This window comes from Canis lupus, chromosome 24, assembly GCF_003254725.2.
Source record: "Canis lupus dingo isolate Sandy chromosome 24, ASM325472v2, whole genome shotgun sequence".
Classification (NCBI taxonomy): domain Eukaryota; kingdom Metazoa; phylum Chordata; class Mammalia; order Carnivora; family Canidae; genus Canis; species Canis lupus.
In genome coordinates, this window is record NC_064266.1 from 37,382,338 (window position 1) to 37,453,477 (window position 71,140).

At 49.1% G+C, this 71,140-nt stretch overlaps 1 protein-coding gene across 1 annotated transcript; it reads right to left on the reverse strand.

Moving 5' to 3' along the window:
* Positions 1 to 251: 251 nt before the first annotated feature.
* KCNG1 (potassium voltage-gated channel modifier subfamily G member 1) lies at positions 252 to 18,266 on the reverse strand. The gene is made up of 3 exons (XM_025470418.3): positions 18,040 to 18,266; positions 6,021 to 6,835; positions 252 to 1,969 (listed from the first exon to the last, which is right to left on the reverse strand). The coding sequence occupies exons 2-3, from the start codon at positions 6,807 to 6,809 to the stop codon at positions 1,199 to 1,201; spliced, it is 1,560 nt and encodes a 519-aa protein (XP_025326203.1). The 5' UTR covers positions 6,810 to 6,835; positions 18,040 to 18,266; the 3' UTR covers positions 252 to 1,198.
* Between the last annotated feature and the right edge of the window lie 52,874 nt (positions 18,267 to 71,140).

Sequence of the window (71,140 nt, forward strand, 5' to 3'; positions counted from 1 at the left end):
GAAGCCAGGGTGTGGCTGTCCCCGGGGGATGAAGCACTGAGGGGCTCTGATGCCCTCGAACTAGGTCAGTCTGTTGGTTGGCCGGGGGGGCTTCACCCGCGCTATGTGACATCGGGAGCAGTACCCAGCCGGGTGGGTGCTCTGCAGGCCTCTGGAGGGCACAGGGAGGCCTCTGCAGGCTCCAGACAGTGCTTCTCAGACTCCCCGGGGGACCACGGCCCATCTTCCCAAAGCATCAATCCCACTCTGGATTTAGATTTAGATTCAGGTAAGTGATTAAATCACTTTTTTTTTGTTAGACTGTTACAATACATGTGGAGTAGAGAAGAAAGTCCATAGTGTTTTTAAAAGATAAAATGAAACGATTTCACTTCCATAGTCGGAGATGCCGATGGGCCCCTCCGCGTCCACTTAACCACTGGGGTGCCTTTGGGGAAAGGTTTGAGAACCCGAAGGTACAAAACAAGAGAACAGAGGATGGAGGAGAAGGAAAGGGGAGGAAGCGAGGCCAGGAGGTAGGAGGAATCAAAGAGAAACAGGAGAGAATGCAGTATTTACTGGCAATTTCCCCAAAGGTATCTGTTCTCTCCCTGTTCCCCAAACCCTGCCGGGCCCGACCAGGCCTGAACGAGCCAAGGAAACAGGCCCCGTCCTCCCGGTACCCACGGTGGCTGGCTTTGCTGGAGAGCAGCGTCCTCTCTTCAGAGCCCCACGGAAGGCATCTTCTCCCTTTTTCATCGCTTTGCTTTAACTGCACACGGTCCACGCTAAACGCAGACATACTGCTGCTGAAATTTGTCTTTTTTCCCTCTGGGAGGACCCATAACGCAAGTCTTTGCCGGGCATGTTATTTACATGGTGGAAAGGACAAAGCCATCTCCTTGTTGGGGGGAAACAGAGGTGGGAGCTGGGGGGGCTGGAGGGGGCTGTCATAGGTGTGTGCTGGGCTCTTGACCGGCTTCTGCCCCACTTGTGGAGGCGGAGGGTAGGGACCCCTCTGTGGATGTCCCAGCCTTCCTTCTCGGGGTGTGGTTGGCGCGGGTCCTGCGCCAGGGCCGCGCTCAGAGCAGCACGTGCCTTTGAAGGCTTCTTGTAGTGACGGCGATGGCTTCAAGCCGCAGAGGGCAGGCAGGGCTGGGGGTGTCCTGGCGGTGGCGGTGGTGGTGGCGGCGGCGGCAGCGGGGCACGTCCTCTGGGTTCAGTTGTTGTCTCTGGTGTCCGAGGAGGCACTTCCAAACAAGATGTCACTGTCGTGGGACATGGTGCTCAGCTGTGACTTGGTCTTGATGAGGAACTGGGCCCTGCGGAACATCACCCTCTCCTGCTCCTGCTTGAGCTCCAGGTAGGAGCGGGAGAAGGTGTGGAAGATGGAGGTCACCGGGAAGGCCATGAGCAGGATGCCACTGAGGATGCTGCTGAGTGCCACCACCTGGCCCGGCGTGCTCCTGGGGACCATGTCTCCATAGCCCACAGTTGTCATGGTGATGACGGCCCACCAGTAGCAGGCGGGGATGCTGGTGAACTCGGGGCTATCGGCCATCTCGTTCTCGATGACGTAGAGGAGGGGGGCAAAGAGGGCGATGGCCACGCAGAGGAAGAGCAGCAGGAGCCCGAACTCGCGGGTGCAGCGGCGGGCCGTGAGCCCCAGCGTCTGCAGCCCCAGCGAGTGGCGGGCCAGCCGCATGACGTACAGGATGCGCAGCGCCCGCAGGACCCGCAGCACCAGCCCCACCTTGTCCAGGTAGCTGTTGCCCGCGCCCGACTTGCGGCGGCCCGCGGCCGCGCCGTCCACCAGCAGGGTGATGTAGTAGGGCAGGATGGCCACCATGTCGATCAGCGTCAGCGGGCTCCGCAGGAAGGCGAACTTGCTGGGCGCCTGGATGAGCCGCAGGAGGAACTCGAGGGAGAACCAGCCCACGCACACCGACTCCACAATGAAGACGTTGTGGCACATCTGCGAGCACTGGCCCTGCGAGGCGGGGGGTGGGGGGGAAGGAGGTCAGGGGAGATGTCAGTGGTCCCACCTGCAAGGCCGCGGGCTTGGCCCTGGTCCCACCCGGTCCCCGGCTAAGCTCACTTCCCCGGGGACCCTGGCCAGGCCTAGAGCTTGAAGCACCTACAACGACCACTCTTCATCTCCCTCCCCAGCCCAGACCTCGGCCCTGGATTCCAGACCCCAGAAGGGGCTGCCTCCTGGACTGCTCCCCTAGGGTGTCTGAGGGGCGTCTCACATCCCAAACTGGACTGTTGATTTCTTTTTAAAATTCTTTTTATTGAGATATAACTGACATATGATATTGTGTCAGTTTTGGGTGTACAACATGTTGATTTGATACATCTACATATTGCAATAGGATTACCACCATAGCCTTAAGCTAACACCTTTATCATGTCATGCCAGGTAATTATCATTTCTTTTTTGGGGTGGAAACAATTAGCCTTTTTGGGCTCTTGATTTCTCCTGCACACCCGCCCACCAGTGCTTTCCCTTCTTAGCAATCCTACCTTTCCAGTTGCTCAGGATGGGAGACTACGCCTCATTCTGACACCTCTCATACAGTCCTCAGGAAATCCCATCAGTTCTTCATTTAAAATGATTCCAGAAATCTAACCACTTCTCATGTGTCCGCTGCCCTCACCTTGGTCCAGCCACCATCATCTCTTGCCTGGACAGTTGCAGCCACTTCCTTCCTGGAATCCCTGGTCCCTACAGTTCATTTTGCACACACAGCCAGAGGGATCTGAGAGCGTGAATCAGATCCCGTGTGTGCTCTGGTCAGCACCCTCCATGGCTCAGAGAGATAGCTCCGGGGGTGCACAGGGCCTGGCTGCTGCCTCTCCCACTTCCCAGTCCCCTGCCTGCCTTGTTCCTGTGCTCCAGCCTACACCCCAGGCTCCTCCCCGCACCCCTGTGCCCCCAAGTCAGGCCTTGACTTTCTGCTCCCTCTGCAGGAGTCCTCTTCAACACCCACATGGCTCTGCCCTCCCTTCCTCCGGCTCATGACCCCCTCAGTTCAATGTCCCCCCTCCCTCTGTCCTCTATCCTGATTCTTCCTTTCCTGCTTTATTTGTTCAGAGAACTCATCATCTCTTAAAATGCTTTATAAGTTACTTATTGATCATGTTTATTATCTGTTTCCACCCTCCCCCTCCCTTGCCCAGCAGATCATGGCCCCATAGGGAGGGGTAGCTTGTGCATCATCCACTCTCAGGACCCCAGTACCTGGAACAGCCCAGCACCTGACAAGTGACAAATTCATGTTTGTCACTGGGGTGGATGGAAGCCCGTGGGACTGGTGTTAAATGAGGGCGCCAACTCAAGGCCAGGTGGGCACAGGGAACCCGAGGAAGCTGGGCCAGGCGGGGTGGAGGCCGGCCAGAGAGCACAGCTGTCCTGCTAAGTGGCTCCTGATTGCCGTGCCAGGACAATTCAGGCTGGAGGCTGGAAATGTGGAGTTTTGCATGAAATCTCTTGGGTTTTAAATGTATTAATTCAATACAAAGCAAACACTCTGTGGACCACTCCAACACATCTGTGTACTGCATTTGGCATGCAGGCTGCCAGCTTGTCTCTGGTCTGCAACAGAAGTGGACAGTAGACTGTCCCTAGTGACTTAGGGCCTCAACCTCAGAGGGGCCTGTGACAGAGTGGGAAGGCACACATGGTTTTAGCCCGGGGCATCTGTCATTCCTGGGCACAGCTGGACTCTAGGAGTCCTGTACTAGCAGCTCTCTCTCTAGGAATATGTTAGAGACTGGAGACAAATGAACTAGTACTTGGTGGGGTTTTGAGGTCTCAGCCCTCTGGGATGGGAAGCCCTCTCCTCTAGGAAGCCTTCCTGGAGTGTGCCTCCTCCAAGTACCCCCAGCACAGTTGATGGGCCTTTCCTAACAGCTCCGTTGGCTTATGTCTCACACTTATGGTCACAGGGGTGTCACTGTCCCTCCTCCACCAGACCTGAAGTCCTTGTAGCTGGCATTCTCATTCTGGCCCCCCTGCATGCCTGGTGATGCCTGAATACAGTAGGCGCTCAAATGTATGCTCAAGGAGCAAGTGAAACAGTGAACCCCACTGGCCTCCAGAATGAAGTCAAAGAACCGCATTTTCACTGAATCAAGAAAAGTCCAGGTATTATTAAAAAAAAAAAGTAAATGTCAGAAGTTGAATAAAACAGTGGCTTTATGAGTATTTTCCTGATAAAATCAGGATTGCATATGTTGGAGCCAAGAAAAAACTTATACCATGTGCAGGTACTTCCAGACAGTTCTCAAATGGTGAGCATTCTCTCTCTCTCTCTTTCTTTGGCAGGTGTGTGTAATCCTTATAGTTAGCGCTTCCTGCATGCTCAAGCGCCCGGCACTATTCCAATCACTTCCCTTGGACTCACTGAATCCTCTCAACACTGTGAAGTTGAGCCTGTGCACAGCCCCCTTGGATGTGTGAGGAAACTGAGGCACAGCAAGGTTAAGCAACTGATCTACAGATGTGCAGCCAGAGTGGATGCACTGGCATTCAAATTCAGGCCACTGGGCTCTAGCCCTGCCCTCGTCATCACTCCCTCTTCTGCTGATCAAAAATTGATTTTACTGGTTGAGTGTCATTTTTTTTTAATATTCACTTTAAAAATTCAGTGTATTAAAAAGTGCCAGAAACATCCCCGCCCCATGTATTATAAATGCAAAAGCCATCACTACCTCCTCCCTTATGCAGAAAAACCCTTGTGTCGTGAGTAGTTCCAATTTTCCATCAGACACTTCATGTGAAGCACTTAGCACGTGCGGGGTACACAGCCAGTGCTCAATAAATGCTGGCCGGCACGATGTTTGTGTTGAGTTCATACAGCCAAACCTATTTCTCCATTGCCTGTACAATCTATACTTGCCTAAATGTTTTGGTATGCTTTTATGCTTCTAGAAACCTCCCCACCCTGCTCCCCAGTATGGGGGAGAGGGTCCCCATTAAAAAACCCAGAGATTTCATACATTAGGAAGCTGGATGGGGGGAACACGCACTTTGCATAGACTCAGCTGCCACCCACAGCTGCTGCGTGGACTGCAGGCCAGGGGGCTGGGACTGTATATATTTTGAGAAGCTGAGAGTTTGAATTTTTAAATGCAAAACACTTCACTTTGAAATGCTGATAACCGAGTAGAATTTTTAGGGAGCACAGTGTGGGCCAGTCACGCACTTCTGTGGGGCTACATGAAGTCCTGGGCTGCCAGGTGGGACCCAGACTTCTTGGTTCAAGAATGTAGAATTCAGACTCAGTCAGACCTGGGTCTGGGCAAGCTGCCCCGCCTCACTCTTCTCGTCTGTCAGCTGGGTATGAGAACGCCTCATGTACGGGGTTGCTGGAAGAGTCACCGAGAATGCTAAGTTGTAGGCAGAACTGGCTGCTGCTAACTGCGTGCCGCATGCTGCCCCTGAGAACCGGGCACACACCTCGGTCAGGCCACGGAGCAAACACTTTACACGCATTCTCTTGTTTAACAGAGATGCTCCTTATCGGAGCACAAGTGCACGCATGCATTAACTATTGATAAAAATTAGATGCAGGACCTACAAAACGGTTCTGGGATATTTTTAAATGAGGGAATTAGGGAGGTTGAGATAGGGCTCATGTGGGTGAAATAAAGGTTGATGACATGTCTTTAGCTCGGGGCAGGCACACCATAAACCGCATCATTCATGTACTCGCTCATTCGTTCCTTCCACAGAGTGGCCGAGTGCCTTGTCCATGCTGACACTGTCCTAGACCCTGGGGGCACGGGACAGACCAGGACAGGCACGGAGCTCGTGTCTGAACGTGGAGGTGGACAACACATGTAAACAGGCTGTCAGAAAGGGACTGGAGATGCTGCTCGGCCAGCGCAGTCAGGGAAGGCCTCCTGGTGGAGGTGACCGCGCCCGTGTGAAGGATGTGGATGTTGGGGAGGGGGCTGCAGACTGCTCTGTTTCCTGAGCTTAGAGACCCTCCCTCACTGCAGTGAGCCTCCCCGCGCGCAGCTGTGGCTCTTACCTGCTCCTCCTCCTCCCGCAGGCTGGGCAGGGTGCTGATGGACAGGTTGACGGCCGTGACGGTGACGAAGAGCACCGAGAGGCAGGCGAACACCTTGCCGGGCAGCCCCGAGTGCGGCCTCTCCACCATGTCGCGCAGTCTCCGCATGCAGCGGCCCAGGCGGCCCTCGCCCTCGGCCGGGCCCTCGCTGCCCGGGTCCTCGCTGGACAGCGGCTCGTCGTCGTCGTCGTCCCGCTCCACCACGTCGGCGAACTCCTCGATCTTCTGCAGGTAGCGGCGCTTGCAGCAGCCGTCCAGGCGGTCCTCGGCGATGCCCCAGTACAGCAGCTCCTCCTGGAAGGACAGGGCGCACATCTCCCGCAGCAGCCGCAGCTTGCCGGCCCGCAGGAAGGTCAGGATGGTGCCGAAGGCGCCCGGGTGGCGGTCGAAGAAGAACTCGTTGCAGGTCACGTCGTAGTCATCGCACACGTTGAGGATGTCGTCGAAGTTGGTGCAGGCCTTGAGCTGGCCCAGGCGCGTCAGCGGGAACTCCTCGAGCGTGGTCCAGGGCAGCGAGTACTTGATGCCGCCCACGTTGATGATGATCTGGCGCCGCCGGTCCTCGGGCTGGCCGGCCTGGCGGGGCGCGTCGGGGGGCCGGGGCCGGGGCCGCAGCCGCTGCGCCCGGCGGTAGAAGACGCCCTTGAGGGACTGGCCCTGCGGGAAGAAGGCCGGGTGGAAGGAGGCGTCCGAGGCGCAGCTCAGGGCGCTGTAGTCGTAGTCAGAGTTGTCTCCCGGTAGGAGGGTCATGTTGGGCCTTCACATCGCCCTCGGGCCTGGGGTGGAGAAGGGAGGACAGACCCTCAGTGATGCCGGAGTCTCGGCCGACAGTGCTGATTCTGCAGACATTCACTGTTAGGGACCGAACTGTGTCACCCCCACCTCCGCTCCTGCCCCCAGATTCCCAGCGGAAGCCCTGACCCCTGTGGGCCAGTATTAGGGGGCAGAGCCTGGGGTGGGGGGTGATTACGGTTAGCCCAAGCCATCAGGACCCTTGTGCGAAGAGGGAGAGACACCAGAGCTCCCTCTCTCTCTACCAGGTGAGGACACAGCGAGAAGACAGACACCTACAAGCCAGGAAGAGTCCTCACCAGAAGCCAACCACGTGGGCACCCTGAACCTTGACTTCCAAGCACTTGTGGGGACAAGCACAGCCTCTGGAGCCTCATGGCCTGGGCATGCTACTCAGCCTTGATCTGTTTCAATTTCCTCATCTGGAGAGTGGGTAAAACCATTTGACCTACTTCATAGGATTAGAGAAGATTCAATGAATTCCGTGCCTAAGAGCACTTAATAACACAATGCCTGGCACACAGTAGGTACTCAATCATTGCTGTCCATTATTACTATTTGTGTTTACCTTAAAGAGACACCTTGCATTGCTTCCATAAGTGGAAAGCCCATTATCAATGGCCATAAATAAGAGGCAATGTCCAAAGAAATGCCTAAGTATCACAATAGTGATACTTTGAGGTTATAGGGGTGAGCTGGACAGGCACGTCCACTTCTCCAGGAAGCCTCTCCTTGGTTCTTCCTTGGTTCACTCCCAGGGGTGAGTCCTCTCACCCCTGTGCCTGCAGCATTATCCTTACTATATCTGTGTGCAAGCCTGGCTCCTTTATAAGGCTGCTCGCTCTGTGGGGCAAGAACTGGGCTTTACCCAGCTCTGCATCTCTGTGTCCAGCAGTGTAAGAGCTCAAAGAAGTAGTTGCGGAATGAGGCCAACACGAGGAAGGCACTTCTGAGAACCTGAGGTCAAAGTATCCGCTTACACAGGCTCCTCCCTTCCCAGTGCTCGCAGCTAACTAAAGGTGTGTGCTACTAGCATGACATTGCTTATTCATTCATAGCTCATGGGCTGAATTTGGTTCACACGTAATATGCCTGGCTTGGAGAAGATTTTGAAAATTGAAGAATTTTGTGTAAAAATTTATATTCTTGGTTTCTCTTGAAAAGTCAGACTATTGGGGTGCCCGGGGGGCTCAGTGGTTGAGCGTCTGCCTTTGGCTCAGGTCACGATCTCGGCGTCCTGGGATCAAGACCCACATTGGGCTCCCCATAGGGAGCCCGCTTCTCCCTCTATGTCTCTCATGAATGAAGAAATCTTAAAAAAAAAAAAAAAAAAAAAAAAAGACTATTTGGCAACATTTGGCCTGAATTCCAGCTGAGAAATGACTGCCCGCTGTAGGCAGGGCACACATGTTACAATCTACCACAGTCCCCCGTTCCCTGGGATCTTCCTTGTACCCATTGTCTTTCACATGTATGTTTCCTTCCTGGCTCCCCGTAGGCATTTGAGTTTGAGAGCCCCAGATTATAGCAGTAGAGCCATCCAGAATTAGGCTGATCCATAGGAAAGAAGTAAGAGTCTAATACTCTGCTTTATAAAATCACCACCCCTCCCTCCAGCCCAGTCCCCCATGGAAGCAAGTGGTACCAGAAGTCTACCAATTCTGATGGAAACCCATTTCCAATACCTGAGCGTCGATCTGTATCTGATCTGTTGCTCAGGGGAAACGCACGTACACACACACACGCACGCACATACACACCTTTGTGGACAAGAAAGTGTTCAACAGGAGCTGAGGGGGGGTTCCATTTGAAAGAGAATCCTTCCTACCAGAAATTCTTTTACGGAAAGCAAATCGTTGCTCCACTCATTTATCTTTGGGGAAAGCTACAGGTTCAGAGATTGGGTTCTGGAAAACTAGGTACACCTGCGTTTGAAATGAAAATGATTAGATTTTAGAGTGTTGAGAATGTTTCTGAACTTCACCTAAAATTGGAACCCATCTCCTCAGGCACAGCCTGCCAGACTCCCTTGGAGGAGTGAGAATAATCCCTTTCAGGCACTTCACGTTAGTGGTACCGCTTTTCAGCTCCCCTGTTTTATCTTTGTCACAGAAGACAAGAGGAAAAGTGACATTCTGTTTGGCAAGAATGACGACGGAGGAAAAGGAACCTTCCTCTTGTCCTGCAAGTCCTAAAGAGCCCCTGTAAAACCCCCTTGGCTGTAATCACCTTTTACAGAATGTCTTCTTTCAAGCTCCCAGCTCTCCCTCTGGCACAAAGCTCCCCCAATTAGCAATCCCTCATTTCTTTCTCTCATGACCCATGTCAGTTGTGAGTTAAAGCTTCAGCATTCTATGTGGAAAGTTATCCTGCCTCAGCACACTGTTTGGCATGGAGAAGGAAAAAAAACCTTGCTTCATGCAAGCTGCTTGTACCTGGAAGGCTAGATGCTGGGATTTGCTAAATGAGGAGGAATGGGCACACTTCTCCTGGGCCTTTGGTCTTGGGGATACCCAGCCTGATGGGTCTATAGGGAGATGGCTCTGCATGCTAGACTCTAGTCTCCAGTGAAGTTCATAAATCAAACAGGCCCCCAAACCCTGCTTCTGGAAAGCAATGCCACCTTCTACCCAGCCTGATACCCTCATGAGAAGTTTGGTCTTTTAAGATTTCTCTACAGTGTTAGGTCTGTCCGTCCAAAGCATGATGGATTTTAGTGATTTTTGTCTCTGAGGGTCTATGGATGCTTAGGAAGGGAAAGCTACTCAAGAAGGGGGCTGTGATATTGAGGATGATGAGGATGATGAGGAGTTCTGGGCTGGCATTCAACATTTTCCACACGTTGGGCCTGTGCCAGGTCTATGGGCATGACAGAGACCATGACAGACTCAGCCTTGTCCTCAGGGAGTGGACATTCCAATGGTGAAGGTGGTCTCTAAGTAAGTATACAGATCATTTCAGGAAAGAGAGCAAGAACATGATGGCAACATGAGCTGGAGGGGTCTAGGAGGGCTTCTAAGAGGAGGGAGCCTGGAGGCTGAGGTTGGGTGGGAAGGAATCCACCCTATAAGGCCCTGGAGGAGGGTGTCTAGGGCTGAGGGAATGGGAAGAGCTTGCTCCTTGACCTGGGGGTGGGCTTGGGTGGTCAAGCCAAAGAAGGCCAAGTGGTGGGGTGCAGGGAATGAGGGGAAGGTGGGAGAAGCTGAGTGTGGGAGTCAGAAGACACCAGATGGAACAGTCTAGTAAGCCATGACAAGGGGCTGGGGTTCACTCTCCAAGGGATGGAGGCGGGGGTCCTCAGGAGTAGATTACAGGCAGGCCGGGCACATCAGGCTGGAATTCTCTGCAGTCATTCTCAAAAGAGTCAACTAAAGCTTGGACCAGTGGAGGAGACTGGAGAATTGGCTGTGTTCCAGATAGACTTTGAAGGAACTGCTGCCAGGACTTGATGTGGGAGGGGAGTGTGGTAAGGGGGAAAGAGAATGGATTCCAGTAGTGCCATTCACTGAGGTGACACTAGGTGGCATTATGATGAGCCTTACATAGCGGGCAGCATTTGCTGCCTGTGGGATGATAGACAGGAGGGCAGATGGGCAAAGCAGGGAGACAGTAGGGATGAGGGTGGCTTGCATGCATGGATGGATGGATGGATGGATGGAGTCAGACCACACCAAAGCTGTCCTGATGATTGTGTGTGTGTTGGGGGTGGGTGTAGTATCAGCTATCTGACAGCGCTAGGCTGTAGAGGGTAGGAGGACCAGGCTAGCAGAGAAAGAGCTGAGCCCAGAGGCCAAGGTGCTTGCTCCCCGTGCCCAGCACCCAGCACCCACTTCTCCCATAGAAGCTATACTCCACACCAGGCCTGGTTAAGGCAGGTAGACACCACTGGGGGACATGCCCTAATCCTAATCCCTGGAACCTGTGAATAAGTTAGACTACATAAGAGGAGGAATTAAGGTTGCTAATCAGCTGCCTTTGAGATGGGAAGATGATCCTGGATTCTCCAGGGGCCCAAGCCATCCCAAGGGTCCTTAAGAGATGGAAGAAAGAGGCAGGAAAGAGGGGTGCAATACGGTGTGAGGAAGACTCTGCTGGCCACCGCTGGCTTTGAAGGTCAAAGGGGCAACAGGCTGATGACAGCAGCAGCCTCTAGAAGCTGGAAAAAGACAAGACCTGACTCTCCCCTGGGCTTTCCAGAAAGGAATGCAGCCTGCTGACCCCTTGATCTTAGCCCTCCCTGTAAGGCCCATTTGAGACTTCTGTCTTCCAAAATGTGAGGTAAGAAGTTTGTGTTGTTTTCAGCCAGTCAGTTTGGGGTACTCAGTTACAGCAGCAATAGGAGAGAGTAACACAGGGATGTTGACAAAAAGCAGGTCCTACTGCAGCTTGGGAACAGCTCCCCCAGTCCAATCTGGGGAAGCAGAAGAGCCCATGGGCTCTGGAACCAGGAGACCTGTGTTCAAGGCCGGTTACGCTGACTCCGGGCAAGTCGCACCTTACCTCTGAGACTCACTATCCTCGTCTGTAAAATGGGGGCATGAATAGCTCCTACCTCCCCGAGTTATGGTGAAGACTAAGGCAGATGACATGGGTGATATGCTTGGCCCAATGCCTGACACACAGTGAACCCTCAACAGACACCTGCTGTACTGTTAGCTACGAGGGTGGTCTTTCATCTTTCTCTTCACCAGCCAAGGGTGACTCCTCTCTTGACCCGATCCAGTGGGATTTGAATGCAGCATTTGTCTGACCCCCAGAGCTCCCTGCTGGAGGAAGTACAGTCTGGTAGAGCCTCAGGAAAAGCCATCAGGGGTGCTGAGGGAAGTGAAGGGTTGCTGACCCAGGAATCCCAGTCCTGGGTGTATTTCCCAGGGTCCACAGGGGTGTGGCACACAGTAAGATATTATCTATACTCAGATTCTTTTTTTTTTTTAATTTTTATTTATTTATGATAGTCACAGAGAGAGAGAGAGAGAGAGAGAGAGAGAGAGAGGCAGAGACACAGGCAGAGGGAGAAGCAGCCTCCATGCACCGGGAGCCCGACGTGGGATTCGATCCTGGGTCTCCAGGATTGCGCCCTGGGCCAAAGGCAGGCGCTAAACCGCTGCGCCACCCAGGGATCCCTATACTCAGATTCTTGACTCAGGGTCTGCTTCTGGGGAATCAGACCCAAGGGAGGAACCAGGTATAAGAATGCGTGCCCTGCGTTGCCTGTGGCCCCCTGGTGTCCATCCTGGGGCTGGGGGGCGGGCCAAGTGAGTCGTGGTAGACACAGATGGTGGACTCCTATACATTGCACAGGAATTAGAAGCATTGAACTAGATGTAGGTTTAGCAACACATTTAGATCTTAAAAGCATGATGCCGAGTGGAAAAGAAACAGAAGTTTATAGCACTATGCTATTTATGTAAATGAACACACACGCACACACACACACGTTACATATTTGACAAAGACTCAAGCACATGGAAGGATCTATATCAACTACAGGGAGGGTGCCTGGCAGGACAGGGGAAGGGGATAAGCAGGAGGGTGGTGTGGAATGTGGGAACAAGGGGTAAGGCAGGCTGGCACAGGCCAGTGATGGATAGTGGCATGAAGTGAAGAGCGTGGTTAACACAACTCTGGGATTTAATCCAGGTAAAGGAAAATGAAGAGCACAAAACCAACCAAGCCACCAGGTTCTGAATTGCACTGAGTGCTCAGTGGAGATAGATTCTTAGGACCATCCCCAGACCTTCTTGGTCAGAATCCCCGAAGGAGGCGGGGGGAGAGGGCAGGAATTGGCATTTTTGGCAGGCTCCCTCACAGATTCTCATGTATGCTCAAGTTCAAAAGGGATAAAAAGAGAGGGTGTCTTGAATACCTGGAGTCCATACCCCAGGGGCTGGGGGCTGCAAGAAGCTCTGGATATTGGTGGGGAGCCTCCTGACCCACTCCTCCATCTCTTTGGGGGTTCTGGAAAGCTCTGTGGGTCCCAATCTTGGGGAACTTCCCTGGAGAAGTCGAAACCCTTCTGCTTCGAGGGAAAAACCTCTGCACTGAGGCTGCCTTGGTCCAATTCCCCTTTGGGAGCCCCCAGATTTGCTGAAACTTCCCATGCAGCTTCTTTTCCTTCCTCCTGGGAGAATGATGAGGTGCCCAAGCTCTGACGGAGGGCTGAGTACTCATTTCCAAAGAGAAATGGTCACTGACCCTGAAAGGAGTTCTGAGTGGCAGAGGCCGCTCTGTGGTCAGTGTCTGCTGTGAATGGAGGTGCTAGACACAGGGGTGCAGGGTAGGAGGGGACAGCGGGGTGGGACAAAGTCAGGCTTTGCCCGGCCACCACAGCTGCTTCTGTTCATGACCCTCTGGCCTGAGACGGTCATCTGCACCCACCGAGTCACCTGCCCTCTCTGCGCCTCTTTTCTCCCTATAAAGGGGGGAGAAGCATGCCCATGCAGAGGGCTGCTGTGATGACCCAGTGAATGGAGGTTTGCTGCAGGAATTAGCAGTGTCGCCAGATCGCTCACCTCCCATCAAGGTCATGAACGGGGTTCCATAAACTGTGATGCACTGATCCTAACTGCTACAATACCTCCTGGTACTTTTACCAAACCACCGCTCTCTCCTGACTGTCCTTCTAGTCCTGAGCCCCTCCCCTGGGACGGAGTTCTCGGCCCCTCTTCTGAGTCGGAGGGGGAGGCAGAGAGAGTGCTGGACACGCACGGTGCTCTAATGACAACAGCCATGGCCACCCTTGATTGCACACAAAGTGCTAGGCGCTGTGCCAGGCTGCTACCACTAACACCCTCATTTCATAGATGATGAAACTGAGGCTTTGACAATAAAAACTCAGGACTCTGGGGATATGAGTGTCGAGGCCACAATCAATCTACGTCTGTAGGACTCCAAGGCAAACCTCTTTGACCTCGGTATTGACCTCTTTGACTGTCTCCCTGGATTACTGGTTCCCAGGGGGAACTACCTGTAGCAAGCCAGGACTGATCTCCCATCTCTCTATAGACACGCTTTTGGAAAGTCTTCTGTGATGGCGAGAAGCAGGCAGTTGCTCACGGCTGGGGGAAACACATTTATTCCTATTGTATATTCACATAAGAGCAGGGGAAGGAATCAACAAAACTCCTGGTGGTGTCAAATTCTGACTTGCCATTTTGGCCTCCGACGGAAGAGCCCTCCTGTGCCGTGAACAGGTACCAGCCAGAGGTGACGGTGTGGCCTCTGGGCCGGGATGCCTGTGTCACCACTTCTAGCTGTGCACCTTGACGAAAATAACCTCACCTCTCTGTGCCTGAGCATTCTCAGCTATAAACCAGGGTCATTATCATACTTCCTTGTAGGTGCTTGGAGCTGTGTCTGCACATGTTAGGGCTCTGAGTTTGCTAGAATGGCTTTTGTGAAGCAAGCTTGGCACCTCCCTTCACATTTCCTTTCTCAGAGGAGAAATGTGAAGCCGAAAACATTTTCCAGAAGGGAGGCTTCAGTGCTGACTCTCCTCTCACCTGGCACGACATCACTCACTCTGGTGGGCCTCAGTTTCCCCATCTGTAACATAAACCGATGAGGCATGCCCCTAAAGTAGGCAGCGTAATGGTCCCCCAAAAGAGGGCTATGTCCTAATCCCCAGACCCTGAGGATATGGGCCATTACGTGGCAAAAGAGATTTTGCTGGTGTGATTAATTAAATTGATGAGATTTAATTGAGGCGGGGAGATGAGCCTGTATTATCCAGGTGGGGCCGCATCGAATTATAAGAGATCCTTAAAGAGGAGGCAGGAGGGTCAGAGCCAGAGAGGCAGATGGGATGGTGAAAGCAGAGGTCGGAGTGATGTGGGGCCAGGAGCCAAGGGTGTGGGCAGGTTCTAGAAGCTGGAATTCCAGGGCAGGGAAGTGGGATTACCGCCCCCCCCAATCCCCGCCACAAGGAACACAGCCCTGCAAACCCCTTGGTTTTAGGTCAATGACACCCATTTTCGACTTCTGATCCCCCAATCTGTAAGATACTAAATTCGTGTTGCTTTAAGCCACTACTAAATTGGTGGTAATATGTGGCAGGAGGGAACTAACACAACCTCAAATGCAACTTTCTAAAGGAAGAGCATTTCTCTCCTGGGCAACTCGGGCTTTGTTTTTTACCTCTCACATCACGATTCTCAACCTGGGCTATTCCCTCACCCTGAGATCTCTCCACGCTGCCCTTCCCCTGCCAGGGGCTTCATCTGTCAGGGTTAGGGCTCCTGGCTGGGGTGACTCAGAGGCGGGTCATGCTGCATCAATTCCCAATTAAAACGTTAATCAAAATGGATCCTGCCAGTAGGCTGGCCCAGGTCCCAGCCTGCTGGACCGCCTCGAGATGCGGCACCCACATGGAGAGTCTGTCTTTCTTAGCTACCTGCTGTCCATCCTCATCACCACGCAACCACACCGGATGGATCTCAGTCCCGCAGCTTGGGAGCTGGGCCCAAGACACTGGTGATAGTGAAGTATTTGCTGGGAGCTGGGCTCTTCCCTCCATCTCTACCTGCTTCCCCAAGGTAAGCGTGCCAGAGTCCACCTCTCCTGCCATGGAAAAGACCAAGTGGCTTCTGGAGCCTCCTTATTCTGCTTGTGGCAAAATAACACCAAATGCACATTTGCCTTCTACCAGGACGTGTTTTGGGGTGGGGTAGGGGAGCCAAAAGTGCTTTTCTATTTGCCTCCTTGCAGCCTGAAACCTGGGAGCACAGGCGCATAGGCAGAGGAAGAGGCTGGTGGTGGGGAGCGGGGGAGGGGGGAGGGGGGGTAGCCGGGACCTTGGGCAGCAGGAAGGGGACAGCTGCATACACAGTCCCTCCATTCTTTCTCTTTAATAAGTGTTAAGGCTGCAGCACCTGGTGGCTGTGGTGGGCCACTGAGGAGGTGGGCCACTGAGGAACGAGGGAGAGCCTGGTTGTACATGCCTGCCTGGGGACACGCAGGTGTGAGGCACAGTCACCACAGAGCAGGGACAAGTCTGAGGCAAATCGCTCAGATCCGGTGTGTGGCATGCTACTTTGTGTTCTGATTTTGTTAACCACATACTGTCTGCTACATAATAAAAATGGCCAAGGGTGATTGAGTGCTTGCAGGCTAGACTTTCCTGCCTCTCTGTTCTTATTCATTCTATTTAGAGTGGCTTTTCCAGCCACCATTTTCCACCCAGGGACTACATTTTCTGGGTTTAATAAATCACCCGGGAGTAGATTCCCAGACCCCTGTGTCTTTGGCAACCGGAAATGCTGACTCTTTATCATGTATTCAGAAAGGGGAGGTGGAGAAAGACAGCCCAGTCAACACAGTTTTTAGGGGTCCAGGGGGTTAATTCCTTAGTTCTGGTTTGAGTGTCTTAGCCCTGCATCCAGAACACATTTCTCTGCTCTCATGCTCCCTGGGGGCATCAATTGAGCCTCTCGCTGGGGCCCAGCTGTGTGTCTGATGCAGAGAATTCAAAGTGGCAGTGGGAATGGAGCTGGGCTCCCAGATCTGTCCTGGCTGGGCTCCAGGGTGCCCCCGGCCTGGGTTCCCAAACTTTGGGACGGGGATCAAGGCTGCCTTGTTTCAGTCCCCCATGGGTTTGGGGCATGTCCCACAATAGACATCTTTCCACTGGAATGGGCAGTGTTAGGGAGTGACTCATAAGGGCCATCCCCAGAGGCCATCGTAGCCTGTCTCTCAAACACACCTTTCCCTCATTCCCCACTCCAGAGGGGCCTCTGCTGGGGTCCAAGACAGAGGACACCAGGGTCAAGCTCAGGTCTGGGAGAACCCAAGAAATCCACTCAAGAAAGACAGCGTGCCCTGGCCCCAGCACTGGCGTTGGGTCTCCAGCATGCCGAACTTTCCTTGGAGACTCGTTCCTCAGGAGTGACTGACTGCAGTCAAGTGTGTGGGTATCAGACACACCCTAGTGCATAAACCTCTTCAGATTCATACAAGCAGGAGCCCCCCCCACCCCCCCAGTGAATCAGAGCAGTTCCTGTTTCCTCCTGGCCGCCCCCCACCCCAGCACTTATCTCAAGGTATCAGTGAAGGAAGTCTGTGTCCTCTCATCCTCTGGGTGACTTTGGTGCCGGGCACCCTTTACGTGCTTAAGAAAATGCCTGCTGAACAGACAACTTTAATAAACCGTTATCGGTCGGAGTCTGCATTCACCCGGAACGTTAGGCCAGTATTTCCCAACACCACACCACCCCTCTTCTCTCCCGCCATGATCAGCCTCCCCTAAGGAGCTTTTTGAGGACATTTTCTTCCTATCCAAGAACCTATTTCAGTTTTCCCGCTCTCTTTGAGAATGACTGCATTACAGGAACCAAGGAAGGGCCATTCTGCTTCTCCCTATAGACATGGGGGCTGCGGCAGTCAGCCACCCCCGCAGGCTGGGCCTCCTCTAGGCAAGGGCTGGGGCTTAATCCCTACTTCGCTCCAAGCTGCAAGATGCTTCCATCCACCCCATCCCTCTCCTTCAGAGTCCCTCATGTCCCAGCTCAGGAACTGTTTGTTAAATGAAATAATGCATGTCGGGCACTCGGCATGGTGACCCGCGCCTAGTAGGTGCTCACTCAACCCATCTTTGTCCAATTCATGAATGCACGAACTTCTCTCCTTTCCTGCCTTATCCAAAGATTCCCGTCCACCCTGGCAGAGCCCCTGGGGGGGGGGGTATGGAGTCCCTGAGGCTGAGGAGGCCACCCCCACTTTTCCTATGAGATGCTAGAGCCTCCAGTGACCACAGCTGTCGCGGAATCCCCAGCGCCGAGCACACACTGGGCGCTCCATAAAAGCTGGCTGAGTAGATGACGGACTTAATGAAGCCCGCTGGTGGAGATGCTCCGTCCCTGCCCAAGGTGGAGTGAACAAGCCAGGGCCGGCGCCCCCTCTTCCACCTCTCCCTCCTCCCGGGATCCAGAAACCGCCGCGGCGGCCAGGATGCGCCCCCCGCCCCGGCCCCGGCCCCGCGGCGGAGCACGGCCGGCCCTTCGCCCCCGGGGCCCGCCGGGGACAGCCCGAGCCGGACCCGCGCCCCCGCCGCCCCCGCAGCCGCTCCCGCCGCCCCGGCCGCCCCCGCCTCCCCGCCCCGGGCAGCCCCCGCCCCGAGCCGGGCCGAGCCGGGCCGAGCGAGTGTGCGGGCGCCGGGGGCCGCCGGCGGGGCTGCCGCGCGCAAAGTTCCCACCTCAAGTTCCCGTCACGGCGTCTCCGCGGCGGAGTTGGCCCGGCCGCGGCTGCCGTCCCCCCGGGCGGCCGGCGGGTCCCGGGCGAGGGCGCGCGCAGGGGCGGGGAGCCGCCCGGGCCGCCTCCCGGAGCCGCGGGCCAACTTCGGTCCCCGGGCCCGGCTCCGCTCCGCACTCGGACCCAGGGCCGCCCCGCCTCCGCCTCCCGGTCCCCGCCGCGCTCCGAGTGCGCCGGGAGCGCCGCGCCGCAGCCGCCGAGGGAGGAGGGAGGAGGGAGGAGGAGGGAGGGAGGGAGGGAGGAGGGAGGGAGGGAGCGGGGCAGGAGGCGGGACGGAGGGAGGGACTGCGCGCCGGGCGGGGAGAGGGGGCGCGCGGCGGGGAGAGGGGGCCCGCGCGTCGGGTGGGCCGCGCTCCGGCCGGGACCCGCGCCCTGCGCCCCCCGCCCCCGCGCTCCGGCCGGGACCCCGCGCTCCCCCGCATCCCCCCCCGCACCTCCCCGCGCTCCAGCCGGTACCCCGCGCCCTCCGCCGCGCCCCACCCCCACTTCGCGCTCGGCCGGAACCCGCGCCCCGCGCCCCCCTCGCGCCTCCCCGCGCCCCCCCGCGCTCCGGCCGGGACCCCGCGCATCCCCGGGACCCCAGCGTCCCCCCCCTCCGGGCTCCGGCTGGGACCCCGCGCCCTCCGCGCCCCCCGGGCTCGGGCCGGGACCCAGCGCCCCGCGCCCCCCACCCCGCGCCTCCCGCGCCCCCGGCCCTCCGCGCCCCCGGCCCTCCGCGCTCCCCCGCGCTCCCCCGCTCGCTGCCCCGGGGCCGTCCGTGCGCCCCGCATACCCCGGGATCGCGCGCCTGGTCACCTGCGTTCCCCCGCCGCCCGGGTGCCCCCCGCGGGTCCTCCACGTGAAGCGCCCCCCACCCCCGCTCCGCCGCCCCGGGGCCACATGCCGCCCGTCGTGTGCTGTTCCCGCGAGGTCCGAGTGCCCCGGTGCCACCGCAGGGACCGCACGGCCCGCAGCGTCAAGTGCTCAGGGATCGCACCTGCCGCGCCAGGCGCCTTTCCCTCGGGCCGCGGGGCCCGGCCGCCTGCACGCCCGGCCCGACGCGGGGCGCTCACACCGGGCCTGGGGTCCCGGGTCCAGCACCCCGTGCGTAGGCAGCCCGTCGGGCCTCGCTTGGGAGTCGGTAGGAGTTGCCCTTTAGCGCGGGGCGGGTTAGCGGCTCTTCCTGAACCCGCGCCCCCGCAGAGCCCGCCTCCGAGGGTCGCTTGCCTCGCCCCCCGCCCCCCTTCCTCATCCTTCCAGCCTCGACCCTCGGGGGTGGGGAGCGGGCTCCGCAGTTGAAAGCCCACGTTTCCTGGGACTTGAAGAGAAAGAGGGTCCGTTGGGCAGCAGGTGGTTTACTGGTGCCGCAGAGGTGACCGCAAACAGAGGACTTGTCCGCAAGAACTCACCTGCTCACGGAGAGGCTGAACCAGGAAACCGCTAGCTAGGGAGCAAGACTGCAGTCCGTGGGGGGTGGGGGGGGGTGGGGGGCAGGGAAGAAGCCAGAGCAGGGGTGGGGGGTGCAGAGTGAGGGGGAGAGCACTTTCCATAGACCTTTGAGGTGGGGACATTCACACAGCCCCGAACAAGGAGGATCTCCTAAGAGAGCTTTCCAGGTGGGCGGCCCAGTAAAGGCAATGACCGTGAAGCAGGAAGGAGAGGGAGGCCTGTTTGAGGGACCGCAGGGACACCAGAGGGAGGTACTGGGGAGGGTCTTCCTAGCTGTGTGAGCTTTGGCATCAGGTGGCCCCTGGAGCACACTTTGAGAAATAAGGTGCCTACGCAGTGGGCCCCTGCCTTCCTCTCCTGTCTGAAAATTGGCATTTGTATCTTCTTTTCCTTTGTTGTCTGTCCCTTGTTGTCCCTCTCCACACTAGACATCGGGCTCCATCAGGGCTGGGACTATGTGTGCTCCCTCCGGCATCTTCCACACTGCCAGGCACCGACAGACCAGGTTTCTGAAATAATTGTTGGGAGGAACATCTATTGGGGGTAGATGTGATGGTCCCAGGGAGATATAGGGCTTTCTGAAGAGCACAGGATGAAGATGCAGAAGTGCCCCCCCCCCCCCCCCCCACTTCTGAGTCAGTAGTTTGGGGCGGGACCCTTCTCCTAAGTTCTTTGGTCATTCTGATGCTCCTGGTCTGGGACTTTGAGAACCATTGATGTTGGGGCAGCCCCAGTAGCTCAGTGGTTTAGCGCTGCCTTCAGCCCAGGGTGAGACATGGGATCAAGTCCCATGTTGGGCTCCCTGCATGGAGCCTGCTTCTCCCTCTGCCTGTGTCTCTGCCTCTCCCTCTCTGTCTCTCATGAATAAATAAAATCTTAAAAAAAAAAAAAAAAGAACCATCGATGTGGAAGACTGAAGCCTATCCCAGCTAGGTCTGACTTCAGAGCCCTCATGGTCTACTGAATCCACTGGGGTGTAGGGTCAGCTGGGACCCTACACCCTTATGACCACTCCTGGGAGAGGAGTATTGCCCCTGGGGGCTGGGTCACCCAGAACACTATGTGCCAGAGACAAATATTGGGGTGATCTGTGGACAGAGGACCCTGAAACGCTGGTTGGAGACCATCAGTAGGGACAGTCCTTTCCTCCCGCACCCCCCCAATCCACCCACATACACAGACTCACTTGCTGTGCCCAGGAGTTGAATTACGGCCTGATCTTATCCCTGACTTGTGCTAAACTATGTCCAATAAAATTCTTTTAAATCCTTTTAAGGAATTCCCTCTTTGCAATTCCTCCCTCCCTTTAGAGCTTTCCAGATTTTCAGCTCGTCTCATCATATCTTCATTTCCCTCCTGAGAAGCATTCCTTCTCAAGCTGTTGTGTGGAAATGCACGTTGACGATGCCGGAGAAGGTTTTCTGGAAAGATGAACCATCGATGCTTGCTGAGCACCTACTAGGTGCCAGGCAGGTTGCTGGGTGGTTTGTAGGCATCAGAGGCACAAAATGGGTTCTGGCTCTGGCTCTAAGACCCGTTTTCTTTGGCTCTGCTGGATTAATTTTTTTAAAAATTGCAAATTAGTTGCCAACCTTTAAAAATGGGGAGATTTCACATGGTATTTTTTCTTTAGAAACATGGAGAGATCTGGCTGACGTCCCTCCAGTGAGCCATGCACTGCTGCTGGGCTGGGGACACCCCTTCACCTCAGCCCCTGAGCCCATGTCATGTCATTTGCACGACTGCAGGGCCCCTGGAAGCATGAATCGCTGACCTCTCGTCTTGGCGGATTGTCTAGGGGCACACAGTTGATGGCAGAGCTGGATCCGAATCCAGGCCCGTCTGACCTAAAAGCCCAAGCCTGTCATGGGAAGGAAGCTGCTATTAGTATGGGGGCAGGAGGAGGATGCGGCTTCACTGGTCCTCAGAAATACCTTAAAAGGGATTTACTGCCAGCAGTTTAAGCATATGCTTTCCTTCCCATTCATAACCAACTGTCAGTAAGTCATAAAGTTCCAGGTCATTTTTCCATGGTGTGAAGGGTTATCCAGAGCTGTCCAAGCTTTTTTTTATGCAACCTTCTCCTTGAGATGGGAGGGCTTCAATCTGCAAGATAACTGGCAAGAGTTAGGAAAGGAGCCTGGAGAGGGGGGCCATGGGAGATGGGATTTTCTCCCTTGGCTCCTGGCAGGGATGTGACTGGGTGTCTGAGGAGTGCACACCCAGTGGGAAGAGTGCTGCTCTCTGAGTGGTGGTGGGGTGGGGATGGCTTCACGGCCACCTCTGACATCTCCCATCACTTTGCCCCAGGCATTCTGTCTTTGTGTGCCTTGGACACCCCCAAGCAAGAGCTCTGTCCTTTTACTCGGAGTGACCCGCCCTAAGCTTTCCACATAACTAGTCCTCCCCATCTCACCTGGTCCTGCGGGCCTACTGGCCCAGATCAGGGTGCAGAGGGTGAGGTTGGGGAGTGCAAGGGCACGGCTGTATTCAAGTCTTTATTTTCAAAGTTGGTGTTTTGTTCATCGTGGATTTGTTTTGGACTCAATTCTGATTTTTTAAAAAATATTGCATCAAGATGTCATTTATCTTGATTGCTGAGCTTTGTAGTGCTTCCTGAAATTCTGCATCCCAGCTGAGTGCCCCAGATTGGCTCCTCGTCCAGGGTGCTCGGGACTGGCAGTCAGGAGAGCTGGGTTCTGGTTCAGGTTGTGCTACCAGACAAGGTGGGTGAATGGACACGAGTCCTCTCGGTGGTGCCCTGTGCCTCTCGGCTGTACCATCTATCCAGGGAAGGGGTGTATCTGACGCTAGTTCCAGAGCCCTCCAAGCCACCCAGTAGAGCTGATGGATTGTGCGTTGTGTCCATCTCCTGGGGGCTTTGGGGCTCTTTTAGGCCTTACTGACTCTGGTCATTATGAGACACCACCGTCTTCTTCTGGGTACCCCAAGGCAGGTGTTCCTCTGTGCAAACACTGAATCTTTGTCGCTACTGTGAGCAATGAGCATTGATTTTCTGGCTTATTTTCCCTGTCCTGGGGGAAATTTCCTGTTTTGGAAGTGTGATCATACACTGTCTTCTTTGATGTCTTACTTTTTATTCTTTGGTTTCATTCATCGGATCACGTGACACACATTCTTTAAGAACCTTCTAGAGGCCAAGCACCGAGCAAGCACTCGCGATACAAGACACATTTCCAGCCCTAAAAGAGCTTACATTCTACTGAGGGAGACTGCACATAAGCAGATCTGTGTGCTTCGAGCAATCTGCATGAGGTAGAGGACTTCCGGCCATGCAGGGAACTGGGCTCTGTCCTTTCTCCTGTGAGGACCCTACAACCTGCTATCTCCAAATGCCATCAGCCCAGAGCAGTTTATGATCGCCTTTCTAATAGAATCTTCTCGAGAGAGTGCTGCGGGATTTCAGATCCATGTTTGAATGGGCAGAGCCCTGAGTCAGAGCTTCCAGTTCCTTCTAACTCTCCTTCTCCCTCCATCCCTCCTCTAGATTGTGGTTTTTCCTAGTCCTGATGGCCCTCAAAGCCTGTCTCAAAGTCCACCACTTTCTTTGGCTTTCCTCCACTGCCCCAGCCCTCAGGGGACTCTCCCTCACTCTTGTCCAAAGCCTTTATCAACTAATAGGCTCTCTGCCTGGAGTTTAATTAAGATTTGTCTCGAGTTCCTTTTGCTCTAGTGCAGCTGGGTGTTCTGGGTTTTGCAGGGAGAGGTTACTTGTCTGCTAGTCAGTAACAGCTGGGAAGGCTCTGTCCTTTAGCTCCCAGGATGCAAACAGGTGCACCTTGCTAGGGCCTCCATGTTTTAAAAATAATGAATTATGTGACAATATTTGTAAATCAGATCTCACATAAAAATCTGGGTTTCTGGCTTCCCTTGAAAACACAGAAGATGTGCCAACCCCGAACCTCATATTCCTCCCTGGCCAAAATTGGCTAGAGCTGGTGACAACTTTTTCCTTTTTTTTTTTTTTTTTTTTAACTTTTTTTAACTTTTTTTTAACTTTTTTTTTTTTTAACTTTTTCCTTTAGATGGAGTTTTCATTTTCTGATTTGCCAGAGTCCCCACTACTCCTTCATGTCTAACAGGGGGCTCCCTTTATTCATCCGGTTTACTGTTTTGACCCCCATAGGCGTTTGAAATTTTAACCCCTGCTTTCAGCATTTTTCTTTAAAAAGAGACAGCTCATTAGAGTGCTCTGTCCCAGCAGATGCTTAACATGGTCTGGCCATGATTGCTGAAGATTTGCTGGGTAGACGAGGGAGGGGAAAGCCAGGAGGGTGCTTGCTATGAATCCAGTCCATAGATTCTTAGGATCAATGAACTCACATGGGGGTTTGAACCTGGCTGGTACCATTTTGCTTTATCTGTACGTGCAGAGATGTATTTAATGTGAATATAAAACAATCCATTTAAAAAATTAAAATTAACTTATTGAGAGCCTACTGTTCTCAGATTTCCGCATATATTTCTCACCCTCTGCGGGCAGTACTATTATTTCCCCCATTTTAGAGCAGGGGAACGGAGGCCCAGGTTGGTAACTTGTACAGGATTATGCAGCCAGGAAGCGTGAGGCTGCGATTGCAGCACAGCCGGAATGACCTGGGATCTCGAATTTGGCAGGATTGGAGGCACCGATAGATGATGGATTCGTTATTGTTGTTTTCTCTGGCTGGGGTTGTTGCCTCATTTTCTGGGGATGCAGCCTATCTCCCTCCTGTCAGGTTTGGGGCATTCTTTCCTTGGCACAGGTTGAATGAGCCGGCCCGCAGGTCTGTTAGATCCGGAGACAAGCAGGGGAAAAAGGCTTCAGCAAGGGGAGCACAGGGTGCGGGTGAGGCCAGAAAGCAGTGCCCCCCGCCCCCCAGCCCGGGCCAGGTCCCCTTAGACAGCCCATGGATCCCCGAAGCACAGGGCCCACCAGCAGCCCCTGGGCATGAGCTCATTGCCGGTGTCCCCAGGTCTGAGGTCAGTGCCCCGCTGAGCATCCGTCTTGCTGCAGTGGAAGATTTTAGTACCCTTGTCGTTACTTTGCATTGCTTCTGGGCTGCGTTCCCTCTTATTTCATTTCCATCTGAAATCCTGAGCTCACCCTCCTCGGCAGCTGACGGGACCATTTATCTCCAAGGCTGCAGCCAGTCGGAGGGCTGCCGACAGCTAAGCCGAGCACTCTGGGTTTTTGCCACCTTGTTTTGTTCCTGCAGACAGGGATGGGAGACAGGAGAACATCTTCATTTTGGAGCAGCAAAGCTGTCAGAGCTTTCGAGTCTCGGCTCTATCCCCTTTGCCTCAGAGGGCACTGCCTTGGTGGACTCTGTCCCTCGGTCTTCTGCCCCTGGGGACTCCAAATCTTAAGAGAGTGTGGCCTGTGCTCTGCAAGTGTCCTGTCAAACCCTCCTGGATCTCTCAGTTGGAATGGCACGTAGAGATGGTGGTCCAAACCTTGTCTCAGGGCTCAGATAATCAAACAAAGCTCAGAGAGGGTGAGAGATGTAGGGTTTGCACAGCAAATGAGGCAGAGCACAACCGGCAGCATTGGTCCCAGCTGCCTCTTTAGGATCTCAGAAGGCCAAGCCTCAAGGGCCCCCCTCCCTATGCACCAGCCACCTGGCACGCTCTTCCGCCAGCTGTCTGAGAGGCTGCTCCTTCTTCCAGTCTGTTATCTCAGAGAGGTTCCCTCCTCAGAGAGGCAGCCCGATGCCCCCCAGCGCCACCCTCTGCCACGTTCTCTCACATCCACCACTTTTTATCCTCAGAGCTCTGATCAGCACCAGAAATGATCCCCTATCAAAGTCTAATTTACATTTTTATGATCTCTGCCACCAGAACTCAAGCCCCATGGGGGCAGGACTGCAGGCTGGCTTATTCACTGTTCTTTCTCAAGCACCTGGCACTGGAGAGGCTCCACAACCGTGTGTGGGATGCAGGAAAAACCTAGCCAGGTAAATTTTGGGGACTTCAAATGGCCCTTAAACAAGGAAACAGTTTTCAGTGCAATGAAAATGGAAACATCTGCAGAATCACCTTCATTTGCTTTAGATAAGGTTTTATTTGTAGAAACAAAGTCCACCCCTAAAAATGCCCCAGGGCCATTGATTGGGGCGTTTGACACCATTTGCTAAGCTTGGGGGCCATGCTGTGTGCTCTGTGAGGGGGGCTGGCTGTGCACAGACGAGAAGAGGCTGGGGTTCACCAGGAATCCTCTCAAATTGGCTTAAACACAAAGGAGAATCCATTGGGTCACGTGGTTGAAAAAGTCTAGGGGTTGATCTGCTGGTCTGCTTGATTCCAAAGCCCACAGTCCTTTGAAACTACTTGAAAAATTATTGTGTGGGGAACCTGGGTGACTCAGGGGTTGAGCGTCTGCCTTCTGCTCAGGTTGTGATCCCGGGGTCCTGGGACCGAGTCCCTATCAGGCTACCCATAGGGAGACTGCTTCTCTCTCTGCCAGTGTCTCTGCCTCTCTCTCTGTGTCTCTCATGAATAAAGAAATAAAATCTTCAAAAAATCATCGTGTAATTTATATACAGTGAAATGAGCAGATCTTGTGTGTATAGTTTTGACAAATGCACACACCTGTGTAATAATTCACACACCTGTCCAGGAATAGAACATCTCCATTACCCCAGAAAGTTCCCTCGTGCCCAGTTCCAGGCAAGCCTGCCTTACCCTGCCCTGCCATCCCAGAGGGCAAACACTATCCCAGTTTCTTTCACCATTAGCTTTGTGTCTTCTGGAATGTCATGGAGATGGAATCATACACATTGTACCCTCTTGTGTCTGCCTTCCTTTGCTCAGCATCGAGTTTGGTATTCAGAGTCCACGTTGTTGCAAGTGTCAGCAGTTCATCCCCTATTATTCTATGCCGAGCAGTGTGCCATTGTACAGACACGCCACATTTTGTTTTTCTATTTATCGGTTGGCAGACACTTTGGTTGTTTCCAGTTATGGGCTTCGTGAATAGAGCTGCTGTGAACATTTGTATGTGAGTCTTTTTGTGGACATGTGCACTCATTTTTAATAAATTCCTAGGAGAGAACTTGCAGAATGTAGGTGAGAAAAATCCTGTGTCCTCAATAGTAATGAGAGACTACCCCTCTATGCTGGAAGCTTCTGTCTGTAGATGTGACCAAAGACTGGATGTGAACTGTGTGAGGGCCCAGATCACTGTAATTCAAAGCACTGTGTTTGGTAGCTGGTCCATACCCAGCATCGATGAGGGCTGAGTCTGTTTTGGATTGAGAGTTGTTTGGAGACAATTCTCCATGGGTGTCTTAAATTTATGCACATCTCACAAGCAGAATTACTAACCACTTTCCTTCTACACTGTATTTTAGAGGTTGTTTGTGTAGTAATAGATAGAGATAGTATCCTTCTCCAGAGCAGAAGGTAGGCATGTTTACTGTCCACTATAAAAGATTTGGGTTCCTAGGGGACCTGGGTGGCTTACTGGTTGAGTGTCTGCCTTTGGCCCAGGGTGTGATCCTGGGATCCTGGGATCCTGGGATCGAGTCCCACATTGCGCTCCCCACAGGGAACTTGCTTCTCCTTCTGCCTGTGTCTCTGCCTTTCTTTCTGTGTTTCTCATGAATATATAAGTAAAATCTTAAAAAAAAAAAAAAAAGATTTGAGTTCCCAAATACTATTCAGACTGAAAAAGGAAGGGAATTCTTCTGTTGACACAGGTGACAACATGCATGAACCTTGAGGACATTATGCTAAGTGAAACAAGCTAGTCACAAGAAAGACATACTGTATGATTCCACTTACCTGAGGTCTCTAGAGTGGTCAAATTCAGAGAGATAGAAGGTAGAGGGATAGTCAACAGAAGCTGGGGGAAGGGCAGATGGGGAGTTGTTATTGAATGGGTGTGGAGTTTCAGTTTTACAAGAAGTAAGCGCTCTGGAGATCTGTTGCACGACAATGAGAATATATTTAACACTACTGAACCGTACACTTAGAAATGGTTAAGATAGGGATGCCTGGGTGGTGCAGTTGGTTAAGCATCCAACTCTTGGTTTTGGCTCAGGTCATGATCTCAGGGTCATGAGATCATGCCCTGCGTTGGGCTCCATGCTCAGTGCAGAGTCTGCTTGAGACTCTCTCCCTCCTGCTCTGCCCCTCCCTACTGCTGGTTCTATTTCTAAAATAAATAAATAAATAAATCTTAAAAAAAGAAAAAAGGCTAAGATAGTAAATTTTATGTTCTGTGTTTTCCCCTTCCACCCACACGCACACACACACTTTGGGTTTCCTAAGCTCAGAAATCCTATCCTATCCTGTCCTGTAAGGTGACTCATTGCACATCTTTGCAACTTGGGGAAGTGGAGCAGGAAAATGCTAATACTCTGGTTATTGCTGGGCCGTGAATAATAAACTGTCCCTTGTCTCCGATCCAGGGGTCTCCTGTCTTCTGCCAGCATCCCTCAACCTGCAACAGGCTGACTTGCCAGCTGCAAGTAGCATAAATCTCAGACCTTTCATCCTTCTAGAGAATAGTAATCTCTTGTTTTTCCTTGCAGCACATTTTAAAACTAAAGTTTAAGACGTATCTTTAAGTATCTTTAGGTACTTTAGTCTACCTCACAAACTCTATGCTCCCTTCTTCAGAGCTTTATTCTCAGGGTCTCACACGGTGCGCTTGGCACATAAGAGATGCTCAATAAATACTTGTAGGATGAATGACTGGAGAGCTGGGTGAATGAATGCTGGTTGCCTTGATCCCACTGTCTTTTCTTCAAGAAGAGTGCTTCTGGAACAGGCAGCCTGGCTTACTCTCCCAGCTCTTTGGAGGCAAGCTCCTGGGGAACCATCTTTGCTTTGTGCCTGGCTGGCTCTTGTCTCTTTCTTCCCCCCCAAGCTCCTCCTGCACAAAATACTATGGAAGGCCCTTCCAGGGAAGGAAGGGCCCACTTCTCTCAATCTGCCAGCTGTTTGGCTTGTGATGGTCAAGTTTAACCCTCTCCATTTTACAGGAGAGGAAACAGAGGCTCATGGAGGTAAAGGTCTCAGGTAGCCCTTACCCGGGGTTTGGCCACTCACTGTCCAGTCTCTGGTAGGTCCAAGCTCTGGGACTTTTGTTCCCATAGACCACTGGTGGCCCTTTGAACATCAAGAGGGCTGGTTGGGGGTGGAGTGTAGAAGTATCTCAAACTGTTGACAAGAAGGTTGACCCACAATAGTTCAGTTAATACTCAATAGGATCCTTGGGAGCCTCTGAACAACTGTCAATGGAAGGCCCTTGCCTGGCTCTGTGTAGGACACTTCACTGGCAGTGGGTGGTGTGCAGGGTAGACCTGTCTTCCCAGACTCTCACAATGCTGACTTGAATCCTATTCTTGCTTCTTTTAGGTCTGGTCCCCTAAGGCTCCCAGGCTGATGGAATCTCTTCCAGCTGCCCCGTGATGGCGGTCTCTGGCAATTTCTCTGTTCTCTTTTCATAACATTATTATGACATATGCTTTATGCCTTGTTCCCCTTGAGGCCTCCCATTTATTTTCAAAAGCTTCCTTTTGAAGTAAGAAAAAAAAAACCCAAAGGAAACTTACCAATTTCTCCTTTTATTTCTGCAGAAACAGCTTTTATTCTATTCCACACAATGTGGGTCCCTCTGACTTATTGGGGCAGAGTCTCCATGGGAAAGGTGGGCAGAGAGGGCAACAAAAACATAAATGTTCATATTTAAGATAGGATGCTGTGGCATTCAGGAATTGTGGGATGGGTTTGGGGCTGAATTATGGCTTCCAGGTGACATCCCTGGTCAAGTCCGTGTGGATTTATTGAGCACCTATTGTGTGCCAAATGCTTTGTTGATGCGTGGACCTTGAGTGCTTAAAAGATACACTTTCTTCTCAGTGGTAAAGCTGTAGTTCTTGTGTTTCTATTCGTGTGGGCTGGAATGAAAAATCTGAAGAAGAAAAATTAGCCATCAGCAGTAGAAATAGCTTGCATGGTCATCGATCCACACATTCATCTTGAAACAGACATTCATTGAGCACTGCTATGTGCCAAGTCTTCTAGTGGATCTTGGGGCTAGGGCTTTGGCTATGATAGGTAAGATCCCTGTTTCATGCATTTAAAATATTAAACAAAAAACTTTAAACAAGTAAATGAATCTGTGACAGATAATGATACACGAAGGGCAGAAATGTATCCCAGGTGAGTGATATGGGCAAGCTCTGGGAAAGTGCTGCTTAACCCACTCAGCATTTCTCGAAGGGCTCAGAGCTCTGTCATGGATGCTGCATCCATGTCGCATGTCCTTTGTGTTCTTTTCCTGCTACCGAGACTCCCTGTGCTGGGCTATGGTCACGCTTACCCCATTCTTGTTGGCTCCTGCCCTGCCTGCATTCCCCCAAATTCAGTCCCTCAGCTGGATCCCTCGATCCTCTCGTGCCCTGGGCCACCCCTTGCACATCTGTTCCAGCTGCCCTTGTTCTACCATACCAGGCATCTGGAAAGTTCTTCCCCAAGATATCTGCATGACTTGATTATTCACTTGTATTTAAGTCTTTGCTCAAATGTCACATTCTTGGTGAAGCCTTTCCTGGCCTCCCAATAATCCTACCTCCACTCTAGACCTCTCCATCCTCTATTCTGTTTTCCTTTCCTCCTTAGCTTTTTGTCATCACTTGATAAACTGTCTATTTTGATTAGTGGTTATTACCTTAGGTCAGAAGTGATTAGAAGAGGCAGCAGTTAACTGGAATCTAGAGGAAGAATGCTGTGGGGACAGAGAGAGCTGTCTTGAGTGGACCAGTGACCCTCTGTTGAGGGTCCCAGGCAGCCTGATGTAACCCCATTCCCCTCCTCCCTCTGATCTTGCTGAGGCTCCCACTTGGCCAGGCCTAATCAGAAGATGGGGACAAGTGTCTTCCAGTCTCCAAGGGCATGGAGAAGCTGGGAGAAATTGATCTAACAAACTCTTGTTTGGAGCCACCAGGGGTTTGCTGAAGAGTTTTGGGGACATCACGGTGGGCAAATGGGTGACCCAAAGTACTGGACTTTGGCCACCAACATTTCCACCAGTATGTGTGTGATGAAGAGAAGACAGAATTACAAGGCCTGAATTTGAACTTCAGCTCTCCCAATAAGCAGAACTGTGACTTTGGACAACACAAGGTGCCCTCTGAGCCCAGATACTCATCTTAGTTAACTGCAGCTAAAAATCCCTGCTCTGCATCCCTTTCTGGATGGTTGTGAAGATTCAGTACAATTCAGGATGTGGGAGTGCTTTGCAAATGGCAGGATCTTGGACAGAATTGGTTGTTTTCATCTCAGCTGCCAGAGCACGCTTCCACCGTTGACTCAGAAATTCCACGTCGAGATGCAAAATGTGTTACTGGTCGCTATGAGGACCTGGTAGTGACCGATGTTTTCAGTGCAACTGGTCCACTGACATTGGTTTCTGATGAAAAAAAATCCACAAAATTCTTAAGATCCCAGGTGTGGCTAGCAGTCCTGTTACCCACCAGTATGTAAGAGACTCTCTTTTTGCTGGGGGCCTACAGACAAGATCTCTGTTCCAGCTTGATAAATGCTTCAAGCAGTGACTGGTTCCCATCCTTCATTCCTCCCTCTTTCAAGCCAAAGGGAGCACCTCTCTGGGGGTGAGGGAGGATGGTAGGGTGGTGGGCAGGGCTGTGTGCTCCCTACAAAGCTTCAGGAAGAGCAAGCAGGGAAAACTGTAAATCCTCCCTTCTTGGTTCAGGGGCCCAGGGGCCGTTCAGCAGCAGGTAGGAGACACCCTGCAGGCAGACCCCTGTGGTCCCAGCTCCAGGGACAGCAAGAACACTGCCCGGGGGTGCCAAGGCATTTAGCTGCAGAGGGCACGTCTCTTTAGCAGTCTGGGCCACTGGCCCAGTGTGAAGTCGGCTAGTGGGCACGACGTGGCTAATTGCTGTGATTTGGCATTCAGTGCGGAGTACAGCACATTGTGCCAAATGCGAGGGTTAGAGGCGGTTCGTAGCCAGCCCCTGCTGCCTGCTGCCAGTCTTTGGCTTTGCTAACGAGTCAGAACCATGTTTGTTATTGGGGATGGGGAAAGAGGCCTTCATTTTCTCTGTATGGCAGCTTTGAAAACATTCTCATTTCCCCGCCATGGGATCCTGTGGCTCAGCGGCCTGCTTTGCCGCCTCCTTATCCCATATCTTTGGACAAGTTGCTTCATTTTCTGGGCCCCAGTTTGCCTATTAGTCAGATGAGGAACCTGTACTTGGCATGAGACGTTTCTTCCAATTCGAAAATGTTGTGGTTGTAGGGAGGGTTTCTCCACCTGGCAATATTGACTTTTGGGGCAGGATCATTCTTAGTCGGGGGCGGATTCTGGACACTTAGAGCGTTTAGCAGCATCCCTGGTCTCTACCCACTAGATGCTGGCGGCCCCCACCCCAAAAGTTATGACAAATTAAAACCACTCTGGTAGGAAATAAAAACAAAGATGCCTCAGAGAGCAAATTTGTGCCACGTAAAGAACTACTGATTTCGGGTGTAGGCTGAAGGTTTTGTGAGTTGTGGAAAATATTTCCCCTGAGTATTACTCTGGAGGGTAACTTGTTATCATTATTAGTTACTGTTTACATATTGATCGATCAACTGATTGATCGATCGATTACCCAGGATGTGTCAGACATTGGGGATATAAAATTGAATAAGACAGGCCTATCCCTGCCCACGCAAAGCCCATATTCTACAGAGGGCCTGTGGAGAGGGGACAATATTCATGTAACTGCATGAGTGATAGTGCAATTTCAGATATCACCTTGATAAGACAGGTGGGCCTAATGGAAACATAGAGGCCCTTATAAGAGGGAAGCAGGAGTGCTGAAGTCAAAGAGGAAATAATGCAAGCAGAGCTCAGAGAAGAGGAGTATTTGCTACATTGCCGGCTTTGAAGGTGGAGATGGAGCTGCCAGCCAAGGGATGCAGGTGGCCTCTGGAGGCTGGTACGGTCCAGGAGCCTCTCTCCCTTGGTGCCTCCGGAAGGAACACAGCCCTGCTAGTCCCTTGATTTTAGCCCAGTGACTAAAACTCATTTTAGACTTTTGACCACCAGAACTGTAGGAGGAGAAATCGTTTTTTTTTTTTTTAAATAAAGATTTTATTTATTTATTTATGAGAGACACAGAGAGAGGCAGAGACCCAGGCAGAGGAAGAAGCAGGCTCCTTGTGGGGAGCCCGATGCAGGACTCGATCCCAGGATCCCAGGATCATGTCCTGAGCCTAAGGCAGATACTCAACCACTGAGCCACCCAGGCATCCCTCTCAAATAAATTCTTTAAAAAGTAAAAAAAATATATATATATCAAATATATGTATTATCAACCACAAATATATAACCAACTGCATATGTATGTGTCCTTTTCTTAGATTAATAGCATTTTATGCATGCTCTTTCTCTTGTTTCTTTCACTAACCATATATTGTAGAGATAGCTCCACAGAAGCATGTAGATATTTTTCATTCTCTTTTACTGCTGTCTAGAATTCCATTGTGTTGCGGTACCGTATTTTATTTGTTGTTCTCCTTTTGATGAACATTGTGTTACTTCTAGTGTTTTATTCCTGCAAATAGGGCTGCAGTGGGTATGTCTTCTCTTACTTTTGCCTGTGTATCTTTAGGATAGATGCTGAACTCAAAGAGTAAGTGATACATAATTTTGTAGATATGACCAATGTCCTTCATAGGGTTATCACATTTTGCATGACCACCCACAATGTTCAAGAGCGCCGGTTCCCCCTAAACTTGGCCAAAGCCACACATTTTCAGATCTTTAGAATTTAGCCAATCTGAAAGAGAGAGGTGGGTTACCAGTGTGGTTTTAATTTACATTTTTCTTACTCTAAGTGAGGTTGAGCATCTTTTTGTATGGCTAATAAGCATTTGCTTATCTTTTTATGAATTGTTTAATAAAGTTTGTAGTGAATAAGCTGAACAGGTGTGTGAATGAGTGAATGAGTGAATGAGTGAATAGATCAGAATTTCCAGGAAGAAGATGGGCTCTTTGAGACAGTCTGCTATTTCTTTGTTTCCCAGCCACGACCACTTCAACAGACACCCAGTGCTAGTGCTTGGTAAACATTAATTTTTATCAGGCAAAGTCAAATCTGATAGCATTTCCCTTCAATTCGATAAAGGTAACAGCAAAAGCAGGCTTGTGAGTATGAGCAAACTTGATTTGCCGAGGTCTGCTGTGGAGGGCTAGGGTTGGGAAGCTGAGCAGCAGCTGCAGGTTGGGACGGACACCCCCGAGACACATCTGTAGCAGCCGCAGCCTCGGCTGAGACCTGCCCACCCCATCCCACCCCACCCCTGCTGCTGCAAACTATCTGGAGATTCCTGTGTCTGTTCTCTACCCGCCAGCCTGATCTGGGTCTTTGCATTCCGGAATGGGACTTGTTGGAAAGGACGAGAAGAGCCCAGAGGGAATGAGCCATGGCAGAAAGATGCCTGGCTTTGAGCCTGGTAGCCCTGGGTTTGAATCCTGGCTCTGCCACTCAGCTTGGAGGACTTGGGTGAGTCCTTTAATCTGCTGTGTGTCTTAGATGCTATGTGCAAAATGAGGGTAATTGTATCTTCAGCAACGTTGGTGAGATTATATTTGTGAGGTGTTTACCCGGCAGCTGATAAGTGTCATGGCTTCCCGATTCCTAGTATAAGAGAGGCCTGGGGCTATGTGATTTTATGTACTATCCCAGGAACACTATCTGTGTTCCTCCCAGAACCGCTATGAGGTAATGCCATGATCACTGTTCTCGCTCAAACTAGTAAAATGAGGGACAGAGGTTAGTAAGGGTTCAAGGTCTCCTATCTGCTGAGCGGCAGAGGCAGGAAATGAACCCAGGCAAATTGCTTTGCAAGCCAAGGTGCTCACCTGCTTTGCTCTCCGTAGCTAATTCTGCACACCACACACTGGGCCTCACCTGGAGGGCAGTGAACCAGACCTGGCCATGCAAAGGACGTTGCCCCTTGTGGTGGGAGGTCTTCTGGACTGGCTATGTAATTTCAGGGTCCAGGGCAAAATGAAAATACAGGGCCTTTGTTAAAAAAAAATTAAGAATTTTGAGATGGCAACAGCAGAGCATTCAACAAGGCGCAGGGCCCTTCCGAAGAGGGGCCCACAGGATAGGTGCCCGTGCAGCTGGCCCTGGTGTTCTAGACTGGGCTGTACCTCCCTGCCTGCTCCTGGACTCCCTCTTGGTGCCATCCTCCTACCTTCTTCTGAAGACCCAAGGGAAACCCTGAGATCTGCTGAGCGGCCCCCAACACAAACCCTGAAAAATTTTCATGACTGGGTCTGCATAATAGAGTTACATGTGTCTCGGGTTGGCCAAGAACCCCAACATGCCCAGATGAGGTTAGGAAAATCTCCACATAATAATTACATTAATTATTAGTTATGGTAATAATAATAATCATTATTATTATGCCTGTCAATGGTAATTTACCCTGCATTCAGCATTCACATTTACTTAGCTTTTGCAGGTTATAGACTTCCTGAAAAATCAGTGTTACTGAGCCAGGCTGTTTATGTCCAGAGTTATAAAGTATCTTCTCTTTTTCTTGTTCTGGAAAACTCATGTGACAGCTTCCTGCAAAATTCAGCACAAGATTCCAACACCTTTCAAATGGTTGACAGGAGGGAAGAAAACCCTTCTTGTCTCCCACTCAACACACATGGAATATTAATTAATCACACCATTATGAGTATAATCCTGTAGTGTAACATTCCCAGCCAAGATTTGTCCGCACACAGGCCTGTGTCTGGTTGTGCTGCTTACACCTGGATTCATAATTTGGGACCCGGTCCATGTCACCTGAATGAGAAGAGCTGCTTTGGCCAAACTCAGAGGCAGGCAGGACAATGAGGCACTGATGTGATCAGATTTTCAAACAAGGCATCTGTGATGGGTGGTCAGAGGGATGTTGGATCATTCACGTGGGACGGTATGGGGCCCGCAGCAGGCCCAGGGAATTCGGCAGGTGTCTCTCCTTGATTTCTCAGGGCTCTATTTGCAGTAGGTATAAATCTTAGCCCATAAAACCTGGGCATGCACTTCTGGCTTGTGGTAAATTCAGTGTCAGTCATTAATGGGGTTCTCTATCTCCCCCACAATCACCAAACCAGCAAGAACACCCTTGTTTCTATCCCATGTTTGGGGCACAGGTTCCTTCACAAGAGTGGGCATCCCACTGCACTATCCTAGAACACTGGTCCTCAGCTGGGGGCAATGCCATGCATGCTGCTAACCATCCTCCAGTCACAGGACAGCCCCACACAAAACAAAGGGTTATCCTTCCCCAAATGTCAGTTGTGCTTGGATTGAGAAACGCTGCCTTTAGAGAATCACAAAACTCTTCCTCCCCAGCCTTCGGAGCTCTGACCACTTCCTAGGCCGGGGGCCACTTTTCCTTCCCTCTCATGTTGTTTTGAATGTAACTTTCCTCTTCATTCCTGTTAGTGTCTAGGGTACCTTACCCTGCCAAGAGCTCAGTCTTTAACAGACATGATCTGTGATTCCTGAGGCCCACAAGCCAATGCTAGATACTAGCCTTTTCCCAGCTTCTCTTGCAGCTAGGAGCTACCACATGACACAGTTCTCTGGCCAATGAGATGTACGGGGAAATGTGCTAGGGGCTTCTGGAAAAGAACTTGCTCCTTGAGTAAGGTGTTCTGGAGAGGAGAGCTGGCTGGTGCCAACCCCCATAGCATCCCCTCCAGGAGCACTCATGGTGAGGATGTGATGTGTGGGCCTGTGGCAGCCCTCTTGCAACCATGAGGTAAGTCAGGAGAATCCTACAGATGCCTGACCTCTGTGAGCCGTTGAATGAACCCAGAACCATCCATCTACAGGTGGTTAAATAAGCCACAAATGTCCTAAAGATTTAGACCACAGTTGAAACAGTTGGGCAAGGGTGGCCCCGGTGGCCCAGCAGTTTAGTGCCACCTTCGGCCCAGGGTGTGATCCTGGAGACCTGGGATCGAGTCCCACATTGGGTTCCCTGCATGGGGCCTGCTTCTCCCTGCCTGAGTCTCTGCCTCTCTTTCTCTCTCTCTCTCTCTCATGAATAAATAAATGAAATCTTTGGAAAAAAAAAAGAAACACTTGGGCAAGAGATTTCTGTCTTACTCTTGTGTAAGAAGGGGGGAATAAATACTGAATACATTTTTTGTGGAGATTTAATGAGATGATATATGTAAAAATTTGTCAAAGTGTTGGCACATAATAAATATTTAATGTATTGTAAATGTTTTTGTTACTGTCCCTATTTGTTACTGTCCCTATGAATGGAATTAATTAGGAATGATATTGTGGGTCTTCCAGTAAGTTTCTTCTACTGATAGAGAGTTCACTCAATTTCCCCACAAATATGCATTAAAGCCTGCCATGCCAAAACAGTGCAATGGTAGGAAATTATTTGAAAAGAACACAATTAGAGGGAAACAATCCTCAAGAAGTTGTCTTAGATGTCATCAAAATTCCCTTTCATTGAAGTGCAATATTTTGCAAATTTTAGTTTTCTGCCTTCTGTCTTTATGTTTGCCATATCGATTTATCACATCCATGCTGTAATACAACACCTGTACTATTATTGGCTTAAAGTTTTTCTTTAAACCAACTTACTCTTTTTGATTAATAGCTTTATTTTAAACAGAAACTTTACATCATTGTGGTAAATGGAAAATCAAAATCACTTGACATGAATAAAAAAATAACCAAAATATAAGATTTTATTTTTATTTATTCATGAGAGACAGAGAGAGGCAGAGACAAAGGCAAAGGGAGAAGCAGGCTCCCTGTGGGGAGCCGGATGTGGGACTTGATTCTAGGACCCTGGGATCATGACCTAAGCCAAAGGCAGATGCTCAACCGCTAAGCCATCTAGGTGCCCCAACATAGCCAAAATATAAATGCAATACAAGATTACCTGGTATTGTTAAATTAAAATAAAATAATTTTTTGTGTCCTACCTAAAATCATCTTTCATGCAGCTGTACTCTTACTGTGCTTAATGGAATACTGAAGAGAATAATCATACTTGGTAAAAAATTTAAAGTTGAAAACTACCTAAGATTCATAAATGCTGCAGTGAGTCTTGACATAGGAGTGAGACATAAATGATTATTATACTTAATTATTCCTCAACAGTTTATCATGCTTACTTACAGGAACATTGCTATGAAATATAGTGTGACTTTCTGGTTAACAACATTTCCCCCCTTTTTATGAATTTTTATTAACATCTCTTTATCATAATCCCCAAAATATTTCTCAGTGCATGTAGGGATCCAGTAATACCTTTCAACACTAATCTGCTCTGTGGTCAGCATTCACAATTACTTAACTTGTGCAAGTTACGGACTTTCTGAAAAATCAATGCTACTGAACCAGTCTGTTTACGTCCAGAGTTATAAATTGTTTTTTCTTTCTTGTTCTGGAAAACTCTTAATGCTGCAGTTTCTTAGTGCTGCAGTTTGTGCAAAATATGGCATAAAATTCAATACTTTTCAAATTGTTGACCAAAATTCACACCCCTACCACCCAACTCACATGCACAATTTCAAAGACATATGTATAATAAATTGCCCTTGAATAAATCTGAACCTGAATCACTCAGCCTATGGGAATTATCTTGTCTTTGGATTATTTTGTGATTGTCGTGGTAGGTAGGAGTAAGATTTTTTTGAAGGGAATAGACACTCTTATTATCAGTTGTCCTAGGAGAAGAGCTGATAATGAGGTCAGGAGCTGTTCAGAAAGAGCAACTTTGGAAATAGGTATGATTTAAGGATTGATATAGACAACTTGGGGATGGTGGTCCTTAAAAATGTGGTGGGGTCAGGCAACCTATGGAATGAGAGAAAATATTTGCAAATCATATAACTGAAAAAAGGGTTAATATCTACATAAAGAACTCCTACAACTCAACAACTAAAAGGACAGCCTAATTTAAAAATGAGCGAACAACTTTCTCCAAAGACGATACGCAAGTGGCCAACAAGCATATGAAAAGATGCTCAACATCACTAATCACAAGGAAAATGCAAATCAAAATTGCAATAAGATATACCTCACACCCATTAAGATGGCTACTGCCAAAGCCCATAAAATGTCAAGTGTTGGCAAGGATGTGGAGCAATTGGAACCCTTGTGCACTGTTCGTGGGAATATAAAATGGTGCAGACACTGTGGAAAACAGTATGATGAGTCCTCAGAAAATTAAACAAAGAATTAACATATGATCCAGCAATTGTACTTCTGGGTACATGCCCAAAGGACTTGAAAGCGAGGTTTAGAAAAGATATTTGCACACCCATATTTTAGCAGCATTATTCATAATAGCTGAAAGATGGAAGCAACCCAAATGTCCACCCATCACATTCCAAGTGGCCATTGATGAATGGATAAACAAAATGTAGTCTATCCATACAATGGAATATAGTTCAGCCTTCAAAAGGAGGGAAATGACCCAGGCTACCACATAGATGAACCCTGAGGACCTTATGCTAAGGGAAATAAACCAGTCACAAAGGGACAAATATTGTAGATCCCACGTAGATCAGGCCCCTAGAGCAGTCAAATTCATAGTGGTCACCAGGGGCTGGATACAGAATTTCAGAGTTGCCAGGTAAAAAGAGTTCTGGAGATGGGTTGCACAACAACGTGAATATATTTAACTCCATACACTTACAAATGGCCAAGATGGTAAATTTTATGTTATGTGTATTTTACCACAATTACAAACAAAAAGAACTTGGAGGGGGTCCCTCCCTCGGGAAATTACTGACCTCCCTGCCAATGTGCACAAGCGATGGCTTAGGGTCAGTAAACCTTGAATATTGGAGAAAAGATGACTCTGCTTTATGGTTACAGACCAGAGGCATGTCCGTTACTCTGCAGGAAAGCGCCTTCCCTCTGCTCAGCTGGGGCGTGAGGAAGGTGTGATGGAAGGGTTCACGTCTGGGTCTGGGTCTGCCAGAGCTGCCTTCTGCACCCTTGGGCAGGTGTGACACCAATGGGCCAGCTGTGTCTTCGATGCTCGGGGAAGCTAGGAAATTAGATTTCAGAATGCTTTCAAGTTAGAAAGCTCATTCCTTTGAGGAGTCAGGGCTAGGGGGCAATGTCTCCTTCGAACAGCGAGGACGTCGTCCCCATTATGGTTGGCACACTGTCTGGGTTTAAAAGACCTCCCTGGGATTTGGGGGCTTGCCTCTCTGTTACTCTAGCTCCCCACACATTTGGGCTCCTGAGCATGTTGTTGGGTTGTTGCAATTGCTTCCCTGATTGCCTCCCACCCGGGATCAAATGCATTCTTCACGACATGGTCAGATCCTTCTCCCCACATTGCAGCTTGGACTCTGCATTTCCATCTGAAGGCAGTCTGGGCTCAGTTTAGCACCTGCGGGTCTCCACGCGGTCCTAAGTCACCCCCCCAACCTTGGCCCCCTTGGGTTTTTGCACGTGGCTGCTGACCGAACGTGACTGCTCTCTGCGCACAGCTCCACTTTCTAGTTTCCGGCCTTTGTCCTTGTCACTCCTTCATCCCAGACCCTCCCCTCTCAATCTTGTCCATCCTGCCAGGTCCACTTGAATAGTCACCTCCTGTAGGGAGACCCCTGAACTCCTTGTCTGTTTGCTGCTTTTGATCAAGCTGGTCACCTGCTACACTGCGCTGTTACCATCTGTGTACTTCTGAGTATTTCTCTGGCTGATTTCCAGGCTTCTCGGGTACACGAGGCACCTGTGACTCATTTCTGCATATCTTGCCGTGATTCTAGGAGTGACGAATCCACATGACCACAGGGAGCTGTGAGTGGGGAAGGGTCTGGCTGAGATAAGACAGGGAGCTGTGGAGAGCTAGAAGATTGTTGCCACGAGAGAACCCAGCCTCGGGCTGCCAGAGCTTCTGTTTTTCCAAGAGAAGCCTGAAATCAGAGTGTTTTTGTGAAACCTCATAGAATGGGCCACATTCGGCGTGCAGTCTCTAATCTGATGCTCTTGACGTCCTGGCCTGGCACCTACCCCCAAAGTACATTAGTGAGTGAACAGCTGTACATCCACCAGCTCAGAAATGAAAACCAGCTCACCCCACAAGCTACTGTGTCTGTGGTGTGAACCACTGGTTTGTTGGTGTCTCCTGTCACCCAAATGACTGAATTTAGCAGACATGATAGCTGTCCCAGTTATGGGGTGCTTGCCCTGGGCCGAGCCTGGTTCTAGGTCCTTCAGGGGAATGTGCTGCTCTCAGTCCCTTGAAGCAGGCACTACTATTATGCTAGAGGGGTGAAGGTACCCCAGCAAGGTGACAGACGTGGCTTGCATGGCGCCGGGCCAGGGTTTGAAGCCAGGGTCGGAGATCAGAGCCAAGTCGCTTGGCCACCACACCTGCAGGACAGCCTCTGACACTGCGCTCTGCTTTTGTGGCTCTTTTCAGACTGCTTTCACAGGCTTGCCTTATCGTAACCTTGACATGGTGCTGCACGGTAAGCAGGGCTGGTGACAAGTCCCCACGTTGGAGATAAGACTGAGCCGCGAGGAATGGAAAGTCACACCCCAGATGCCACCGCTGGTTGGGAACAGAGCCCACATGCAAGGCCGTCTTTGTGTTGGTTTAAGCTCCATTATGGGCTCTCTTTCTGGGTCTGGTGCTTCCGAGAGTGACTTAGTCCATCTGGATTCATCAGGTTTGTTGAAACAGTCGGGGAAGCAGAGAGCCTGGCAGATAAGAGGATGAGGAAAATCAAGGTAAACACGATTAAGCCCCATTGGTGGGTCTTGAAGTGTGAACAAAGTGACAGCAACGTGAGAATGAATGATAAGGCTGGAGAGGGAGACCACGAAGTGGGATCTGGGGTCCCTGCTGTCCCACAGGGGGATGGGCGGGCAGGGGATCACAGGGAACCACCTGCCCCTCTTCCCATTGCAGAGGAATCGCCTGCAAGCCTGGCCTTTGGGGACCTACAGCACCTGCCCCTCTTCCAAGCGAACCCCATCTCCTGGAACAGATTTCTTTTAAAACATTTTTTTTTAAGTTTTTATTTTAAAAATATTTTATTTATTTATTTGACAGAGAGATAGAGGGAGAGAGAGAGCACACAAGCAAGGGGAGCTGCAGGCAGAGGGAGAGGCAGAAGCAGACTCCCCGATGAGCAGGGAGCCTCATGAGGGGCTTGATCCCAGGACCCCCGAGATCATGACCTGAGCCGAAGGCAGACGCTTCACAGACTGGGCCACCCAGGCGCCCCTGAAATAGCTTTCTTTATTCTTCCTACTGTTCAGCACTCAGGCTAATAATAATTAGATTAATAAGCTAATTTTTATTAAGGGATTATGGGCCTAGTACTATTTTAAGGCCTTTATATGTTTTAATTTATTTAACAATCCCAGCAGCTCATAGATAGGTCTATTACTATTCCGTTTTTAACAGATGAAGAAACAAAAGGGCACAGAGAGGTGAAGGTCACTCAGAGGGCTTTGAATCTAGACAGTGTGGCTTGAAAGCCTGTGCCCTCGGCTCATCCGGCCCCATACTCATCACATTAGTCCCTTCCCCCAAGATAATGCCTTTTGTCAGACAAAGATATTTGTTTCCAGGCCCTCCAACTGTATGCCTGTGTGTGTGTTATAATGTAGAAGCCCAGACAGTAGTATCATATACTACCTATTTTTCTCTACCTTCTTCTTTAAAAAACATTTACATGTTAGCACACAAAGATCCATCCCGTTCTTTTTTTGTGCTGTGGTAGTAAAATATATAGAACATAAAATTTACCATCTCAACCATTATTGTTTTTTAATCATTTTTATTGTCTTCATATAAGTCCCATTTTAACCATTTTTAAGTGTACAGTTCAGGGACATTATATTCATACTGTTCCATAACGATTACCATCCTCCATCTCCAGAACTTTCTCATTTCCCTAAATTGAAACTTTGTACCCAATAAACGATAATTTCCAATCGCCTACCCCCTCTCCCAGCCCCTGGCAACCACCATTCAACCCTCTGCCTCTATGAATTTTTTTAAAAGATTTTATTTATTTATTTATTTGAGAGAGACCCAGAGCGAGAGAGAGAGAGAGGGAGAGAGAGAGAGAGAGAGAGAGCGAGCCCACGACCACTGGGGAGGGGAAGAGGGAGAAGCAGGCTCCCTTCTGAGCAGGGGCCCAATGCAGGACTCGATCTGTGAACCTGGGATCATGACCTGAGCCGAAGGCAGACGCTTAACCGACGGAGCCACCCAGGTGCCCTTGTCTCTATGAATTCGATTACTGTAGGTACCTCATATAAATGGAATCATAACACTACTTGTTCTTTTGTGTCTGACTCATTTCTCTTAGCATAACGTCCTTAGGGTTCATTTATATTGTAGCATGTGTCTGAATCTTATTCTTTTTTTAAGGCTGAATAATATCCCTTGTGCATGTGTATCACACACACATACACACATATGCAGTATATATGTGTACTATACACATGCACACACACGCAATAGGATATTATATATTCCAGTTGAGAATGGGTTGAGTTGCCTCTACCTTTTGGCTCTTGTGTTGAATGCTGCTATGAACGTGGGTGAACACACCTCTGTTCAAGTTCCTGCTTTCACCCCTTGGGGAGTATATATTTAGAAGTACAATTGCTGCATCATGGGATAGTTCTGTGTTTAATCTGTTGGAGAGTCTCCATACTGTTTTCCTTTTCTCATCCTTTTACACTTTTGTATAGTATTCCATTCCATTTGGTTTCACCTGCAATCAGTGCTGCAGTGACTGTCTTTGGACATGTCTCTGTGGACACACAGAACTGTTTACCTGAGGTAAACACTTACCAAATCAATGCTATGGGGTTGGGGATAGTCTTGATTAATATGTTTAATTTTGCTGGACTAAGGATTGGTTCCCCCATGGGATCACCCATGATCTTATAACTCCTATCACTTTAGCTGTGGGCAGCGACTCCTCATAGACCATGGCACACCCGCCTCTCGCTCTCATCCACTGAGGGACAGAAATGCAGTCCCTGCGAGCTGGGCTTCAGCTTTCTTTGCCCATTGAAGGACTGTTTTGCAAGAGTAACACTCAAGTGCCATCATTCATGTCTCTTGTGAAGTCCTCTCTTTTAGTCATGGGTGCCAGCAACCCAATGGTTATTCCTCCTTTTAGTTTGTGCAGTTTCTTCTACCAGATGCATGTCCTCAGTAGTTTCTGATGAATCAATCCCATCCATCAGTTATTCCTACATTGGTTCTACTCTTCTAGGAAGCCTTCTCTGCTTACTCCTACCTATTCTTATCTCTCCCTTTTCTGAACTTGTAATAATGATGATAAAAATAAATGATAGTTGTTGTTTATTGAGTCCTGTATCAGGTGCCATATATTCTGACAAAATTCTTACAAAAGTGGGGTGCCTGGGTGGCTCAGTCAGCTTAGCCTCTGACTCTTGGCTTTGGCTCAGGCAATGATCTCATGGGTTGTGAGATTGAGCCCTACATGGGGTTCTGTGCTCAGCAGGGCGTCTACTTGGGGATTCTCTTCCTCTGCCCCTCCCCCACCACATTCTCTCCCTCTCTCTCTCAAATAAATAAATCAATATTCTAAAAAAAAACCAAAACCAATTCTTACAAAAGCCCTGTGAGGCATACAGTATGGTTATTTACATTTTATAAGGGAAGGAACAGGCACAGAGAGGAAAAGTAACTTGCCCCAACGTACCATGCTGTCCAATGGCAGGGTTGGTTCCAAGCTCAAGCAGTTGGACTGGGGGATCTTGAAACTGACACCATCTACTTCCTGCCCTTGCCATGTGGCTGTCTGAACTCTTCACTTTGTCACATCATCATAAACCACCTGGCATTGTCTCTAATGTCAACAAGTTGATGCCCTTCTCAAGAGCACTATGGCTTTTTCTCTGCTAATGTTTTAGGCACAGAGCAGGTGCTTGGATAACGTTTCTTGTCATTGTCTCATTATTCTCTCTGAGTAAATGTGCCGGCTATTTTCTAGGAAAGAGGGTAAGTAATTTCCTGCCATCAATGGAAGCAAGCTGGTGGAAAAAGACTTATAAGGACAGTCTTTCTGTTTGTGTAAAAGAAGAAAGGAGACATAGCTAACTCAAGAAGCAGAATGAGTCATTGACCCTCACCTTCAAAAGGGACTGATGACTAACATTAAATTATTGAAAATGTATTGATACATATTGGTGTCAGACTCTAAAGATAGGCAGACAAAGACACAGTCCCTGACCTCAAGGGCTCACAGTTGAAGGGGACTGGGAAGTAAAAACATGGTGATGAGAAAGTATAATAAATTCTAAGGTCAATGGGACGCCTGGGTGGCTCAGCGGTTGAGCAGCTGCCTTTGGCTCAGGGTGTGATCCCATGATCCGGGATCGAGTCCCACATTAGGCTCCTTGCAGGGAGCCTACTTCTCCCTCTGCCTGTGTCTCTGCCCCTCTCTCTCTCTGTCTCTCATGAATAGATAAGTAAAATCTTTTTAAAAATTCTAAGTTCAAATCATTACAGAGAAAGGATTTCTTAAACTCATGATATGTGAGTACTCCTGTGTGTGTGAGTGTATGTGAGTGTGTGTGGATGTGGGAAAGTGTATGAGTATGTAGGCATTCATGGTTATGAGGAAGTATGAGTAGGCATGCATGCGTGATTGTGCGTCTGTGAGAAAGTGTGTGTGGGTACACGGGCATTCATGGGGATGAGAGAGTGTATGTGTATGAGAAGGTAGGGGTAGGAATACATATGCAGGTATGCATGTGTGAGTATGTGTGTTTAAATGAGTGTGTGTTTGTCTGCGTGTGTTTGTGGCTAAATGGTAGTGTCCGGAAAGTCTTCCTAAAGGAGGAGCTGATTGTTTTAATTATGTGTTGCTGGGTCACAAAGGATGAGATGGAGTGGCCTCAAACTATAAACATTTGTTATCTCACAGTTTCTATGGGTCAGAAATCAAGGCTTAGCTGGTTGAACCCACCCCATTTCGGACAAGGCCACCATCAAGCCTGGGGGTCTCATCTGAAGGCTCAACTGGGGAAGAATCTGCTTCCATGCTCATTTAACGTGGTTATGAGCAGGACTTAGTTCTTGTGGGCCATAGGACTGAGCCCACCTTCAATTTCTTGTCATGTGAACTTCTCTGTGGGACATCTCACACCATGGTAACTGGCTTCCTTTAAAAAAAAATTATCTGTGAAAGACACACAGAGAGAGGCAGAGACAGGCAGAGGGAGAAACAGGCTCCAGCAGGGAGCCTGATGCAGGATTCAATCCCAGGACCCTGGGATCACACCCTGAGCCAAAAGCAGATGTTCAACCACTAAGCCACGCAGGTGCCCCAGCAGCTGGCTTCCAATGGAGCAAATGAGCTAGCAAGGGCAAAGCAGAATGAGCAAGGTGGAGGCCAGTCTTTTATAACCTAATTTTAGAAGTAATATCACATCACTTTTGCTATATTCCATTTGTTAGAAGTGAGTCAGTGGGTCCAGCCTACCCTCCAGGGGAGGCAATGACACAAGGGTGTGAATACCAGGAAGTGGGATCTCTGAAAGCCAACCTAGAGGCTGCTTGTCACATGGATTCTTCAGCTGAGCCTTTACAGGTGACCGGGAGTTAATCAGGTGAATAAGAGGCACAAGAGTGTAGCTCTTAGGTAGAGAACAAGGTAAGCAGAAGCACAGGTTTAGAACACATGCTGCAGGGGGGAAGAGCAGTGTCCTATGTGGCTGGCATAGAGATTGTGTGTGTGTTCATGGTTACATGCACCCACGTGCACACATCTGTGGTTATAGGGAGACATGAGAAAAGAGAGATAAATCTAGAGCATGCATTTGTCATATGGGTGATATCACCAACAGGGAGACAAATTGGTTCTTGTGGGGAGGGAAAAATCTTAGATTTTACAGTGATTTATGGTCCTACAGAACTCAACCCTGTACAATATATCCCTCATGTTTAATTTTCATGAGGAGAATCTCAGTTGATTAGGAAAAAACTGCCCAACAGTATCCTTGGGCTGGGGGTGACAATAAAGAGAAGTCAAGAAATATTGGTCTAGAGAAGTCAGAGAAACATTTATTGACTACTTATAACCTATCAGACTACCAGTGTTTCATGCTAAAGTGTTCAACGTTTTGTATGCATCCTATCACTCAAACTTGTAACAATCCTGTATCTATCGTCTGCATTTTAGGGAGAAGAAAACTGAGGTAGGTGGCTTCTGACATGGTCCCCCATGATCCCCATTCTCTGCTGTTTATGCCCCTCCCCTTGAATGTGGGCTGGATCTTGTGACCAGCTTCTAATAAATGGAATATGGCAGAGGGTATGAGATATCACTTCTTTGACTAGGTTATAAAGATAGATTTGGTTTATAACCTACTCGTGTAAATGGCACTCTCTTCTGGCACTTTCTGGGTCTTCTCCTTAAGTTGCTCTGTTGAAGCAAGCAGGAGAGACCCATGTGTCAGGTGTCAGCAGGGCAGTGAGGTCCTCAGTCCAATTGCCTCTGAGGAACTGGATCCTGTTCTCACCACAAGAGTGAGTTTTGACATGGATCCCTTCCCAGCTGAGCCTTCAGGTAAGACCACAGCTTGGGCTCACACCTGGACTGTGGTCTGGAAAGATCCAGAGTAGAGGAGTCAGAGAAACCATGCCTGGATTCCTGCCCCACCAAAAGTGCAAGATAACAAATGTGTTGTTTTAAGCATCTAACTTTGGGGGGTAGTTTTGGAATGCAGCAATAGGTGACTACTACAGCACCAAGAGACTTGGTGAAGGCCACATGGCTAAGATTCCAAACCCGGTGTGTGAACCCCCTCAGCTCAACCTTCTTTATCACCACCTTTGTGCCTCGAGAGTCTAGACGATAGTCACCTAAGATGCCGGCTGCAGGAGGATGGCCCCTTTCAGGAAAGCATTAGCAAGCCACTGAAAGTTTCTGGGGGTGATGTGGGGTAAGGGAAAGGCCGCGTCCTCCTGAGATTCCAGCCCTCAATGGCTAGCCTGGGGGCTTGGGGCATCTGGATCACGCTGGCGAGACCTTGGAATACTCTTAGGAGCTGCTGAGAGCTGAGAGCCAAAGGTGGAAAAATCAATCCCCCATTGGTCTCCTTCCCATCATGGTTTTCTGAAGAGGCGTGAGGTCCAGAGGGAAGGCAAGGCGGAGTAGAAGGCCGACGCAAGGCGCTGGCGCTGTGTTCTGTGATAGTAACAGGCAGGACGGTGGTGTGATCTGAGCTTGGACAGTCCCTGCAGCGGGCTTGATCACAACACACAGCCCACTCTCCCGCACGGGCAGCATATCTGCGACCACATGTGGCCTCAAATGAGCCTCTTGGGAGGCTGATGCCTTTCATTTCCCTGTGACAACAGTGGAAGAAAATAGCTTTCTGATCTCAGCCCCAAACTGATAATTAAAGGAACACTCTATCGCCAGCTAGGGCAGAAGCATCCACCAATGGCCTTCCAGAAAAAGGGAAAAAAATAATAAAAATAGCCTTGCTCCCTTCAGTATCTTCCTCTTCGTATGGAAATAGCTGACAGGTTTGCGAACAGCCTCGGCTCTGTTTATTTCGCCTCTATATTTCTGCCACGGGGATGCAAAGGGACCCACTTCACAGGCTGAGAGTTTTGATTTGGTTTCATGTTTCTGCATGGGCCCAATGGTACCATCTGCTCTCTCCATTTCTTTTGCTTCCTGGGGCCATTTTGCTAGAACATATCTGAGGTCAGCTGCAGAGGGATTGTGCAGAGCTAGGCAAGACCGGACATCAGAATTAGGATTTGGTGCTGGAATCTTCTAGTTGCAAGAACCTGGGCAGTTACCTGATTTTTCTGAGCTTTGGTTTTTGGACCTGTCAAATGGTAGTACCTACTGAGCAGGTGGTCATAAGGATTAACAGGGATGATGCTGGGAAAGCACTTGGCATAGTGCCTGGCGTATACACTAAGCAATCTAACATTTTCAGCAAGATATTGATACTAGTGGGGACTGGGGTAGGGGGCAGTTGGGGATGATGAAATAGGGGAAGCCCTGTGATCCTCTGGGATCATGCCCATGGGTCTCACTCTGCTTTCCTGAAAGGCAGGATGTCCTCCCAGGAATGCCAACCCTTGGGCCTCCTTAAAAATGGGAACAGTGCTGTCCTGCTTGCTCTCCATGATGGGCAATATTAATTGGTGGTTATTAAAATGTGTGAAATGTCCCGGGAGATCCAGGTTTGTAGAATCTATGCTTGGAGATTAAGGAGACTGCAGACTGCTATCTATTTGTCCTGGGTTGTTTGAAATGAAAGACCCAATCTGATTTGTGTGTCATGTGAGTGTGTGTGTGTGTGTGTGTGTGTGTGCGCGCGCGCACATGCATGCCTTATTTTGTGCTTGAAGATACAATTCTGACTAGAAGCTAAAAGATGAAATATGATGGAAAGGGCACTGTAGTGGGAGTCTAAACGTCTGGCTGGAGGCTGTCAGACATTCTATCCTATTCTTTCAGTTTCTCTGCACGTGAAATGAGTAGCCAGGGTCAAGAGCTCCTTCCTGGCTCTAAGAGTTGGGTTAGCTCTACCACCATGGACCATATGCCTCTGGGCAAGTGGGTTCACCTCCCTCACCTTTGTGCCCTCATCTGTAAAATGGGCTCAATAATTGTCCCTACATCACAGGATTATTGTGATAATGCTCTTAAAGTTTTGCAGGGTGTCAGGTGCCCAGTGGGAGCTCAACAAATAGTATTGATGCTGGCAGTGAGAAGAGAATGCCGTCCCTTCCTGGGGCCCTCAAAAGACAGAGCCCTCAGGGGATGGCAGTACCTGTGATTTACTGAGGGTCCGCTTTCATGGTAAAGGGAGTGAGGGAGATGGGATGGGACAGGGGAAAAGCTGAATAAGGCTATGTATGGTCTTTGCTGGAGTTGAGTTTCTGCGTGAATCCACTGGTGGGTAGGTGGGTGGGGCTCTGGAGTGTGAATTGCACTTGTGACATGCATAGAGCTGGTTCCACCTTGAGGCAAGAGACTAGCCTTTCTAACCCTGTCAGCCTGTTGTTGCTCCTGGGCTGCCTCTTGGGGTAAAAGTTGGAGGACTTTCATGGAAGAAGGCAGTTTGCTGGGGAAGGGGACAGGTAGGAGCCATTAGAAGCCAATCCCTGCACATCCACAGTAGGTGGGGATGAGTACATGCCTGGCGAGGGGGATCTGGGTGGGCCCCAACAAGACCCTCAACACCTCCTTTTCATTCCTAAAAGATTGAGGCATGGCGGCACTTGCTGTTTCTATGAAACTCTTGTAAGAGTGTGGCCCGTGATGGAGGTAGTAGCCGGCTTATTGATCAGTTCTGCCTTCTCAGTGGTGTCCTCCACTTGGAGTTGATTTTTCTTTATTTCCACAGCCCTGGCAGTGTCGGGCAGCAGAAATGAGGTGTCTCCGCCCTTTGCACAGTCCTTCTTGCCCTCTGCTAGAAATGAAAGCAGCCAGAAATATTGCCCGTGCAGAGGCCAGAGAGATGAGATCCTGGGGGCTGCTTGATGTGAGCGAAATAGCTGTAAAAAGCACATTACCACAAAGACAGAGAAATGGATGTCACCAGGCAGTCCCTAGGGAAGCAGGGGGCCTTGGCAACTCATCAGAAGGCTTCTCAGGGGGTGTGAATAGAATTCTTCTTTGTGCTAGAGGATGAGCAAGTCCTGTCTACAAGATTTGCTGCAATTCAGTTCTGTCCTTGCAGATAAAGTGGATGGGTGTTAGAATTTGACAGATGAAGTCCCTTTAGCTAGGGATGTAACAGCAGAGGGCGAGAAGAAACATCTCAGGGCTGTTAGGGGGCGTGGGGAGAGCCCTTGGAAACAGAGGAGATGTGGAACTGAGAGAAGTTGTGTCTCATAAGCTAACGACCCCAAAAGGGTACAGAGCCTCAAATCAGAGATGAACCTGGGAGCAGCCCATCCTTGTAATTGTGGTGTGGAAAAGGGGAAGCAGCATGAAGCAAATGTTTGGAATGCAAGTTGTGCATAAACTCATTTTTCTATCTACCTATTCAACTATCCATTATCTAAATATCCATCCACCCACCCACCCATCCATCTACTCATTATTCATTCATCCATCCATCTTCCCATCTCTTCCCTAACATTAATTTAAAAAATTTGGAGTAGTTAACACACTCACATGGAAAAAATTAAAATAGAACAAAAGGATAAAACATAAACCCCATACTTTAGTGACTTGGTTTTCCTCCCCAGAAAAAAAGTTAGTAATTTCTTTTAGTTCTTTCCACAAATATTGTGTGTGCACGCAATGTATCTGTATAGACCAATGTCAGCAAACTATACTCTCTATTCTGTGCCTTGGTCGTTTAGCACGTCTTAAAGACACAAATGACAGCTGTGCCAGCCTTCACAAGCTTTGGATGAGTCATCTATGTTTCAAGAACCAGGGTGATTGCAGATAATCACGGACGAAAGCTTTGAAAAATTTTGCCAATTGGCTTCGCAGAAATCAAACAGCAGTGAGGTCTAGTTTTTATTTTCTGAGTAGGAACTGCTGGAGTTTTATTGCATACCTTGGTCAAGCATTGTTTTCTTTCCTGCTTCTCCACTCTTCCAAACCAACCAACAGGGCATTTTCCCCTGATGCTGCTGAGTAATCAGTTTTTCACAACTGAGCCATTAACAATTTACCTCTTGTTATTCTAACAGCGCTCACACCTACTGATGAAAGAGGGCTCCCTATATCCACAAACATAATTGGGTTTTTAGGCCCAATTCATCATTTCCCCCAACTTTAATTTCAACACATTTCAAATCTATAGGAAAGGTAAAAGAATAGTATAATACCCCTCTTTACATCTTTCATTTAGACTCATCAATTGTTGGCAGTTTGACATTTTTGCCATGTTTTTCATTTTTTCCCAGACTATTTGAAAGTGGATTGCAGACGTTATGATCCTTCACCTCCAAATACTGCACTCTGCCGCCCCTGAGAACGAGGGCATTCTCCTATATCACCACAATACCATTATCAGGCTCCAAAATTTAATAATGGATTATAATTTTCTCTGAGGTAGAGTTTATATTCAAATTTTCTCAATTATCTCACTATTGTCCTTTGCAGCTGCTTTTTTTTTCTTTTTTGATTGGGTATCCAGTCAAGGATCCCAGATTGCATTTAGTTGTCATGTCTCCTTGGTTTCTTTAATCTAGAATGTTCACCACATCTTCCTCCCCTAGCCTTTGTTCTTTCTGTCTCTCATGACATTGGCATTTTTGAAGAGCCAGCCAATTGCCTTCTAGAATGTCCAGTGGCTTGGGTTTGTCTGGTTATTTATTTTGATTAGATTGAGGATAAGCCTTTCTGGCAAGTGTAATACACAGGGAGTGGTTTTTACTTCCCTCCATGTCACATGGGGAGACTCAGAATGTCAGTCATGATCCATTATTGGTAAAGTTGCATCTGAGCACTGAGGTCTGCTCCATCTCTCCCTGTAAAGGTGCTTCTTTCTTTTTCTAATGGACAGTTGAGGCCATGTGACTATTCTGTTCCCAAAGGCCTTTCCTCAGTGGTTTTAAGGTCTAGTATCCTTACCTGAATCAATGGTAACACTGGTAGTTACAATCATCTCATTTTGTCGTTCCTTTCACATTTATTAGCTGATAGTCCTGTGTGAAGAAATGAAGGAATTGGTGGGTCAGATTAGGAATTGGGATTTCTGGGTCAAAGAGTAAATTATGTGTCATTTTGTTAGACACTGCCCAAGTTCCTTTCCTAGGGATGGTAGCATTATGGACAACTACTAGCAATATACAAAGTACCTATTTCTCTGCAGACTTGCCCTCAGAATTTGCTGTTAAGGTTTGAACACGCCAGTTTGACAGGGGAGGGTGGTTTTTTTGTTTTTATTCATTTGAGAGGCAGAGGAGGGAGGCACTTGAGAGAGATGGAGGAGGGGAAGAGGGAGAGAGAGAAACAGACTCCCCACTGAACAGGGAGCCCAAAGTGGGGCTCAATCCCAGGACCCCGGGATCATGACCTGAGCTGAAGGGAGACACTTAACAGACTGAGCCACGCAAGTGCCCCCAAGGGAGCATAGTTTTAATCTGCATTTCCCTTATTATAAATAAAGTTGAGCATAATTTTAATTTCCTCATTTTAATTCATGGTTTTCACAGTCTCATAAACTCTATGGCTAATTTTGAGATTTCTCTTTCTTTCGCATGTGTTTATTCAATGAATTATCAAGATTTGGTGTTTTCTTTTTCCTCATGTTTCTTGAATCTGGTGTTTCCTTTATACAGATGCATGACTAACATCTTAGGCATTGTGCCCACATGGCTGTGAGATCCATTCTCTGGACGCCAGATTTTTTGACCCTCTGCTGCCTGAGTGATCTTAGACCTCTTAACATTGTTCTGAAAGTTTTGTAAGTTCTGTTGATTTTCTTCTTTTAGAAATCATTTTTTTTCTCTCGTTTTCAGATTGGATCATTTCTCTTGACCTAGCCTCACAAAGTAAGTCACTCTTCCCTCTGTTATTTCCATCCAGCTGTTAAACTTGTCCACTGAGTTTATTTCATATACTATATTTTTTGGTTCGATAGTTTCTATTTCTTTTGCATTTTTTTCCTTTTCCTATTGAGAATTCCTATCTTTTTATTGCCATGAGCATATTTTCCTTTATATCTTCAAGCAGTTATAGTAGTTCTTGAGAATGGGTTACATTTTCCCATTTCTTGTATGATGAGTAATTTTGGTTCATACCATATATTATGAATATTATATCATGGAACTTAGATTCTTCTACTTTTCCAAAGGATGTTGATTTTTTAAAAAGATTTTATATATTTATTTGACACAGAGAGAAAGAGAGAGAGAGAGCATGAGCAGAGGAGAGAGGCAGAGGGAGAAGCAGACTCCCCACTGAGTAGGTAGCCCAACTCGGGGCTTGATCCTAGGACCTTGGAGATCATGACCTGGACCAATGGCAGATGCTTAACCAACTGAGACACCCAGGTGCCCCGGAATGTTGTTATTGTTTTTGTTGCTTTTTAAGCAGGCAATTAACTTGGTTGAACCCAAACTGCAAAGTTTATCTCCTGCGTGGCAGCTAATATCTCAGTTCAGGTTTTTTGTTTGTTTTGTTTTTAACCATATCAAGGCTCCTTGGAATCTTCTCCATGTAATTCAGTGGTTAGATGAGATGGAGATTTGTGCAAAGGTTGCATACAGAATTTGAGGGTCTTCCCTCTGCATCTCTTCCTTTCTGAATTTCGTTCTACCCTTCACTTTCCAATGGCTGTGCTTGTTCTGAACTCCGCCTGCTGGTTTTTCAGGCCAGAAAGATTGTGGGTTTTTAATCAGTTTTAGTTGTCCATGCAGCACTGACTGTGTCTGCCCTCAGGCCGAAAAACACAAAATGCCAGGAATTAACCTCCTGCCAGTCCTTTCCTCCAGATGTCACCTCCTTCTTTCAATCTGCCTGTTCCAGCTGACTTTCCAGGGCCTTCATGTAGCTGTGCCCTCTGCCCTCTAAGTATGTAGCTGCTATTTGTGGGGAGACCAGTCCAATAGGAGCTTACTCCACAATAAGCAGAACTGCAGGGGCACCTGGGGGGCTCAGTGGCTGAGTGTCTGCCTTAAGCTCAGGTCATGATCCCAGGGTCCTGGGATCGAGTCCTGCATTGGCTTCCCGCAGGAACTCTGCTTCTCCTTCTGCCTCTCCCCCTGCTCATGCTCTCTCTCTCTCTCTCAAATTTAAAAAAATCTTAAAAAAAAAGCAGAACTCAATTATCAATCCTTTAAAGACATTTTCAATTTTTCCCTCTTCATCAAGAACTGGCTCCTTGTTCACTTGTCATATGTTATTGGTCAGGTTGCCCATAGCTGTCACCTCCAAAGTGCAGCTTGGGTAGCTGTTCTTAGATCCATGGGGCCTTTTCTGTGTGGTTGGACCCAACCATAGAGTTTTTATTTAGCCATGGAAAATGAGAACGTCACTGTGCTGTGTGAAAATAAGGATGATATTTAAAAGAATAACAAGCATGTGGGGCATCTGGGTGGCTCAGTCGGTTGAGCATCTGACTTTTGGTTTCCGTTCAGCTTATGGTCTCAGGGCCTTGGGATCAAGCCCCACATTGGGCTCTGTGCTCAGCGGGGAGTCTGCTTGAGATTTTTTCTATCCCTCTCCCTCTACTCCCCCTGCTCATGCACTTGCGTACTCTCTGTCAAATAAATAAATAAATAAATAAATAAATAAATAAATAAATAAATAAATAAATCTGTAAAAAAGAAGGAAAACAAGCATGTCTAATTATTTCTAATGATTAATATTTGCATGCTTACTCAGGGGACGATGGAATTAAGAGCATGTTCTAAAGAACACAAACCCCTAAGACAATTGAGTAGCATCCCATCATCTTGCATGCTTTATTACCTGTGGTTGCTAAAATTAATTCTGGCTTTTCCTATTTTGCTGGAAGAAGCACCCTTTTACCTACCTGTACCTTAGCTTTAGTTTTGTTCACAGGTTTCCTAGCAACTAGGCTAATGATTGCAGTAAAAATTTTTTTTGTATTTCAGTATACTATGCTATTTTTAAGGATTGAAATACCGTTTTTTAAAAATGTAATACTGTTATTGTGGTATTTTAAGAAGTCTGAAAGCTGAATCATTTATATCTTGAGACATTCCAAGAGAATTTTTGCTGCATTAAAAATTCTAATTGAACAAAAGATCATTTAGAAAATATCTTTCTCATCTCCGTTATCCTCAAGAGAAAGAAAGGAGTTATATTGGACAAGGCAAAGCTTGTGTTGCAAAGATCATACTAATGAAAATTCTCCTTGTCAGTGGGATGTGCATATGACAGTCTTGAGATGGATACAGGTACTTCTGCTGCAGCTGATGTGCATGATTCTGTGACCGTAGTGACAAAATGAAAGAACATGAATTGGTAGCAATTTCCTTAAAACAAAAACCCCAGGCTTCTATCAATAAAAATTACATTCTATGTGAAGAAATGACTTATTCCAAGAGCTCTCAAAGTTAGTTGAGTATGAAGCTATCAAGGGAGGACGTTTGGATTAGCTAGCTCTCTTCTCTCCATTCCTCTGATCTTATGTGGGTACAAACATTTTTTTTCCAAAAAAATTTTCCCCAAGTTTTTTGTTTGTTTTTGTTTTTGTTTTTTTTTAGGGAGAGAAAAAAGTAGGGGTGGACAGAGGGAGAGGGGGAGAGAGAGAATCTTAAGCAGACTCCACGCCTAGTGCAAAGCCCACTGTGGAGCTTGACCTCACAACCCTGAGATCATATTTAAATCAAGAGTCAGACGCTGAACCAACTGAGCCACCCAGGTGCTCCACAAGCATTTTTTTAGTAGCTGGAAAAATGTCCACAATAAAATGTTTGGGACTCAATTGTGACATCATTATGTACACTTCTATCTTTAATGATTGCACTTAAAGAATCAAATAATTTTCATTTAAAAATGTCCCAGTTTTTAAGAATTCTTTTTATTTGTACTCAATATTGAATTTGTTATGTTTGTCATGCCTTATTAAATTTTACCTGTTTGTAATTTGTATTACATGTGTAATGTGTACCACTTATATTTTATATGTTCCTTGTAGGGCTTAGCATTTGTAGTGTTTATAAATGTATGCATTCAAAACATATTGGATGATTCATTGCAGAGACTTAAAATAATTTTATTGGGCACTGGGGTGGCTCAGTTTGTTAAATGTCTGCCTTCAGCTCAGGTCACCATTCTAGGATCCTGGGATCGAGCCCCTGCATCAGGCTCCTTTCTTAGTGCAGAGCTTGCTCCTCTCTCTCCTTCTACCTGCTGCTCCCCCTGCTTGTGCTCATTCTTTCTCTGTCTCTAAAATAAATAAGATAAAATAATTTTATTAATTCCATACACTTTTTGATAAAACAACAGTATTAAATACAAAATGCTGATATAGTCATTTTTCTCTGGTACCTGAACTCATCATTTATCCGGCCTCTAGTAGTGTTACATCCACTGTCCCTGTTAAATTCCCAGTTAAGGATCTTTATCCGTGTTCTGTTAATCCCAGGACAGCATGCAGAGGGCAAAGTACTCAGCTCGTGGTCATAAGAGGCACCCTGGAGAATGAGAAAAAGAATGAGTTCAGGTGTTAGAATGCAAACCCAGGTTTATAACCCAGTTAAAGAATTCCTTTCTCTGAGCCTCATTTCTGTGTTTGTGCAGGACACAGAAGGAGGAATGACTCTGTCTCCCTCTTGGGTTCATTATGGTCATTAAATGAGGATGTCTGCCAGTGGGACCTCCTAGTAGACACTCACCCTGTGTTAGTTCCCTTCTCTCCCTTCCTCCCTGAAAGAAGCTTTCTCTCCTCTAGAAAGTTCAACAGGAATGGAGTTGGGTGGGGGGGCCGTGGCTAGGGTAATATGTCTGATGCCACAGGGCTCCATCGGGGGCAAGTGAGTGTCGTGGGCAGCCCAGAAGGGAACCCACCGCAGCGGTAGGTGAAACCCATGAGGAGCAGGGAGCGAGGGATCCCAGCTGGACAGCGAGCTGCCCAGACTCACGTTGAACCTCACGCCTCTCTCCTTTGAATGCCTGTCCACAGGAAGAGTAAATCGAAGCATTTGTGCATTGGACACTTGCTGTGCCCAGTGGGAACTGTGGTGTGGAAGCCTCCCTTGTTTTTGGAAGCACCTTGAGGACCCGGAGATGGAAGGAGCCGGTGGGGCCTGGGAGTAGCTGTTTGTGTTAAAGGACGTTTGGGAAGAGCGGTTGGGGCAGAGCAGTGGCATTTCTCTTGTTCCTTTGAAACTGAATTAGACTTTGCCATTGGCCTCAGAAAACCTCCAGTGAACTGTTTCCCAGCGACACCAAGACACATCGTACCAACTCTTTCCTTGTTAAATAATTCAGAGGTCAACGAGCTTGGCCGCCAAGGAAGGCAAGTGTGCAGAGGTCATTATTTGCACTGCTTCCAAGTTTATCACAGTGTAAACCTTGGTCTGTTTATCTGATTCCGTGACATAAATCTAACTAGTTTGAACATTTTGGCTGACAGATCCCATCTTGTTCAGATGCCGCCCAGGCTGTGATGAGCCGTCCCTACGACGTGCCATGCATCACGTCGCCGAGGCAGGTTTAAAAATACTGGTGACATTGTTTATTTAACTCAAGCTTTGTGCCTGGGCTGGTTAAACAGCACCCATAGGATGCAGATGTAGGGTGCAGAGCTTTCACTCCCCCCTATTACCCATGTCTGTTTGCTCCACTCCATTGTAAGTAAGAGCTTAGACCTCCTCACCTTTCTGCCCTGATCACGATTTAACCCCAAATCAATGAAAACCTGGCCAGAGTGGGGGGTAGAATGGATATGTCAGGGATGCCATGGGACTCTAACCCTGAAGACCCCCTGGCAGGACAGGGCAGGGCAGGGCAGGCATGGGTAAAAGGAGGCAGCGGCCAGCCTGGAGTCTACACTGTGGGGCCTTTACCTTCCCTCTGTTTCTCCCACATCTCAGGATCTCATTGCTTTCCCTTAATCCCCAACTGTCTATTAATGAATGATATTGACCACTGCCTCCTTCCAGTGACTATACTCTTTTGGAGTAAGGCACGCTCCTTCCTCCTTCTGGGCCTCTACCCTGTGCCTCCCCTCGACTCTGTGTCTCAGCTGCCCCAGGTGGCTCGTGGCTGTCACTGACTGGGCAGGCCATGTAGCGTTACAGGTCAGCGCACAAGATGTGGAGTGAATGGCCTGGGGTTTGAATCCCAGCTCTTCTGTCTTGATGCCTTTGGGTATGTCGCCTGTCCTTGTGGAGTCTCAGTTTCCCTCTTGGTGGAATGAAGATAATGATAGGACCTACCTCCTACGTCCATCGTGAGGATTCAAAGAGGTGGCACAAGTAAAAGGTTAGCACCGTCCAAGTGCGTGATCAGCATTCAGTAAGTGGCAGTCCTGTTGTACCCACGAGCTGATGTGCTTACAGTGTTGGTTTTCTGAATGAACGTGGCTGAAGACTGGTGACCAGGCATGGGTCCAGAGATCACCCATCCACTGGACACTTCCCGAGTGTCCTGTAGGTGCCAGGCACTGTTCTAGCATGAGGCACACAACAGACAAAATCCCTTCTCAAGGATCTGATATTCTAGTCTGTGAAATAATGGATAAATGGTGAAGGATGGTGAAGGAGATCCACGGATAACAGATGGATAAAAGGAGACTTGGATGTGTGGCTTTCAGCTAAAAGTAAGAGAACACCCAACCAGGAGTAGCTGAAATCATAAATCAGCCATTATTTGCTAGGATAGATGTTCCTATGCTTTACAACTCGATGAGGCCACCGAGGTCCTGGTATACTTCAGCTATACCTCTCTTGGTGGGGTGCCTTTTCATCCTTAGGCTTGTTGCTTCATGGTCACAGAATGGCTGCTGTAGCTCCAGGCATTGCATCTACCTATGTCGATGATCCCAGAGGGAAAGGTAAGTAGGGCAACAAAAGCTTTTCTCCTCCTGTGCCTCTCCCTTTTACTGGGGGAACAATCTCTCCGAGAAACCTCTCATAGTTCTCCCTTTATAGCTCACTGGCTAGAAGAGGTCATATGCCCAGCCTGGACCCTTCATTGGCAAAGTGGGAAAGGACTACTGTGATGGGCTTACATTGGTGCTGGGCACACTGCTACACGAACAAAATCAACATTCGACCACCAAGGAGAAAAGGGACATGACTGTTGGGTGGGTAACCAATGGCTTCTGCTTCCCAGCTGGCCTGAGAGTCTCTTCGGTAGAGAGAAGTTAGAGATCCCAGCTAAAGGGGCCATTTTGGGATACTTAGGGTTCAAGACACCTGAAGCTTCAGTGGCTTGCTCAATAGTGAGTTGAGGAGGGGCCTTTCTCCCTCCTTGCTGCGTGGGACACAGAGGTGGCTGCTGGCGTTAACTGTGGGGTGGCCGGGGACGGGAGGCGGCAGCTGTGCTGGAAAGAAGAACCGGCAAGTCGAAGCAGCACTGAAGCCCCCCTCTCTTTCTGGCTGGTGAGCATCCAGGTAAGTGCCACAAAAATATATGCAAAGTCTCCTCTATTCAGTGTGTGTGGGGGCTGCTGGACTCGCCCCGGGACAACCACGGGCACAGCAAGTGCCCAATGCACAAAACCCAAAGCCCGAACACAGGACCGGGCAGCCCGATCCTCCCTGGCCGTCCCCATCTCAGTGAACATCACCGGGCACCAGGTAGCTCAGACAGGTGCTGGGGCATCCTACTCACTTCCCACCTCGCCCTCTTCCCCCAGGGGGTGCCTTGTGGGGTCCAGCAGATGTTTCCTCTCCTGTCTCCAGCAGGCCCAGGCACTGTGCTCCACCTCCAGCACCGCTACCCTCTCTGAGCTGCCCTGATGGCCAGGATGGGCTGTGAGCTGTGCTCCCACTGCTCTTCCTGCCCCCTCAACAGCGAGAATGACCTCAACTCACATGCATGTCGAGCAACTCTCTTCTCTGCATTTAAAAAACCCTCCTGGCTTCCTATTGCCCTTAGAACAGGATCCTGTGCTTGGCCCTAGGCGCCCTCCATCCCTTGCCTGTGGCCTGCAGCACTCCTCCCACCCCATCGTGCCCTCCTTCCTCCCTGGACTATTTGGGCTCCAGCCTCCTGCCCTTCCAGGAGGGGCCAGGGTCTCTCCTGCTTCATCACGGGGCTTCACCTTGATTTTCTTTCTGCCTGGAGCTCTTTCTCTTTCCCTCCTTCCTCTTCTTTCTCTGGCTGGTGCTCATTCATTCCACATGTTTTAGTTAAAACAGCACATCCTTGGGGTAAGGGGGTTGCTGCTCCCCAAATTAGGCTGAGATACTCCTCCCAGGCTTTCCCCGTGCCCTGCCTGTCTCCATCATCACCACGCACCCTGATGACTTATTGATATACCCGTCTTTTCTGCTAGACTCCTCCAGCAGCTACACCGGGGCTTCGTGGCACAGGGGCTGGCCTTTTTTTTGTTCACTGACTTCAGGGTCTAGCTCAGTGGCTGGCACATGGCAGGGGCTCAATAAATATATAAAGAATGACTGAAGATTCACAAGCATAATGGAAGAGACACACAGAGAAAGAGAGGCAGAGACACAGGCAGAGGGCATAGCTGACTCTGGGGAGGGGCAGGAGAGTCACACGAGGAGGGGATGTAGTTGGATACTACGGGCTGGGTAGGAATTTTTCAGATGTAGAAGGAAGGTGGGTTTGCAGGAAGAGCGAGGATCAGGTGCAAATGCCTGAGGGCATGGAAGAGAACAACGTGCTTGCAGAGCGATTTGTGCAGTAAGTCTGGGGAAAGGTGTTAGGGCAGAGAGTGGTGTCAGTGAGTCCGAGGAGGGTCGGTCAACATCAGTGCAAAGCACCTCGTGAGCTGTGTGCTCGGTTGTGGGCTTTACCCTGAAGGTCATTGGAAGCTACTGGGTGTTTGTGAGCAGGTGGGTGAGAGGGTGGAATTTGTGCTGTAGAAATATGACTGGCAGTTGTGGCTAGGAGGGGCAGGAGTCAAGAGAGGAGCCTGGGCTGGGAGGATTTTTTTAAAAAACATTTTATTTATTTATTCATGAGAGACACACACAGAGAGAGAGGCAGAGACACAGGCAGAGGGAGAAGCAGGCTCCCTATGGGGAACCTGATGTGGGACTTGATCCCAGGGCCCCAGGATCATGTCCTGAGCCAAAGGCAGACGCTCCACCACTGGGCCACCCAGGCGTCCCTGGGCTGGGAGGATATTAGTGCTCACTGGGAAATGTCTGGAAGCTGCTTCCCGTCCTTACCTCTAACTCCTAGTGCAGGAAGCGGGAGGGTGGTGGCCACCCTTACACCAGCCCATCTCCACTGCGAGGGACGGCGGGAGGAAGTGGAGCCAGCGTCAGCGTGCATTGTGAGGGGACGTCCCCATCACCTTAGCTATCATCTCGGTGCCCAGGTGGGGGCCACTGGGAGATGTCTCCTCTTCCTCCCACCAGATGTGAGGGCTCCTCCTGCCTGAGGCTCTGCTCCCCTATCTGGGTCTAAGATAGGTCGAAGCAGTTTAGGAGAAGTGCAGTATGGAACCAGAAAGGGCAATCAATGGAGTTGATTAAAAAAAAAAAAAAATCAAGGTAAGCTGGGCTCTGTGGGGAATGAACTGCTAGTTTTACTACCTGTAAACTCCACAGTCAGCAGCTGCCTGCCCAATGGTGCCTGGAGGGCAGGCTTTCAAGTGGAGCCTAACTTGAAGGTAGACAAAGTCACGGATCCCCCATTTCTTGAGGATTTGTTATGTGTCAGGAGCCCTCATGTTTAATCCTTATGCCACCCTCCCAGGGAAGTGTTATTTTAATTTATTTTTTAAAGATCTCATTTATTTATTCATGAGAGACACACAGAGAGAGGCAGAGGCACAGGCAGAGGGAGAAGCAGGCTCCCTGTGGGGAGCCCGATGTGGGCCTCGATCCCAAGACCACAGGATCACAACCTGGGCTGAAAGCAGATGCTCAATCGCTGAGCCTCCCAGGGCCCCCAGCGAAGTGTTATTATTTTAATTTCCAAAGGAGACCCTGAGGCAGAGGGAGATTAAGGACCTTGCCTAAGGTCACATAGCAGAGTCCCCCTGCAACAGGCAAAGGCCGAGCTGGTTCTCCTGGACCAGCTGCAAGCTCTGCTGACTTTCTCCCAGGTACATGATCATTGCTCAGCCTATGTCCTCGTGCCAGCAAAATAGCCAGTGTTTATTAAACACCCTCACGGTGCCAGCCACTGACCATCACATCTTCTCCAATCCTTGCAACTACCCGGGTATTCCAAGTGAACGTATTTGTCCCCATTTCACAGATGAAGAGTTGAGGCTCCGAGAGCTGAAAGGATTTGTTTCGAGGTCATACAGCTGGTGAGCCGTGGAAGCAGGTCTGAATCCAGTCTGAGCTCAGCATGGGAGCTCCCCTCTCTCCCTCCCTGGCTCTCCCTGAGGACAGCACTTCTTCCCCGCCCAGCCTGTCCCCAGACCTCTCCTCCTCCCCGCTCCTCCCAGGCAGAACCTGGGGGCCCCCGTGCTCCCGCTCACACCTGTCCTTTACTGAGCAAAGAAAGTGAGCTTGTGTGTGTGTGCATGCGTTAAAATGAGTCAGCAGGTTGTCCAAGCAGAAGTCTCTAGACGGCGGTGTGCAATGCTGTTGACAGAGTCAATTACTGTAGCTCCAGGGAAGGGCTGTTTAGCATCTTGAAAGAATTAACCAACCAGTGCATAATTACTGCAAATGAACCACCTCTTAATTATATCCGTGTTTCCATTATCCACCCCGGTGCACCCCGGCTCCTGCAGCGCTGGGCCCCGGGTTAGCTCGTCCCCTTTGCCACAGCCGGCTTCCCGGGGGAGGACCGCGGGGCTGTCCGCGTGGGAATAGCCGCTCTTCTTGAGCTACTAACGTAAAGGTCATGTCTCTCTTAGCTGGTGGACATTTCCGCCAGAAATGTAGGAAAGGAGCAAAGTGGTTTCAACAGGCCCCAGCCTTGCCATGTTCCCACGGAGCTGTCTTCCCGCCAGATTGAATTGAGTTCAACAATAATAGCTCCCTTTGCTGGCCTCACTCCTGCACGCCAGACGATCTCTGTGATTCTCGCCTGCACAGTGTGTTTTGCTAGGCTCCATTTTACAGATGGGAAAACTGAGGCCGGAAGGTGATCGGGACTTGCCCAAGGTCATCTATGGAGTAAACTGCAGAAATGGCATTTGACCCAGGGTCTACCAGGAATCTGAGTCTGTGCTTTGTGCTGGGAGAGCAGGCCACCGCCTTCCCCAAGTCGACCCCACGCGGGTCCGGGGGCTACTCTGCCCACCGCCTGTCCCGGGGTGGCGGGCACGTGGCAAAGCTCAGCTCTTGCCTATGGTGTCTCTGCCCTCAGCTGCGGTGAACCCATCTTTCAAGGTCTAGTTAGAGTTTGTCTCAAGCCTCATTTTATGCTGGGGGCCAGCGCTGCCCAAGGTTCCAGAGACGTCCCTGGAGGCCCTCACTTCTTGAGTTGGGCTGTTCCGGCTCTCCTGGCTGGTGGTCCTGCTGCTCCCGCTCCCGACGCAGTCGACTCAAGTGGGATGGAGCAGGCCCACTGGACAGCACCTGCTCACCCCAGACATTTGTGCACACAGGAAGTTCAGGGGAAGGTGAGGAGGTGGGTTCTGCGGCCCAAAGTCCAACGATTTTCTGCCGAATATTAGGCATCCTGTTGAAGGTAAACTTTTTATTCCCATACGAACAGAAAGTAAGTCATGAACGTACAGGTTAATGAATTTTCCACAAAGTGAACACACTCATGTGTAACCAGTGCCTGGGCTGGGAGTCGAGCATTCTAGCACCCGACAAGCCCCCCCAAACTCAGAAGCCCTTCCCTATTCTTCTCCTCTCCATGTACTGTGCATACAGCAGGTGGCTAATCAGAGACCGTCTGCTGGGGACTCCACGCTTTATGTGCATCATCTCACTTCATCTCCCCACTTATTCTAAGAGAACGCTACTCTCCTTGTCCCCATTTTACAGAAGAGGTTATCAAGGCTTAGGTTAATTTGCCCAAATTGTTGCAGGTGGTGGAGGCAGGATTTGAATCTGAGGCCACCTCGCTCCAGCATCCCGATTCCTCTCCTTTAGCCTGGGAAAGTATCGAGCACTTGGTTCCTCTGTATATTCCAAGCCCTCACCGAATGCCAATTCTACTTTCCAAAAGTGGGATCTCGTAGTGGTCTTTGGTGTCAGATATGGCGCAGGGCATCCAGAAGGCGCCTAATAAATGCTGGATGGATAAACAACAAAACAAAATGCCGTTGTCTGAGGCATAAATTGTCTACTCAGATCCTGGCTTGGGGAGAAAAAGCTACGCAAAGGGCAATAGTTTGTAGTTATTTTCAAGAAGCCAACCATTTGCATGTCTGCCTGTGAGACAGCGGGTTGCAAGGCATAAGCAATCCCTAGGTCTCTGCTTCCTCAACATTTCCCTCTGTTAATCTGTGGTATGAGGACGTGAAAAGAAATAAACAAAGCCATGAGGTGGGGAAAGACTTCTTGGCTCCCGTCGGGGGCAAGGCGTGCAAGATGGATGGAGCACTCTGCCATCCTCTCAAAGTTCACGCTGGTTTTACTCCCGAGTTGTTTCCCCGAGTGATTTATTGTGCTATCTAGAAAATCAATTTTTTCCCCCCGAGCCCACAGAAGAGTCTCTGTGTTTCAAAACACATTTGTGTTCTTAAAACTAACATATTCAGTCTTATTGCCTCTGGTATCTGTAAGCAGATTCATTCCAAGCTATTTTTAGGGTCATTTTCAGAAAAATAATTTACTTTTCATTGTGGAGTCTGTCAAGCTAAGTGGAGTTATTTTCTTTCTGGAGGTGGACGAGTAAATCCAGTACCTAAAAAATAGGGATTTAAGACCATTCCTGCAGACATGAGGCTCGTAGTTGGGTTTATCTTGTGGATTAAAATAACTAGGAGCTACCAGAAAGTCGTTGTGTCCAATATACTTTGTTACCATCTATCAGATCTATTTTCTGAAGTAGTCAGGGCTGTTTGTATTACTAATAATTAATAGCTCTACCAAGAATTGCCTTTGGGTGGTTGTAATAGCTCCTTTCCTAGGGTTCAAAAGCTAAGAGCATAGACTTTGGAGTTGCATGTACTGGGATTCAGATCTGGGCAAGCCACTCAACCTCTCTGGATTCAGTTTCCTGATCTGAAAAATGGGAAGGATGATGTTACCTGCCCCGTCAAGTTCTATCAGAGGCAAAGCAAGGGAAGGCATGAGTATCAGGGTGGTTGTCTTCCTTAGGCACAGATAGCACAGGATCTAGGACCCATAATCCTTTTAGGGACCTACAAAATGTTTCCATTTTAATTTTTTTTAAATCAGATGAAAAATATGAATAGAATAATGTATATATAATAATAAATGTAGCCCAGGTTATATTTGTCTTTCTATCAACATAATCATAAAACATAATTTTCAATATTTTTTAATGAAGGAAGGAGCTCATGAAGGCAAATGTGTCCAGGATCCATAAAGATCATAAGGCAGGCCTGGTGTGTAATAGCCGGGATTAGATTACCCAATAGCAATAGCTTCAACCAATGGAAGTTCACTTTTCTCTCATGTAAAAGAAGTCCAGAAGTCAGCAAACTGAGGTTGGTTTGGCAACTCCTTGGTCTTCAAGGCCTTGGACTTTCATTTTTCTGCAGCACCTCCCTCAAATTTGCCTCGTGGCCCCAAATGGCTGCTGAGTGTTAGGCATCATGTCTGTGTTCCAGGCATCAGGAAGGAAGAAGGGGCAAAGGGCAAAAGGAACCCACTTCTCAGCTCGGACAGCTCCCTTTGAGGAATATCCTAAGAATTTTTGCACACCAAATTTGTGGTCTCAAGGCCACAGGTTAGCTACAAGGTGCGGGGGGTGGTCTGGGCGGGGGAGGCTGCAGGAAATGTGTTTTGGTCAGATGCATTGCCTTTCCAGATAAAAGGTGAGTTTATACCAAGGAAGGGAAGAATAGGGCCAGGGCACGCAACGTAGAAGAAGGAGACCGTAGCTTTCTCTACGGGGAACACGTTGAGCAAGAGGGAGGAGGAGCCAGCTGGGTGGACGGAGTCCCCCTGCAGGTCCCTCACCTGGGGTGTGGAGCTTCATCCAGGTCTGAAAGGGGTGGGTCATCCCTGCACACATGGGGCTCTGATCAAGTGAGAGGGTCATGAGGGAAGGGATGGAGGGGATCTAGCAGCTTTGTGCATTCTGTGCCCCATACACCTGTTTTCCTCACAGTACTGGGTGTCTCTGTACAAGTTAGTCTTTCCTAAGAAAAGCTGCCCTGATCCCTGGATCTAAACATCCAGCCTCCTTTCCTTCTGCCCCACTTTTACTCTCCTTGGGCTATTTTCCCCGTTAAGCACATCTCACTGCCTGTAGCTCTCCTGACTATTGTCTGTCTCCCCTGCTACCATCTGCGCTATAGGGGAGGCAGGAACTTCCCTGTCCCTCTGTCTCCCGGCATCCTGTCTCCAGCATCCGCAGCATTTCATGCCTGGCAGGTGGTGGGCGCCCCTGCGTGTTGAATGAGTGACCTCATGTATGAATAGCAGCCACGGGGAGGTTGGACGAGCATGGGCTCTGGTACCTCCTCCCGGCTCTCACATTCTGCTCTATGCACCTTAGCTGTCTGGCTTCATTAACAGTCATTAGGCAGAGGGTTGTTGAGAACCTACTCTGTGCTGGGTTGCCATTCTGGGCACCAGGAATCCAGCAGGAAGCAAAGAAGACCAAAAAAAAAAAAAAATCCCTACTCTCATGGAGTTTATCTTCTAATGGGGGGAGGGACACAAATATATATGTCAGCTGATGATCCATAGTGGGGAGCAAACCAAAGCAGGGAGGGGGCTACGTTCTGGGACTAGCGTGTTGTCATTTATATAGAGTGGCCAAAGGGAGGCTTCACACTGAAGTGGTAAGAGTGCAGCAAAGACCTGAAGGAGCTGGGGGCCAGCCATGTGGACATCTAGATTAAGATGTTCCAGGCAGCGGGAACAGTAAGTGCAAAGGCCCTAAGGCCTCAGGAGCAGGAGAACAACAAGCGGGCTAGCGTGGCTAGTGGAGAGAGTGGGAGATGGAGGTGGGAGTGTCAGGGTTAGAGAAGATCACTTAGGGTCTGTTAGATCACTGTCAGAACTTTGGTTTGTATTCTGACGGCGATAGGAAGCCATTGGAGAGTTTGGAGAAGAGATGGGGCGTGATTTGACTTGTAAAAGGATTCCTCTGGCTGTGTGTTGTGGATTGGCTGTGAGGTGACAGTATAAGCAGGGACATGGGTGAGGAACTACTGCCTTCTGAAGGTCAAGTCTGTATGTCAACTTGGCTGGGCTAAGGGATGCCCAGAAGGCTGGTGAAACATTATTTCTGAGTGTGCCCCTGGAGAAGATCAGGCTTTGAACTGGTGGATTGAGAAAGAAGACCGCCCTCACCAGCGCAGGTGGGCACCGTCTATCCACCGAGGGCCTGAATAGAACAAAAAGGCAGAGGAAGAGCGAATCTGCTCTTACTGGAGCTGATACATCCGCCTTCTCCTGCCTTCTCACAACGACGCTCCTGGTTTTTGCACTTTCAGACCTGGACCAGGACTTACTCTGTCAGCCTCCCTGTTCTCAGGCCCTCACGTTTGGATCAGATCTGTGCCGCCGGCTTCGGTGGGCCTAGGGCTTGTGGACGGCAGATCTCCGTCCATAAGAGCATGAGCCAATCCCTCAGAATCCCTTCCCATATATCACTATATATTCTATTGGTTCCTTTCTGGTGAGAGATGACCATGGCTTGGACCAGGGTAGAGGCAGAGGGCGAGGTGAGGAGTTGCAGTTTGGCTTGACATGACAGTCTTTTCGCTTTTCACCCTGAAAGCCTTTTTAGTGGTGCCATATATGCCCTCTTGGTTTCCATGGGAGAAGCTCCACTCCATCAGAGGTCTAGCTGTGTTAATCCCACTTGTGGACAAGGCTCGACCCCCAAGTTCTTAGTGGATGCAGATGTGGGGGCCCAGTGGCAGGGTTCAAGGTGAAACTAGCCTACGGACAAGGAGTTCAAAATATTTGAACTTCCTTTACAGGAGCTTGCGGCCACTGTTTTTTGCCACAGACCCCACTGCTCTCTATCGCCTTTCACACGCTGCCAGTTCCACCTGTTGACGTTACGCGGTTTCTGAAGAAGACACACGCGGCTACCGTGAAGTGCTGTTGCTAATTCCACTTTGCACCGGCTGGAATCTGTGTTATACAGATCTTGTTAACCCCATTTTATAGATGGGGCCAAATAAGCTGGCTCAGGGTGGTGAAATGACTAACCTAAGGCCACGTGGTTTTAGCTGTTGGTTATGACTCTTTGGTTTCAAATCTCTCTCCAATCTACCGCCTTTTGTAGTTAGTGAGACTTGAGAGAGAATTCTCCCTTCATCAGACAGATGTCATACCCTACTTGTAAGTAGATCATTCCAGAAACAGAGTAACCGAGAGTTCTGTTCGGATTCTCTTCCCACTCTCCAGTAAAGAAAGGAAAACATTCACTTGAGTGTAGGTCACGTGCACCATAAGGCCCGGGCAGCACGCCGCATGGGCTTCCTGCGTACGACAGAGCTTGCAGAAAAACGTGTGCACTTGTATTGCTCCAAATGAAGGGTTTCTCTCAAAAGACAGTATATCTGTAACACATGTGTGGCTAACAGCACTTATTATGGCATTTTTACATCCATAGCCCCGTACCTTCTTATTTTATACCTCCTGGTCTTTGAAAATGAAATGTAAAACTTGCCATATTCTGAATGACATTTCGATGACTTGATGAAACCCTTCCCAGGGAACGAGAGTGCAGCAGAAGTAGAATGATACTCCCAAGTGTCCCCAGAGCCTGCTCCAAGGTCCAAAGTATTTCGAATTAAAAGGGCATTTGCCCTCTGTGGGATTCCAGGGTGGGGCGGGGAAGACATTGAACAGTCATTTACTTTTTTCTCCATTTTTCCAATTTCTCGACGGTTCCTATAGCAACCTTAATAGAGATTGGGTTGCTAGAAAAGCATTCGTTTCTATAGAAACAATTCGTTCTATAAGAGAAAAGTTTACTTGGTAGCACATGAAATCTAATATTAGGATTTTGGTTTTGTTGGTGGATTTTTTTTTTTTTTTTTTTTTGTCAGCCAGAAGAATATTTCCCAGGCCACCTACAGACGTATGTTGCATCTTTAGGCTCAAATTTTCATCTCATAGTGTGTTGTCATATGGGCTCTGGGTGGAGGTTATAGAGCTTCAAGTCTTTACTGGGAATATAGCATTTAAAAAATTTTAGTTCTCTTGTATGCTCAGATACAAGGGGATGGACTAGATGGTCTCTTCAGATTTTTGGTGCAGGGATTTGTGGTTTCCCTCTAGTTGCCCGTTAAAACCACGAGGGTTTCAGTAAGAAACCAGTAAGAACCAGATAGGTGATTTTGGTTACCTGATTTTGTTAGTGACAGAAATCTAACTCAAAACTGGTTAAGAAAAAAACAAAAAGCAGAAAACAAAAAAAGGAGGAGTGGGATATATTAGTTCTTCTATTTTAGAAGTCTGGAGGTTTCAGGTATGGCTGGATCCAGGGCTCATGAGAGCTTAGCTTTCCACCATGTTGGCTCCATTCCACTGTGTTCTTCTTCATTCTCTGTATTGACTCATCTCATGAAGTAGTTTCCAGCCTTATCCTCTGCAGCTTCTAACTAAGCATCTTTGGTGGAAGGAAAGTCCCTTTCCCTAACAGTTCTAGGTAACTTCCTGGGGATAACACTAATGGGACTGACCTTGGCCACATGGACCAATCACTGGGAACTTTGGGGAATGACATGATGGATGGACCAGGCCTGGATAAGATGCTCACCTTTGGGGTCAGAGGTGAGGTCAGCAGCTCCCAGCCTCCACAGACTGGGCGAGAAGTAATAATTTCCATAGAGGAAAATCAGTAGACAGCATTAGAAAAATGGGGGAGAGATATGATCCCGGCACCGGCCAGTCACCCATCTGACCACATTCTAGAATTAGAGCCTTGGCCCTTAAAAGCTGCTTCCTCCCAGCTTGGGCAGAGAGAGAGCTCTGTTTTCCCTTTCCATTTCATTTTTCTAATTAATCCGCAACCAGCTCCACCTCGAGAACATTTTTCAAACGAGTTTTTTTTTTTTTTCTTCTGAAGGGAGTTGAAAAAAAAATCAGAATACATTTGCATGTTACCTAAAACATTTTAAACCCGTGTCTTATCTTTGTCACTGCACAGTCTTTTCTTTTCAGTGCTGGTATTTCTATAATTACAGTCACCTTCAGCCTCAGCAGTTCCTCTTTGAAAAGGTTATTCTGAACAGGGGACAAAAAAAATCATTGGGAAACACAGCCGAGGTCTGTTTTTCAATTGTCTTTTCATCCCAAAGTTCAGAGATTTCTAGAAAACCATGTGTCAGCAGAAACAGCCCATAAACAACCAAATATATTTTTTTTCGGAAAAAAAATATTCCCTGAGATGATTGAAGGTGTGAATTATTTCAGGGAGCGTGTTGGTGTGCGGCCAGTAATTTAAATTAACTGGATGTCCAGGGCTTATTAAGAGCTTAAAATCGGATTGTTAAAATTCAGAGAGCGTTTTAGTTCGAATTTAATTTCTGCGATTGGCGCTCGTTCGCTGTAAGAACGCCTTGTTTTCATGGTTGTTAGCTTGCACAGATATTTGAAAGTTTAAAATATCCTTAGGAATTTTTTTCCTTCTTAATAAACTGGGTTACTGATTTCCATGGAGATTACTCTGAGCGAAGCTCTTATGTTTTGAGCAAGGGGCTGTCGTGTTGGGATCAAAAGGCAATCATCTGAAACCTTTAATCTCCTGGCAAGACTAAGTGTTTCTCGTGAATGAATCCTGGGCTCTCTGTGGGGTGTTTGAGGAGCCCTTTAAGATAAGCCTTGGGCTTCGGAAGAGAAAACCTTTCAAGATTGGGTCAGAAATGAGGGACTTTGACAAGCCTGGTTGTGGAAAGTGTGCTTATGGGCGCCACGTTGGAGGAAGTTGTCTGAGTTCTGTTGCT

What these genes read in the sequence shown, in the direction of transcription:
- KCNG1 (XM_025470418.3), bottom strand. Translation starts at nt 6,809, where the DNA reads ATGACCCTCCTACCGGGAGACAACTCTGACTACGACTACAGCGCCCTG. An exon ending in TGCGGGAGGAGGAGGAGCAG is followed by an intron (nt 1,970 to 6,020) that starts GTAAGAGCCACA and finishes CCCGCCTCGCAG; the next exon opens with GGCCAGTGCTCGCAGATGTG.